Source organism: Sciurus vulgaris (assembly GCF_902686455.1).
Source record: "Sciurus vulgaris genome assembly, chromosome: 4".
NCBI lineage: Eukaryota > Metazoa > Chordata > Mammalia > Rodentia > Sciuridae > Sciurus > Sciurus vulgaris.
In genome coordinates, this window is record NC_136464.1 from 85,665,152 (window position 1) to 85,731,683 (window position 66,532).

General features: G+C 38.0%; 2 protein-coding genes and 1 pseudogene across 3 annotated transcripts; 2 read left to right on the forward strand and 1 right to left on the reverse strand.

Moving 5' to 3' along the window:
• The first annotated feature begins 18,451 nt into the window (after positions 1–18,451).
• On the forward strand, positions 18,452–21,578 carry LOC306660633 (protein Wiz-like; annotated as a pseudogene). The gene has a single exon. The product of its transcript is annotated as a protein Wiz-like (transcript).
• Positions 21,579–39,029: 17,451 nt separating this feature from the next.
• LOC306659571 (gamma-tubulin complex component 3-like) lies at positions 39,030–42,464 on the reverse strand. Its single transcript, XM_079137213.1, is given in 2 exon segments — positions 39,030–42,139; positions 42,141–42,464. Coding segments are annotated over 2 exon segments (2,427 nt in total). The 5' UTR covers positions 42,393–42,464; the 3' UTR covers positions 39,030–39,964.
• A 1,095-nt stretch (positions 42,465–43,559) lies between these two features.
• On the forward strand, positions 43,560–56,567 carry LOC306658943 (m7GpppN-mRNA hydrolase-like; the record flags this gene model as incomplete). The annotated part of the gene is made up of 2 exons (XM_079136224.1): positions 43,560–43,604; positions 50,016–56,567. The coding sequence occupies 2 exons, from the start codon at positions 43,560–43,562 to the stop codon at positions 51,411–51,413; spliced, it is 1,443 nt and encodes a 480-aa protein (XP_078992350.1). The 3' UTR covers positions 51,414–56,567.
• Between the last annotated feature and the right edge of the window lie 9,965 nt (positions 56,568–66,532).

Genomic DNA, 66,532 nt, shown 5'->3' on the forward strand with positions numbered 1-66,532 from the left:
TAAATAATTGGGTCCAATCAGAAAGATGGGGACCAATTTAAGAGGAAAGAAAATAAAATGCTAATATCTCCAAAGCCCTCCCCCATCCTCCTGTAACCTGATGCTAAGGATACCTGCCTCCAGGGAATTGCTCCTCTCTGCAGGGAGTTGTAGGACTTGTTAATGAAGCACCTCCTGGGTGCTTTTGGGCTGACAGAGGAACCCCTGGAAGACTTCTTTCCTGCCAGGTAGGCAGAATAAGGGGAGAAGGAGAGCAGAAGAACAAATGAAATCTAAAACCTATGAAAGGGGCAGGACACTCCCAATTCTTAGGACACTCAGCTCTGGGGCCCCTTTTCTGCAGAGAAGTCTATCTCTGTTCTATCCTTAAAAAACTTGCTTTCTATGCTTGCCTCAGGGTTCTTGGGTATTCAATCTTCTTTGTCAGGGGAAACAGGACTCCGCCCTGACTGATTCTCATCACCAGCATCTTCATGACTTTGGTATGTATTGGTTTTGGATAATTTAAAAAAAAATTCTCTCCACCTGTTTTAAACTCCACACTTAGGCAAGCCTACTCATTCTTTCTCATTCTGAAACGGGAACCACCATAGGTACAAAGGGAGAATTCATATAACAGTGGTTCATTTTACCTTTTGAATACAGCCCTTTCTGTTTATGTTAAAAAGGACACATTTTTTCTTTTCCACTTCTCCCTCTCCCCCTCCATAATCTGGGAGCGGGAGAACAAGGTCACCTTGAGTTATCTGTTCTCCACAGGAAGATGTGACCAGAAGAACTAGTAAGTGACTATCTCCCAAATTAACAAGTGATTTCAACACACAATCGGGACATAACTGGGACCACCTGTCAGGGCACACTGGTATGTAGCCTTTGAATAGCTTTTTTAAAAACTCTCCCTCCATTTCCCCTGATGGCAGAATCACAGCCTCTGGGACAGAAGACCCCACTGTTTCTCCCTTGCTAGCAAAGCAATACAACTTCTTTTTCCTTTTTCTCAAAACTCCTTGTTTTATTGGATTGGCATCAGGGACAGGGACCCATCTTTCAGTAACAGCCATTAAAAGATAGCATGTTTCTATTCCTCTGTTCTTCCAATTTAACTCATAGCTTGTGAGGTATTAAAAGCTTGACATATTATTTTCCCATTCTTAACCTTACAAGCTTCAGAGAACTGGTGCATCATTATGGCCAGGATACTCTTGCCATGACTCTATGAGAACAAACAATATATAGGATAAAAACTCTTGAGGCCACCCAAATGGCAAATTCTGAGGATCCTCTCTTAACTTGTTATTTGCCATGATTTACATTTACTTCCATTTCCCACCTATATTTTGCCAAAACAGCTAGAGCAAGTAATCCCTATCACAAGACATATTTATTTAGGGAACTCAGCATTTATATAAGAAACTGACATTTGGCTCCAGGATGGTTGACTGCCCAAGCCTTCCTCACAGTTAAAATGCCCCCACAGAAAAAGAAAAGGGGACTTGGATTTATACCTCAAGACAATTAGCATTCCTAAACCTCAGCACTCCTTTGGAGCAGGTCTTTCTTAGGAATAAAATTACCCTTTGTCCCAGAAGCCACTCTGACACTGGCCAGAGTTGTGTCTCCCTTCTAAGAAGAAGCCCTAATAAAAAGCCTTGCCTATATGTACCTTCTCCTGGCTTGTTTTCCTTTCTACCTCACCAAGTCAAAGTTCCTGTCTGGCATCAGATTTTAAAATAAAAGGGGGTCATCCATAGTGGCTCTCTCTCCTGCAATATACCAAGCTGTCTGCCTTCTGATCCCTTCTTCCATTGTTTCTCCACAGGCAGGAAAAGCATGTGACTACTAAAACAGAACAATGATTTCAAGAAGTAGAGCTTATACTGCATTAACCTTGGTCATGCATTAAACTTCACCTGACAACAAACATACCATCTGGTCACTATTCATAGAATGAAAGCTACTTCCAACCACACTGATTCTTCTAGACCAAAATACCCATACTAATTGGTAGCATGCACTGTGTGCCTATTGAAATACTTTCAATTCTCAAAATAATCTTATAACTTAGATTATTATAATAGTGTTCATTATCCAGATTAGGAAACTGAGGCACAGTGAGATTTAGTAATGTATTAAATGTATTGAAGATTAGATAGTTAATAGTGCAGACACCCTTTGGGCACAAATAATGAAAGTTGTGATACAACACTTTTATTTACTATGCTGATTTGAAGTTCTCAAAATTGATCAGGAAGGCACCCTTCAAATCCTATGAAAGATGGTGGAAAGGTATAATGTATGTAGTGATGAGGTTACAAATCGGGAGAGAAGTTTGGTTCATTATTAATTATATCCTTTCCTAGTTGCCAAGTAGAAAGCTGGAGTTTAACTGGAAAGCTCTGACAGCTACTAAAACACAAATGTTTGGGTTTGCAAACCCCTTAGCTGCTGCAGATTGGAATGATCTAACACAGAATAGACCATCATTCTCACCAAGCTGAATCACAAAGATTCAGAATTTAGGCCATCCCAATGGAAAGTAGTAAAGCTTGCTAGAGGATTTAGGAATTTTTCTAACAGTTATAGAAGGGTCAGGGACATAGAATAGCATACTAACTCACAGCACAATAGGGAAAAGATGCTTCCAACTATCTTTGCTGAGCTATGAGAAGAAAAAATGAACCCTGGGATGGAGAAGAGTTTTAAAACCAGGAAGTGAGGGGCAGAAGATGCCAAAACATAACATAAAAGCAAGCCCTTAGCTAGGGATGAATGTCAGCTATCACAGCTGTATACTCCAAGTCTAAAATGGGAAATGTAATATTCAGAATTCATGAGGAAATCTGAGTCCAATGACTACAGGAATAAATATAACAAAGCTACGTTTTGTGGTAGGTAAAAGTTTGCTGAAAATATTATGGTCGGAATTATTTTAAAGAAATAAGGTTTCATTCCCAAAGGAAGATCAACTAAAATTTTGAAATTATGGCAATTGTATACTTTAACAACCAAAGGCTGACACTTTTAAGAATGAAAAGTAGAGATATTAACTACACTAGACAATGACATAAATTGGACTGTTCCCAGCAAACTGAGATGTATGAGCACCATAATAAAAGATAGTTATATAAGCAATTTTATGTTCCAATTCATCCCCAAAGTGATGTAGAAAGTTTGAAATAATTTAAATAAATCTGGAATAGAGAACACAATGTCTGAATTCTAGACCCAGTCAGAACCTAGATATGTAGACACTGACAATCACATAATTTTTCCAAACCTTTCTTTGTTTTCTTTCTCTACAGATCTACTTACACTCCTAAGTTTAAGGCTCTGCAGAGGCAATGTTCAAAATGAAAAATAAGATCACATAAACCTACTAGAATGGGAGGTTTTAAAGGTGCATGAGATCTGTTGCTGTATGCATGGAGTGATTTCAGGGCCACCAGAGAGGCTCCTCAGTCCTGTAAAATATCTGTCTTCTGGTATCACAGACAAAAAGTTTTAAGGTATTCATAAAGGAAGATATCATCTAGAAGCCATATAAAGACTTTCAGTTGTGTGTAAACTAGCGTAAATGTTGTTTAATACAATTTAACATTTTTAACATAAATTCTGAAGGCAGATTTTAAAGAAAAAAGAAAAACAAAGAAAAAACATAAAACAAAAAAACAGAAGCCCCAGAAGTCCCTATAGAAGGACAATTGGGCCCAAACTATAAAGTGATAAAAACTGAAGACAAATTGTCCATATAGCAATGTGGCTGTAAATAGCCTTGCATTGAGGTGTTAAAATTAAGACACAAAGCCTGTGTCTTCATGACACAAGTGCACTGTTTTGAAGAGTAAAATTTTAATTTAATGGGTAAGGTGTCTTTCCTAGATGGCTTGAAATGATTGATTTGACACATAGTTTCACCAGCTTGATGAAGCTGATGGGTTGATCTGGCATCCTATAGAAGTGGCTTAACATGAGTGATGTAGATGCAGGAGAAGTTGTGGTTGATTGACAGCATTCACACAGTGAAAGGCTTAGATGATGGACACCTGAAAAAGTAAATCTTTGACACCTCACTCAAGATCCCAGTCTTTAAGTTGCTGGTGTTTGTTCCATCTTGGAGCAGAGATTCTTGTGAGGTATTAGACATATTGAGTGTTTGGAGGCATAAATTGATTTTTTTGTACTAATACTAATTAAAAAACACAATTGTGAAAATTACTATCATATAGTTAAATCTGACTCAAATTGTCACTCATTAAAAAAAATCTGTTCTTTTGTTCTATTTCTTTCTTGGAAGAGGAAAGCCCATGGGAATCCATATCTTATTACACTTATTTGGAGTCTCCCATATGGAGACTTGCAAGCACTACTCCAGAGGGCTGACAACCTACACTGCCTTGGAATATCTTATCCTAATGACATCAAGTTCATTATCAAGCTGCCTCCTGTGAATGTGGCTGGTTTTTCCAATGTAAAATGTTTCTCCATGTTCAAAGCAAGTTTAACATTTATTTAAATTTTCCACGTGTGCTGCTCAGACACTGATAAGAAATTAGGAAACACATTGATTTTCAATCTGGACACTTTGTGTGAAATTAAAACTTATAGAAATTATTTCACAAATCCTATTAAACTTAAATGTAAGGAGCTAATTCAAGAAACTTCTTACAATGCAAAACTCTTAAAATTCATGAATTTCAACATGATCTGAAACAATGGAACATCAGAACAAAGAAAATTAGTGTGTAAAATGTGATTCTCAGCTAGGAAACAAGTAACTCTCCTGCCTGGGATTGGAAGGTATCAAGAAACAACTTGCTGCCACTCATATCAGAGATGGCCTCACACAAACTGACTTCAGGGTATATAAACACACACAAAACACACCCTTGTGTAGACACAACATAATTCTTTTCTCTCTACTTTTTTTCACATTTTGGATGGTGTGAGTTCTTTATTGAAAGGGAACAAGAAAGGGAAATATGAGATACAATGAAAAGCAGGGAACCAAGAACTGTGAAAGACTGGAAGGCAGGTTACATTTTATCTGTCAAATTCCCACTTTCTTTCTGTGAAATTGTTCTTTCTCATACTTTGCTTTTTTTTAACATAGATTAGCTCTCACCTAAGTCCTTCACAGTGCATTTAGAACTGAACAAAGCATTACTATGTTCATCTATGTGAAATGTTCCCTTAACTGTTACCTCTGGCAGTCATTTAACTGAATTTGATATGGAGAACACATTGACATTGTAAAGGTTAATGATCCAATGATTAACAATACTCATTTTCAGAAAATGGCTGTATTCATTGTTTCATAGAACAAGGGAAAAAACAATTTGTTCAATTTTTTCAGTAGTCCTCCATGTCTGGGAGAAGTGTCTTTCTTTATGCCGAATATTATTCCATTGTCCTCAAACAGGTAAGTGTTCTCACATACAGTAGGTACAGTGACTCCTGTTGTGTCTTCATCTGTGCAGGACACAGAGGGTTAAAAGAAAGTGATTCACTGGCAAATAAGCAGCCCAATAGCAAACAAACAAACAAATAAATAAATAAATAAAAATGAAAATACTCCAGCTTGGTATTGAGAATTCATGATGAGGAGTACTTTGAGGGAGCCTGAAATGTGGAATTGAAAAGAGAAATCCTTCATGCAGATTGAGCAGGGCAACCCAAGACCAAGGAAAGACCAATTTGTGAAATTCCTTATGCTAGATGGGCAGTACTTTAGGACATGAGTGAAAAGAGCTGCAAAAAGATAAATGCTTGGCAAATGCTAGTGGATTTAATTTTTTTAAAAGTGAATGATCATATTTAGGAAAGGCAGAATTCTTTACTAATACTGAGGTTCACTATAAAAGATGAGCACTATTGCTATCAATTGAGAACTTCCTATGTGCCAATGTATCATGTCTTTCTGTGTATCTCAATATCCTCTCCAAACAGATCCTCTAGGGTGCATAGTACTCATATTACAGCTTCAAAAACCAAGATGAAACCATCGAAGGTGAGAGCTACTAAGTGGCAGTCTACCCAGATACAACTTGTTTCAGTAACAAAGGCCCAATTCAAAACCATCATTCAATCATGGTTTTCCACTTCTGCAATTCTCTAATCATGACCACAGTGAACATCAGTGTTATCAGCCTCATCCTTATGTTGTACAGTATCCTGATTTATTAGTGAATAAATCCTATCCAAGGATTCTAGGACTGATAGCCATCCTAAACTACTTGCTCACCAACAACTATGGTTATTAGAATCATATATGAAGTTACCTATGTAACTGCATACTTCTGGGGAGCTTATATATAAGTGAGGAAAACAGAAGCTCCCCAGGTATTCATATATAGTGAATTAAACCAATAGACTGGGTTAAACAGGTGATGAGAAAGCCCTGAGACTACCAGATCAGATTGCAGTTCCTCAATGATAGGCAACTGCTGAAAAAACTGAAAGACAATGGAAGATAATGTTTATGGAGGTAAAGAGCCATCTAATAGGGCTAGAGCCAGGACCATCAGCACAGAATGGGACCACAGACACATTTTTTAAGCTGCCAGAAATATTCCTAGATTTGTATCTGAGGCACAAATACCCATCACACCTCTAGAGATTGATGAAAGGAGAGGGAGGCAGAGATACCCTGTCATCTTCCTTCCTCCTGCCTTTCTGACCAAACTAGCAAACTCCTACCCCACTGGCCGAATCTAATGTAAAGCAGTTGACAAAAGAACCAGAGAAATTAAGCCTGCCCAATCACTCGCCTTGCCCCATTGACTGGAGCAGGAAAAGGGAGAGGAGAGGATCTGAGTACAAACAATAATAAATGACACAACAATCAACCTCAAATGATAGTTGCTTCTCTCTCTCTCTCTCTCTCTCTCTCTCTCTCTCTCTCTCTCTCTCTCTCTCTCTCTCTCTCAGATGTGGGTGCTAATCAAATCTCAAACTGAATTTTTCATTAACCAAATAACTTGTTTCATTTCACTCTGTAACGAATTACAAAAAATGGATTATCAGCAGCTCTGGAGGTCAGAAGTTGGAAATGTGTCTCATTGGACTAAAATCAAGGTTTGCATCCCACTCTACAGACTCTAGGAGAGGCTCTTTCCTTGCCCTCTTCTTGACTCATGATCTTCTCCAATTATTGAAACCAGTAAATCACATTCTTATTCTCTGATGCTCCTCTTTGGTTTCCTTTTTGAAGACATGTAAGGAACCACCTGCTCAAGGATGCTAAAAATTATTTTGGGCCTATCTGGACAATTCATGATGAATTCACCAGTACATTTAATTCCATCTTCTACCTTCATTCCATTAATTTGTAGTTCTTGGGAATTTGGGCATGGACAGCTTGGAAGATTATTCTGACTAGCATATAACCTGTCCTTTCCATTTCACCATCTTAAACAAAATTTCAGATGTTATTAGCATAAAATTTATTGTGCTAATTGCATGTGATACAGTAACAGGCACGCAGGAAACTCATTTAGGTTGAAGAAATTGAATTGAATCTGATCAATACCCTTCTCGAATCTTCAATGACACTTCAGTACCTACATGTCATTTGGGCTGTTAAGATCATTATTTTACTTTTTTTTCTAAGTTTTTGTTTTCAAATTTTATACAGCTGGACATGCTTATGATTTGACTTCTCTCTAATCAAGGTGTCACTATTCCAAGCACCATAATTGAATAAAATGAAGGCCTCGTTTCTTAAATTAAGATAATTGCATACTCGTTGTAAGGAATAAAGCTGCAGCTATTTCTCCCTGATTCTGCCCCATTCCCCACACACCATTTTGTAATCTAGATTGTTAACTTTCTTGTGTCATTGGTCCAATTAGCCCGTGGGCTTTCACTATTTAAAGGTAATTCCCCTGCTATTTGCTCTATTTTCTCTCTCACTCTCTCGCTCTTTCTCTCTCTCACCCTTAAGGGTAGACACTCTGTTCGTCTACTTATTATAGTCTCTTGTATGAATTCCCACATCTGGAGTGGTTTCCTGGGTGCTTTCACTAGTGTGTCTGATTACTTTGGTCCAAATGGACTTTATTTTGTTTATTGGTCACTGTTAGCCAGTTGGTTTGAAAAAAATCCTGGAGCTAGAAAGGGTTGCTTTTGAGAAGAAACCTAAACTTTGGAACTCAATATGAATTTCTTTCCTTAGAATTTTGTTCTAGCTTTTAATTTTCACAATGAAATCTTTTTCTGCCTCTTCCCACAGGGGCTGATCATTAAATGGATAAATCCTTGGGTTGCTATGTAACTATGAGACTTAGAGAAATACCTTTGTCTCCCCAAATTCTCTTCTGACCATACTTTTCTGATAATTTGGTAGCTAGGAGGACACGTGACAATAGAAATACCAATGTAAAGATTCGAAATATGACATTGTCATTCAATCTATCAAAAATGTTCAGTGTATATGACAATCTATCTTGGTTTAGAATTGTGGAGTCCCCCCAAAGCTCATGTGAGACAATGAAAGAAGGTTCAGAGATGAAATGATTGGGTTTTGAGAGCCAACTCAGTGAATTCCTGATAGGGATGAACTGAGTGGTAACTGCAAGCAGATAGGGTGTGGCTGGAGGAGGTGGGTCATTGGGGACATGACTTTGGGATTTATATTTTGTCTTGGTGAGGCAAGCTCTCCTTCTCTCCCTCCCCTTCCCACTCCCCTTCTCTTTAATGCCATGATCCCAACTGCTTTCCTCTGAAACACACTTCTGACAAGATGTTTTGCTTCACCTCTGGACTCAAAGAATAGTTGCCCATCTATGAACTAATACCGCTGAAATCACAAGCCAAGAAATAAACTTTCCCCCAACTAAGAGTTCTTAATATGTCCTTTGGTCACAGCAGAGAAAAAGATGACTAAAACACAATTCTACTATAAAAATACTTTTAAATGCTTAGTTTAAATTTAATCAAATCTGTAGAAATTTGTACATTTTAATGTAATTTTAATTGTGTAATATACTTCACAATTTGTTATGTATACACTCAAACACATATAACATTAAAATTGAGTTCTAGAATACTGATTTATACAAAGCATAGGTTCAATTAGCTGTTTGAATATTAGCTTTTCCAATATCTTACTAAGTGACTTTGGGAAAGTTCTTTATCTTCTCTCTCTACATATTTTCCTCAGATATAAAATGAAGAAAAAATATAACCCATTTCATAAAATCAATATCAAAATTTTAGAAGTTGACATCCAAGGGCATTTAGAGAAACATTTTTCACAAATACTATGTCTTCACTGCTATTAATAGAATAATTGACTGAAGACTATCTTATTCAGAATTTCACCTGAACTGGTTGGTTATTGAGGAATACGCTGCTCTTGTATGCATACCTGGATGGGGAGTGACCCATTTCTGGGTGAAAATGAGCCTTTGTGCAGGGACAAAGCTTGCAATTGGTCTATGATCTGCAATGCAAGCCTCCCCTCAGAAGTGTACTCTTTTGTGAGTTAACTCACAAAAAGACTTTCCACCTGGCTTAAAGTCCTTCACGTTCAAGGAGATGAGCTAGGCTTCAACCTAGGTTTTCCTTTTTACATGGCTATACCCATTCTAAAATATGGAAATAACCAGTTTTTTTTATTGAGTAAGGTGACTATAGATAACAACAATATGCTGTTTACCTCAAAAAAAAAAAAAAAAAAAAAAAGCTAAGAGAAAGGATATTGTATGTTTTCACCATCAAAAATAGATAAATATTCAGGGCACTAGATATGCTTACCTTGATCTGAACATCACTCTAAATATACATATACTGAAACATCACCTGGTACTCCGTAAACATGTTTAATGATTACATGTCAAAAATATAAAAACAACTAAGTATAATTGTTTGGTATAACTAGAGACAGCACATGATCAAAAGTAGCCCTAGAGAGGAAAACTGAGTTGCTTTGATGAAGAAAGAAAGGCATGATTACCTGCATGGAATAGGTGAGGGGCACATAGCAAAGCTTCTAGCTCCCCAATATCCCCCTAACATACTCACCACAAAGCTCATGTTACACTATTGAAATTTCAGTGATTGCTAATCTCCATCTTGTAGTGCAAATATTAACATTGAAATGACTGTTCAAGGAATAGGAACTCTCTTGCTAAAATTTCCTTGGTCTTATACTTCAGTCAGTTAGCCACAGTCTTGTGGGACAAGTATAAGCTTGGAACATCAAAAGTATTAGAGAAGGAATGGAGGCAACGACAGAGCTAGATGGGCAAATGTGAGAGTAAATCTCAAAGAGAAACTCAGACTTTGAGCTGTTACCACAGGTACCAAGTGAAAGGAAACAACTCATTGCTGATGAAGTAGCACTGACATACCTCGCAATGATTACCATGGAACCAAAGTGTAAACACACCTCAGTGCTCTTCACACAAAGCCATAACTTTGTTAGAAAAAGAAAAAGTGAACCTATTTAACTTAAGAGTACCTTTTGCTTCTCCATGACCTACAAGACAGGAAGTAAAAAAAAAAAAAAAAAAAAAAAGAAAAAAAAAAAGAAAAACTATATATATATATGTATGTATATATATATAATGTTATTAGGGGTTTTTTTTGCCTTTTTTTTTTTAACTAAGTAGTAAAGAGCTAGAATGTGCTTAAATGTTACTTTGGAAACAGTGTTCTATTGAGTAATTAAGTGTATTGATTTAGACAATTAGCTGAAAACCTATGTGCTCACCTAAACAAAGAACTGCATTATTTGTATTATAGGATTCTTGCAGCAAAACTATGAGTTATTTTATTCATACCTTGGTTTTATGTTATAAGAAAATTAAATACAAAGACAGTTAAAGTGCCTAAGGTCAGAGAAACAGTACTATGGGCATGAGATAGATCTAGGTTTGAAAATTTGTGTTTTGTATGCACTGCTTTGGCTAATTTACCTCCTTTCTCCAAAATGGAGATGACAAATCAGCAGATTCTCTTTCATCTTTACTCACAGAACCTTCCTCCCCCAACCTAAGTCTTCAAAAGCATCACTTACAAAGATGAGTAAAAGAATAATAATAGCTGAAGACATCACTCTCCTCAAATCACACTAATTTTAAGAATCATCTCAGGCTTAAATAACCCACACAATTTGGGAATGAAATATTTCCTATTGTTTCTCATAATACATGACTTTTCCCATCTAGCTTTCATTTGCTCCTCTCAGTCCCCCTAATATTCCTATCCCAGGCTGGGTTATACCATTGCCTCGCAATGTTCTTTATTCCTTCTAAATACTCACAACTGACATCAGTTGTTCCTGGCTTCCTCCTATCTTAATTACCATTTTGTTAAACTAAATCTCTTTGTGTTAAACTAGCTTCTCATTAAAGCTTTGGTTCTCGAAGTTAGGTACATATTGAAATAATCTGAAGAGCTTACAAAATCCTCAAGTCTAGACCTGGAGACAGCAAATTACTTCAGAACCTGTGGAAGTCACCCTGTGACACAGGTAGTTTTTAAACTCTTCAGGTTATCTAATGGCAGCAGAGATGAGAATCATCATCTTAGACTTTCGTTTCAGATCCCTAACAAATTTCTTTAATTCATTCACCCATTAAAGCACTCATTAGCAGATTATAGCAGATCAGGGAGCCATCCCTTCATTTTGTGATTACAGGCAAAAGTAGTTGTTAATGTGGTTAGGGCAAGTTCCATCCTTTTTAAGATGATTGAATGGTTTAATTCATGTAAAGTACTTAATGCTAGTTTATAATGTGATAAACTACATGTTATATGTCAAATAATGTGGTATTGAGTTACATTATATTATATCACAAATACAAAATATTTTACACAGGTATAAAAAAAGCTTGAAATACCACAAAAAGGGATGCAGAGATGTGATCAAGGTCAGACGGAGTTAATTAACATTTCACTGTTGGTGAGTGGTAATGAGTCTTGAATAAGTAGAAAACTAGTAGCAATTACTTCCCTTAAGGACATGGCATTTGATAATGAGTGAGAACTAACTTGGCTGAATCACCTTGATATTCTAATAAGTCTGAACTTTACAGTAATGTATTATAATTTATCATTTTGAGAAATTCTTTGTAAAAGCCAACTCATATTAAGAGTTTCTCACTCATGTATATTTTAATCAATGAATTAAAAGACAAAGCAATATCGGTCCAAAGTTTCCCTTGATGGATGCTATTTGAACATAAAGCATTGGAAAGGGAAGAAGCTGTCTGGTTTTTATGGGAATCATGGGAACTGGTGCTATCTCCAGGAACTTTACTATTTCCAAGGCAGACAATACACTGAATGCTCTGAGTACTCTGAGTTAAGAATATGTGCAAACATTTATACAATCTGACTTTGGGGATCCCTACAACTTTGAGATTAACATTTTAGAAAGTGGACACATAATCTTTTCTAGTCCATGAAAACAAACAAAAAATGGTCTGAGAGATGAAAATGACCCACATAAAACACACACACACACACACACACACACACACACACACACACACACACGGGGCCATGGCATGCAGGTTTTGTACCTTGTTAGAGGATTCAGGTTGCAAAGCGAGCCAAGCTCCTAAAATATTGATGCTCATACTGTTTTTTTCCCCAAATAAAATGACTAACTCATTTTATTTCAGACAGGATGTAGGGATATACAGTCACACTAAAACAAAGGAATTTTGACATGACCAGTTGTGGTTAAGTTCTTATATGTGTACTTCCTTTTGAGGTTCTATGTAGCAAAATTTATGTTAATCTAAATTCACTGACTCAAATCACAATTATTGAATACCCAATATGTGCTACATTGTCACGTGCACAAATGTAATAGAAAACTAGCCCATAATTGATTTTAAAAAAGGTGTCTGCATAAAGGCCAGTCATTAAAGTCTAGACTACAGTGGAGATAGGGACAATGTTTCAGAAAAATCAAATTTTCAAACTACATATGCCTGTTATGATATTTTTCAGTGTACAGAATGAGGGTTAATAAAAGATAGTTTTGAAAATTCCCAAAGGTGATTTTTTTACATGTATGCTGTCACTTGCAGGAAATCACCTAATTAAAGGAAGGGAGAGCCCTTTCATCTGGAGTGATCATGGAAGACCTCGTATAAGAAATAATTTAGAAATAATTCCTTATTCTACCAAAGTTTTGGAAACAATATAATTTCAGAAAGAAGAAATTACCCTATAAAAACCTTGGGCAAAATGTTCACAAATTGATTTTGAAAGGACAACCATGTTAAAAGTCTTGCAGACGTACCTCCTCCACACAGACACAATAAGGTGATGAAGGGGACAAAATGGGGGCACCTTAAGGCTACCTTTCCAATGACAATTGTTGGGCAATATTGAGTAATGAATTAAACTTATGGAACTTCCTTCTCAAGAAACAGAATGTAAGACAAAAATATACTAAAGGTCTCATTGGGGCAAATTACAAAACCCCTGTGTGACTGACTTAAAGATGGTGCAGTCATCTGATTGGACAGGAACCAAATAAGAGTGTGCTGTTTCCACAATAAACAAGTCGGCAGCTTCTCACCTCTTCCTGCTCTTACCTGACTCCCGGTGTCTGTGTGCTTATTGACACTGTGCCCTTCAACCCCCCTTTGCACGAGCCCCTGTGGTACAACAGACAGCATATTTGAGGGAGCCATATTTGAGGGATGGAAAAAAAAAGTGTGGTCTGTTCATGGCAGGTTTCAGGGGTATATTACTGGTGGAGATGAACAGGGACCTCCTTTAGAAAATTAATACTCTGTAGTTGTCTTGAAACTATCAATGATTTTTGTCAACAAATTTGTAGTTTGTAGGTAAATCCAGTGGGACAATAGAACACTGTCTTGCAATCATGACTTAGGGATAAGACCATTTCTTACTAACTCCTTGTCTCCCCAGCACAGATTCTCAACCACTGACACTCCCTGGAGTCTGTGTTTTCCTAGCCTCACTCTTTCCTCCTCTGCCCCAGGATTGCTATAACTCCTCTGAAATAGAGATTGGGTTCTGTTTTTTTTTTAAGAAGGTTGAATTCCACTTTATTCATTCACCCCTAGCAAGGAACCCAAAGTCATGAGGAGACTCCAGGTTGGGCAGGTACATTCCACAGTGCCTCAGGATGACACTGTATCCACATAAGTTGGGCAGCCCCACAGCTGTTGGTGAGGGATTCCATGGATGTAGAAATCCAGCCCACCCCAGATCCAGGTACCAAACATGTCCTTGGATGCAGTCCTTTGAGGGTCACTTATCTGCCAGCAGTTGGGGTGACAGGGTGAGTGGAAGGGACATTGACCTCTCCACCAATGGCCATCAAGGCACATTGGTTCAGCAGTTGTAGGACAGGGCACCATCAGTCATCGAGTCCTGCATGCAACTGATACCTGGACCAGAACTCTGCGTGCCTATGAGGTTATATATAAACCCTAAAAGTATCTCAGTGCCTCAAAGAGGAAGACATGAAATAGCAAATAAAAAATTAAGAAACATGTGGTATTCAAGATAGAGTGCGTGAAAAAAGAAAAATGTTTATTTTTTTAATTTGTAATATAAAAATGTATAATGAACCCCTTACAATAAAGGGATTCCTATCTATTTTCCTGCTGTTAACAAGGAGTCCTTAATTTTCATTTTACACTTGACAACCCAAATGGTGTGGCTGACCCTGGGTCTGTTTGCTTTTTCTGTGGTCTGTATATAAAAAGGGCCATATAAAGAAGTGAATGTTCACCAAAATCCATATCCCCACTCTTTTCTGGGTATACCAATAGATTGAATCTCACCCCTTACATGTAGGATGTTTATATGATGCATTTTCACTAACAGAATATGAGTGGAAGTGAGATGGGTTACAGGTCAAGGCAATGAGGAAGGTATGCCTTCTTCCTTTTCTTGGTTCATCATCTGGCAACAGAGGACTGGGCCCTCAAGAGTGATAGACATTGGAACCTTATTGACTACATGGGGCAGAACCCCATTCCAAGTCCTCTCAATCCTCAAGAACACCAAATTCAATTTTACAAAAAGCTTTTTTTGTGTTAAATCATTTAAATTTGATTATTGTATCACTTAGCTACTTTTTTGACTTAATATAGGTCATGTAAATAGTCATCAAACTGACTTGCCTGGGTCTCTCTCTACTCAAAACATAAAAGCTCAGTATATCAGATTATTTTTGAGTTCCTTAGGGTATGAGATGCAAATATTTTAAAAATTATAACATCAAAAAATCATGTGAACTTTAACTCTTCTTTCCCTGTTTTGACATGCCTTTAAAAAAATGGTTAAAATGGTTCAGTGAACTTTGAGATCCAGGTATCGGGGTAAATCCAGAAAAGCATGATGAAAAATTGTGAAAAGGAGGGTGTAGGGAAACTGCTATCCCCACACATGTACCAGACACTTCAAAGAAACCTACCAGACTTCCACGAGAAAGTGAATCATTTCAGTAGTTTGTCTAACATCCAAGAAAAACTTGAATCCACGGACTTGGACTAAAGAGAAGGAAATACTTCAGATCAGTAGGTTCTATGAAAGGTTTGGAAACTTAGAATTAGTCAGCCCTATTTGTGAGTTTTTAGTTCCTTAGATACTCAGCTTCACTCAGGGACAGGTATGGTGCTAAAAGGTTGAGCTCTAGATGTGAGAAACCTTAAAACAGAAATTACCAAATTGACAGATACAGGCTCGTTCACTACTGTATTTCTTTTTTTTTTTTTTTTTTTTTTGCTATACGTCAAATCTTGGCTTCTGCTTTATTTCAAATCCTGGCTTCTAGCCTAGGTGAGAGCGAAAGAAAGAACCAACCCATTCGTTTCACCCCTCTCTGGCTCTGCTCAAGAACAAGTAGTTCCTGAGAGTGTTGGTACCTCCCGGTGTTGATGTCCATTTGTCTCTGCTTTGAACCTTGTCTCTGCTCCACTGACCCTTTCTCTATCCAAGATTCTCTGTGGAGGGAATTCAGGTCTTCAAACCGCTCCTGCAGAGTTGGGCCCAGTGGCACATGCCTGTAGTTCCAGTGACTAAACTCAGAAATCTGAGGCAGGAGGATTGCAAGTTCAAGGCCAGCCTCAGCATTTTAGCAAGGCCCTAAGCAACTTAGTGAGATCTTGTCTCAAAATAAAAATAAAAAGGTGTAGGGATATAGTTCAGTGGCATAGCACCCTGGGTTCAATCCCCAGTACAAACAGACAAACAAAACCCTTGCAGAAACTGGGTGTGGTGGCAAAGGCTACTCAGGAGGCTGAGGTAGGAAGATTGCAAGTTCAAGGCTAGCCTGGGGAATTTAGTGAAACCCTGTTTCAAAGTAAAATAAAATTTATTTTTTGTTGTGTTTTTGTTTTGTACTGGGGATTGAGGCTAGGGGCAGTTTCCCATTGAACTACATCCCCAGCCCTTTTCATTTTATATTTTGAGACAGGGTCTTGCCAAGTTGCTTAGGGTCTCACTAAGTTGCTGAGGCTCGCCTTGAACCTGTGATTCTCTTGCCTCAGCTTCCCAAGTTGCTGGGATTACAGGTGTGTGCCATCACACCCAGATTTAAAATAAAAATTTAAAAAGAACTGGGGATGTAGCTCAGGGGTAGAGCACTTGCCTAGTGTGTGCAAGGCCCTAGGTTCCATCTTTAGTACTGGGGGAAAAAAAAAAAAAAACCTGCAGAATCTGCTTCCTCCCAGGCCTAACAGTGAAATGACACCTCTGACACCTGGGGGAGTTCTGGAGGCCCTGCAAAGCGGGGAAGAGTCTGTTCATGGCATCTGGCCTGTTCTAGGAAAAGGGTGGACACCTCAATGCCCGAGACCCAGTTCTGTAACATTTGCTACAGCTCATTAGTCTCTTCTGGATGTTTGACTCCTAGTTGCCCAATATCTTAGTGTCAGTATCTGAGCTGGGTTAGTGTAAGAAGAGGGTTGTCCATTTCAACATTCTTGCCCAAATATATCCCCCCCCACCAAGTTGCAGAGGATTGAACCCAGGGCCTTGTGCGTACTAGGCAAGCCCTCTACCACTGAGCGGCATCCCCAGCTCAGATTCATTCGAAGTCATGGAGAAAAATGGGTGAGTTAAGTCAGTAAAGTTAATGAAGCAGAGGACTAGTAGGTGCGTAGTCAATAATTTCAGAATTAACTGAAATCAAGTCAAGATGTGTCTTCAAAGATGAGTGGGAATAAGCCCTGAAGGTCTAGCGCTAAGTCCAGAGGCCTGAGAGGACAAGGCTGGAGGGGCGGGGGGCTCAAAAGCAGAAGTTGAGTCTGGCTGGCTCTGAGTGCCAGTGCACATGCGAAATTGGCCTGCAGGGGTAAACAGATGATCACGTCCAGGGAAGCTACCAGCCTGCGGAGTAGGCAAATGGGGACCTCAGGCAGGCCTTTGTGGGGCAAGGTCAACCCACAGAATTCATCCTCCTGAAGGTGGATCTGTGCAGTGTCTTCCAGGGGTCCGTTCTAAGGAATTTTAGGGTAGACAGGTTCAAGCTGAGATACTGTACCTCGTAGCGGTCAGAGGCGTGTTCTCTCTGGCCACGATCACCTGCAGGCTGACTCAGGACGTCCCAGAAAGAGCAGTCCCCGAGGTTGCGCTTTAAGGGGCGGGCCGGGGCGGGCCGGGGCGGGGCTGCCCTGCCACTTCCCAGACGCCGCGCCCTCAGCTTTCCAGAGGCCGGAGAGCAAGCTACGCCGAGCCACACGGGCCGGGAGGACTCTTCTGGTAGAAGCTGACCGCAGGCTGCCTTGTGTCCCTGGTCCGCAGGCACCATGAGCCAGGACGCCGAGGTGGATATGAAGGAGGTGGAGCTGAATGAGCTGGAACCCGAGAAGCAACCGATGAACGCGGCGTCGGGGGCAGCCCTGGCGGTGGCAGGCGGTGGGGAGAAGAACGGTCTGGTGAAGATCAAGGTGGCCGAAGACGACGCAGAGGCGGAGGCCGCGGCCAAGTTCACGGGCCTATCCAAGGAGGAGCTGTTGAAAGTGGCGGGCAGCCCTGGCTGGGTTCGCACCCGCTGGGCGCTGCTGCTGCTCTTCTGGCTGGGCTGGCGCGGTATGCTGGCCGGCGCCGTGGTCATCCTCGTGCAGGCGCCGCGCTGTCGCGAGCTGCCTGTCCAGAGGTGGTGGCACAAAGGCGCCCTCTACCGCATCGGCGACCTTCAGGCCTTCCAGGGCAGCGACGCGGGCAACCTGGAAGGTGAGTTCTGGTGCACACCTCCCTCCCTGTCCCCATCTCGGGGCACCCCTGGTTTCACCTGGCCACCTGCATTGGACTCCCTTCCCCCTCTTCTTCCCTAGACGACTGGGGACAGTTCTCCACCCCGCCCCGTTGTCTAGGACTGCCCCCTCTTTTCTTTGAAGAAAACAACCCGGCCCCTGCTCTACTCAAGGGTGCCTGACTCCTCACTACTGTATTATCTAAATTATATAATTTAGATAATGAAAAAGTACAGTGCGTGGGAGCCAAGATGGCAGCCTCCACCGCCCAGGGCCGAGTGACAAAAGCCCAGAGCAAAGCGGGGGACCGCGCGAGGGGGCGCCCCCACCCTCCCACCCCGCTAGCCCGGCCCCGTGATCCTGCTGCCGCCGCCGCCGCCGCCCCGGGACGGGCCCAAGGCCGAACTGGAGCCTGGTCTCTGTCCCGCGCCCCCGCTGGGCTTGGGTTCTGAGGAACACACAACGGTGGCCATGGACTTGGGGGCCCCCTGCTTCCTAAGAAGAGCTTGCCTGTCCCTGGGGCCTTGGAGCAGGTGGCTAGTCGACTGAGTAGCAAAGTGGCCGCCGAGGTTCCTCATGGCAGCAAACAGGAGCTGCTGGACCTCAAGGCCCAGAGCCAGCTGTGAAGTCTGCGGCGCCTGCTTTGAGACCCATAAAGGCCTGTCCAGCCACGCACGTTCGTTCCCACATTCAGCAGCTGGGGGTGGCGGAATCAGAGGGCAGTCGTGGCCCCATCGACCTCCTCTAGGAGCTGATGAAGCAGAAGGGCCTGCCCGATGTTTTTCTCGGGCTGCCACCAGGCCTAGCTAAAAAGTCCAACTGGCCTAAAGAATTGGTCTCTGGGGCTACCAGGCCAGGTCTGCTTACCTTGGCCAAACCCCTGGACACCCCTGCTGTCAACAACGCCATCAAGTCTCCTCCTGGCTTCTCAACCAAGAGCCTGGCCCACCCACCCAGCTCTCTGCTCCTCAAGAAGGCGCCGCTGGCCCTGACTGGCTCCCATACCCCCAAGAATAATGAGGACAAGAGCCCCCAGCTGTCCCTGAGCCCCTGGCCAGCCTCCCCAAGGTCTGAGGATGAGGGGCCCCTGAATCTCACTTTACATAGTGATGGGGGCAGAGAGCTGGACTGCCAGCTCTGTGGTGCCTGGTTTGAGACCCACAAGGGTCTGTCCAGCCACGCCTGTGCCCACCTGCGCCACCTGGGAGTCAGCGACCCGGACGCCAAGGGACCCCCATCCAAGTGCTCCACAGGCTCAGCAGGAGGGACAGCGTCCAGATCTGCCTCCCACACGGGCGCGGAGCCCTGGCCCAGCTGGGGCGGCCTCCTCCCTTGTCTGCGGCCCTCTCCTTGCTCCCCGCCCACCGCCGGCCAAGAAGGCCAAGCTGAAGGCGTGGGTACGGCCAGTCCTTGGGGGAAGTAGAACCTCTCGGCCGCCTCAGCCACCGGCATTTTCTGGGCCTCTGATATGGAGCCATCTCCTCTCAACCTCTCCTCCGGCCCAGAGCCAGTTCCAGACATCCGCTGTGAGTTCTTCAAGAACCACAAGGGCCTGTCCAGCCACGCACGTTCCCACCTGCGGCATATGGGCATGACTGAGTGGTACGTCAGTGGCTCGCCCATGGACACGCTGAGGGAGATCCTGAAAAGACGGACCCAGTCTTGGCCAGGTGGATCCTCCACCCTCCAGGGCCCAGCCCAAAAGCCCTAGCAAAGGTGGTGGGCACTGGAGAGCCTGGCAGCTCACTAGAAGCCCGCAACCCCTCGGACCTTCACATCTCACCTCTGGCCTGCTGCCACCACCACCAGGCAGCCCCCTGGGCCACTCACCAACTGCCTCTCCTCCTCCCAGGGCCCGGAAGATGTTCCCAGCCTGACTGCAACCTCCCTGACTAAGAAGCTAAAGCCTGAACAAATGCGGGTGGAGATCAAGCGGGAGATGCTGCCAGGGGCCCTTCATGGGGAACCGCACCCACCTGAGGGTCCCTGGGGGGTGCGGCGGCGGGAAGACATGACATCCTTGAACCTGTCGTCCCGGGAGAGCCAGTGAATGATATCTGCTGTGAGTTCGGCTGTGAGTTCTTTGAGAATCACAAGGGCCTGTGGAGCCAAGCACACTCCCACCTGGGGCAGATGGGCATGACTGAGTGGTCTGTCAACGGTTCACCCATCAACACGATCTGGGAGATCCTGAGAAGCGGTGCCTCATCAAGGAGCAGCCAGCCGGAGACCTGGCTCCTGCCTTGGCTGAGATGGGTCTTCTACAGTGGCCCTGGGCCTGTATAGTCCCCACTACCACTTTCGCCCCTGGCTGGCCGACCAGGCAAACCAGGAGCTGGGCCAGCCCAGGTTCCCGGGAGCTCAGCCTGATACCCATCACTGGGGCCAAACCCTCAGCTACCGGCTACCTGGGCTCAGTGGCAGCCATGTGGCCCCTGCAGGAGGACGTCTCCTCACCGCAGAGGTCAAGGCCAAGACCTACATCCAGACTGAACTGCCCTTCAAGGCAAAGACCCTCCACAAGAAGGCCTCCCACTCCTCCACCGAGGCCTGCTGTGAGCTCTGTGACATTTACTTTGAAAATTGCAAATCCCTGGCCAGCCACGCGCGGGCACACCTGCGGCAGTTTGGTGTGACAGAGTGGTGTGCCAACAGCTCGCCCATCTAGACACTGAGCGAGTGGATCAAGCATCAGCCCCAGAAGATGGGTGACTACCACAGTTCCATCCAGGGCGGCCGCCCCTTCACCAAGAAGTCCTGCAGTGCTGGCCATGGCCGTGACAATGACAAGCGACCACCCCTGGGGCTGGCACTTGGGGGCCTGGCCTTGGTTGACTGCAGTGCTGGTGGGGAGCCAGGGCTCGAGGCTGGCCGGGCAGCTGACAGCGGTGAGCGGCCTCTGGCAGCCAGCTCGCCGGGCACTATGAAGTCTGAGGAACATCAAATTTGCAGACTACAACAAATTTGAGCGCCAGCAAGCCCGCTCCCCAGATTCTTCTGGGGTCTGGGGAAGCGAGGAGGCCAATGACTTGCTTCGGAAGCTGGAAGAGGTAGAGCAGCCTCCACCCCGGGTGCGGCCAGTCCCCTCCTTGGTGCCCTGACCTCCTCAAACATCACTCGTCAAGTTTGTTGGCAACATCTACACCCTCAAGAGCAGGTTCTGAGAAGTGGAATTCCAGGGCCCCCTTTCCATCCAGGAAGAGTGGGTATGATGCTTACAGCGGCACATCCTGGAGATGAATTTCTCCAAGCAGATCCTGCACCTGAGGAGCCCCAAGCCCCGCTGGCACAGACAGCAGCAGCAGAGGCACCCTAACACCAAAGCATTCCAGATTTCCTCTTGTGCCACCTCTGTCTCTTGTTTCTCCTCTATGTCCTCCTCCCTCTCTTCCTTTTTCTCCGTTTCCAAAGGAGCAAGCCAAAAACCTCAAACCGGTGCCCCTCGGGGGCCTGGGCACACTACAAATGGGTGCCTGGAGCCAGTTAGCCACCCTTCCCCCAGCCAGAGGACTCTGGGGCCACAAGGGTGTCTTCTTCCAGTCCACACCCACCTGGTCCAGCAGGGGTAGCAGCCAGTCCATGGTGGCAGCTGATCTGGTCACAGGGGAGGACAGCATTACCCCGTGGCTAGCAGCCAACAGGGCTATGTCTGCTATCCATGGTCATTTGCAGAGACCCCAAAGACTTCTGTTCTGGTCCCCTCTTGTCCCCATGTGTCCTCTCACACAGGCACATGCAAACATACACGCACACATGCACCTCGTGAGACCCGGGATCTGCCCCAGCCTCCCAGTTCCCAAGTTAAAAGATCACATCATGCCACAGTGCTTGCTCAGGGGAAGCCACGCTCCCTCTGTGGGCCCACTTGGGCCTGGGAGCCCCTATTGAGCCCACAATGCCACAGAAATTCTTGTTGGCTACCCCCAGAGGGGCATTCCTAACTGGGGAAGAGCTCAGAGCTGACAGCTGAGCTCCTGCCATGTCAAGGCCCCCAGAGCCTCAGGGGCTCCAGGGCTGGATGGTAGAGGGGGATGGGACTCTCCTCCCCCATCCCTCCTTCCCTCCCCCTTTTCACTGTTGCTTTCTATGTATAGTTCCCTAGATCTTTCACTTTTTTTTTTCCCCCCTCGGTACTGGGGATCGAACTCAGGGCCTTGTGCTTGCGAGGCAAGCACTCTACCGGCTGAGCTATCTCCCCAGCCCGATCTTTCACTTTTATAGAAACCCATTTTGTATAGAGAATAAGGAACGTGGATCTTTTTATTTTGCAATCCTGGGCCAGCTAGATACCTGGAGAAGATTGTCCTTCTAACTTTTTTCAATGGCCACCTTTTTGTTATTGATGTACCTAGAAGTATGTAAATTAAATTTCTCTTCTGGAAACACGGGCGGGGGGGGGGAATTACATTTGAATTCCTGCCTCTACTACACCATTGGATAATCCTACAGAGATGAAAGAATGTGAAAATATGCAAGTGTATATTCATGCCCTTTGGAAGAAAAAGAAATTTCCCCGAGTCACTCATCTTTTATCTAAAATGTGAAACCAAGGTACACGTTTCATTTTATACTTTTTAATGTCTTAATTACAAGCAGTCCTCACTTTGCCCAATAGCATGGGGCTATAAAATGCCTATGCAACCTGAAATCACACAAGGGTATCATATTAACCAATGAGAAACGTTCTGATCCATGATCTTTACTTTTTATAGAAATAGTAAAATAGGTTCAAATGTATAATAAATTAAAAAATAGTAAAGCTAATATTTTGTACATTATAATTGAACACATTGGTACTATTTATTGATGAACTTTGAGTTCGTTGAATATCACTTGGCTTCCTGTTATTAATCTTAAAGTGCAAGTATCTTCTCTGCCTTGGTAAACTGTCATCCTCTTAAGACTGGATCACCTTCTAATATTTAACTTCTTATACTACCAGTGTCATAAAATAATTTAGTCTTTTATCTCTTACCTTTTTATCACTTTCTCTGGGACATCTTTTACATTATAAATGCTTTCCACATTTACCTTAACAAGTTGGCATTTACTAAGTTCTTCTGACTGCATATATAGTCTCTGGAACATGAGATATGTCAGCATTCCCCTAAACAGCTATTCCTTTTATAATTCCAATTTATATTTTATTCATATTTCACTTTCATCACTTTCACTTTTCCTTTCTCACTGTACTTTCACCTTTACCAATTCCCTCTTTTCATTGTTAAATATCAACAAGCTTAACCCCAGTAGACATGGAGGCAACACACACTTTATTGTCAGTGTGGATAATAAATAACAGAAGCACACTGATCAACCACCAACAGACTCTGAAAACAGTGACGCAGTTGATCATTTGTCATGATGTGAATCAGCTAATCACATAGTGAATGCAGACTAAAGGGCTACAGCAGTTAAGTTTGTACTTTTTCCATTTATTCATAGTTAATATATCATGGTAACTGAAACTTTAACCTTGTTCTTGGGGATGGGTTTTATTAAACTAAATCATCACCAAAATGTGTATGTTAGGGAACTTGCAAAAAAGGGACTGTCTGCACTTTGTAAATGTTTTCTCAGATGTGTAAAATAATGTAGTTTCAGATTTTTAAACAATTTTTACCATTTTTTTTACACATAACTACATCTTTAACCTATGCTTAAAAAGTGGCTATTATTATTTATTAATGTCCAAATATTTTTATTTTGGTACCAGGGACTGAACTTAAGGACATTTAATTACTGAGCCACATCCCCAGCCCTCTTTGTATTTTATTTAGAGACAGTCTCACTGAGTTGCTTAGGGCCTGGATAAATTGCTGAGACTGGCTTTGAACTCACAATCCTTCTGACTTAACCTCCCAAACCACTGAGATTACAGGTGTGTGCCCCTGTGCCCCCTAATGTCCAAATCTTTTATAGGTAACAATTTTCATAAAATGTTATGTAGTTTCACATAAATTCAGTTGAAATGGACAAATTTGAAGTGTTTCATTAAAATTCAACTAACTGTTGAATTACACCATAGATATCGACAACATCTACCTTTTCTTCATATGGAAAAAACAAATCTTTATGGACTACAGCAATAGAATGCTTCACTACAGTTCTCAGTAGTTTTATAGAGGTTGCAGAGTTTATAGTTCGGCACAATAACACAGGTTCTCTCCAATTCACCCAGAATATTAATAGTAATATTAATTGGATGATGTAATTAATATTTTGGTTCTTTAGACAGAACTTCTCCTTGAAATTTGCAATATTTTGTATTTCCATGCATGATAGAGTTGCATAATACTAAGGAAATGCAGGGGGGGATATACTTTAGAGATGCATGTATAATGTCCTTTGACTTTCATTCCCACCGTTCTCTAGAGCGGGTAGAACAGAGCAGAAAAATTATATTTTGTTACCTGTGTTTGTTACTTTAGTGCAAGAGCTGCATTCTATTTCACTTAATTTTCATAACTACCTGTTATATTTTAAATGTGAGGTGTCCCCCAAAAGCTTGTGTGAGATGATGAAAGCAGGCTAAGAAGTAAAATGATTGGCTTATGAGCCTTACCCCAATCAGTGCATTAATCCTCTGATAGGGGTTAATTCGGTGGTAACTACAGGCAAGTAGAGTCTGTCTGGAGGAGGTAGGTCACTGAAAGCACACCTTTGTGGTTTATATTTGGTGAGCTGAGCTTCCTATCTCTTTGCTTCCTGTCATCATGTTCCCAGCTGCTCTCCTCCACCACACTCTTATGCCATGATGTTTTGCCTCATTCCAGGCCCTGAGGAATGGAGTCAGCATCTGGACTGAGACCTGAAACCATGAAACCCATGGGTTATTGAAACCCAAATAAACTTTTCTTTCTCTAAATTTGTTCTGGTAAGTTGTTTTGGTCACAGCAGTGGAAAAGTCTCACTAATACACCACTGTAAGAGGAAAGTTATATTCATTCATCTGTTGAAGGGCATCTAGGTTGGTTCCATATGCCCTTTAGCCAGGAAGATACCATGGCAGACTGAAGTATGGAGCAAACTTAGCATGTTCTCTTCCTATTAAGATCTGGAAAAAGTATCAAACAGTGTCCTGCAGAAATCTTTTATCTTGCTCCAAAATTTCTGCCAGGTCTCAGCTTTTATATCCTCATGTCCTCTTCATCTTCTCAATTTCCCATTTCCTTGTTGGATTATCTCTTGTCTGTATATAATATTTGGCAAGATTTTTATTCAAATGGGGGGAAGATTTTTATAATGCCTTGAGTACATTAGAATTCACTGATATTTCATGTTTGGGATTTCAGAATTGGGGTGGATAGGTGAAAGATGGAACAGTTGATAATATTCCAAAAACCAGAACAGAATAATCTGCCAATGTTAAAATAATTCTCAGTCTCCAAATTATTAGAGAATTTCATGATCATTTCTCATTTAATCCAGTGTGTCTTTATTTGTCCTTCCTCTCATTTCTCCTGTGTATTCATTCCTTTTCTTATAGTTCCTCTCCATTTTCTGCTCCCTCTCAGGATCAGGAACAAAGGTAACGTAACTTGTTCTTTCTCTTTGTCTCATGCAACTTAGCTCCTTATTTCTCCAAGGTCCTGGTATCTGTTAACCTCTAAGCACAAAGTTTATGAAGGTGTTTTTGTCTCATTCATTAGCATTAAAAGATTCATTAAGAGATGAGAATTATATATGTATGTTATTTTTTATATTTTCATTTGCCTAAATCCATGATGCCTTACTCATTACAATAGAGTGAGGATGCTATTTTTCTGTCATTCCTTACCTAGCATTTAGTCACTAAATCTTCACACTGCTCTCTTTTCAATAACCAGTACTTTTGGAGCAATTCTCTGTATATTTCCACGTGGTTCTAGGATCTTAGGAAGAATGTTGCAGTGCTTTGTGTAACCTGGTGCTGAATTTTAGTGGCCCTCTTTTACATGAAACAAAAACTACAAGCAAATATATATCAGAGTATTTATAATCAGTAATCATGAGAAATTTTAAAGATAAAAAAACTGCCATTAGGTTAACAAAAAAATCTATGAAATAATATTTATGTTCATGAAAAGTCTCACTCATTTTTACTCTTCCAGTCCTATATTTTTTGACTATAAAATCACTTTTTCATACAACTATAAACATTTATATTCTTCTGTATATACAAAATGTTTTTTATTATATTAAGTCTATTTCTTTCCTCATCACAGGTCTTACAGGTTAAAATCCCCTGTCACTGGATCTCCAATATTTTTCTCACAACATAGAAAATTCCAAAAACTCCTATGACTGTACAGAACAGGTTTTTTGTTTATGTCTTACTAAATTTGTGCATTATACATCTTATGTTGTCTTCACTTCAGTTTTCTCTGTCAAACTCCATTTAGCCCACCTCATTATGTCAGTCTGTCTGGAGAACAAAGGTAATGGAGTCTGATGGTAGGGTAAGAACTCATTAACACATCATATGTAAAATTTATACTAGTGCCATCGTATTTTTTTGGAATTTTCATTCTTCTTAACTCAATGTCTTATGACTGCTCCTATCTTGGAAGAAAGAAGAAGATATTTTCAGATTTGGTAATTTTCATCTTTTCTCCATCTTCCCATGTAGCTGCTAAGGTGTTACATTAGGTCCAATTATGCTTTGCTATGAATTCAGACCCCTGAAATTGTCTTGAGCAAGGGATGCATAAGAGATTCTTTGAATTAGAGAATAGAATTCTCATCCCAGTTCTATGATTATTTTAATATTAGCTAAGATATAGTACCTCATACTTTCATGTAAGGAACAGATGGTAAATAAGCCCTGTTCTCAGCAGGTAGTGATGCATGACTGTAGTACCAGTTACTTGAGAGGCTGAGACAGGAGGATGGCAAGTTTAAGGCCAGCCTCAGCAATGCAGCGAGACTCTAAGCAACTTAGTGAGACCCTGTCTCAAAATAAAAGAATAAAATGAGCTGGCGGCATACCTCAGTGGAAAAACATCTCTGGGTTCAGTCTTTAGTACCCCCCCCCAAAAAAAAAAAGTAATGTCTGTTTCTTCTGTTTACAACAATAAGACTGAGCACCTGAAAGAAAATAATGATTTGCAAGAACAGCTGACTTCATAAGAAGTTCACCCAGAATTCTGATCTCTTGGAACCAGTTTGGGTTATGATTAAACCTATTGAATTCTCTCAGCCGATAAGTGAGAATCATATCATCCCTTCTTACCTCATGTTCTATATTCTTCAATTGGCTTTTGATTTGCAAGCCCTTTCTAATTCTTTGTACACTGTAATTATGCCTCTTTAGTAGGCAAACAATTAGCAGTCTATATGCATATACTGATCTCATAACAGATTGCCCCTCAAAGTATATCATCTAGAAATAGATCCAGGGATTTCACCACAATGGAGCAGTAGACAACTTGGGACTGGGTCTGAGGCAAACACAAATGACCTGGCAAGAAGTAAGGTAGTTTTCAAAAATGTAGACTAAAAGGAAGTAATGATTAAGTAGTATCCTTTGGAGAAAATGCAAAATAGCAGTAGCAGCTCTGCATCTGAAATATGGTGTCCATATTTACATAGATTTTCACATTTACTGTTTTCACAGTAAGCAAATAGGTACATGAAATCATTCATCCAAAGCAAGCAGAGTTACATATTAAAACACGATTGTCTGCTTATTATTGCAGATAAATGAAACCAAAAGCTAAGAGTCACAAAGAAGCAGCTCATGGGAACTTTTCTTTAGTTAACATATAGGAAAACATAAAGATTCTTCAGATTCTTCCAAGAACTTCTTGAGGGAATTTTGAGACACTTGATTATCATCTGTAATTACTGGGATAGTACAAGAAGTTAAACCCTGGTGCTATGCCAGGAACTGAAGATAGGGAGAGATTTCCTCACCGTACACAATTTTAGTGAATATGAACTAAGGAACTATCTAACATACTAAGACTGATAAAACTAACTACTATGCATTTGGAAGTAAAATTAATGAGTTTCTGATGTCCATATTACTTTCCTATAAAAATCTTATACAGTCTAATAAAAAAAAAATCTCAAGTAACAATGTTGACGAGGGTAGGGTCTTGGGGGAGGGTAACAAAGAAAATAAAACAGAAGCAGAAAAGCACATAGGTTTAGTTCCATAACAACAGTTGGAAAGAAAAACAGAAAAAGTTAAAATGGGACAGGGCCAGCAAAAACTGAGAAGAAAATCACAGTTTAGCCCAAATTCTGGGCTAAAAACTGTGCCAGGCAGGACAAACATTTTGTCGCATCCACAGTTGGCCAGCCTTCCTAGAAGAAATTAAATAAACACAGTTTTTTCCATCTTCAAATAGTAACAAGTAAAATTGGAAAATGCTCTTGAAATGAGTTACTTCAGTAATCCCTATAGAAAAATCTTGTAGAGGAATTGCTAGTGGAAGTTTACCTCCCATCAATTAAGGACAAGCAGAATGGGTTGGAATTGACCTGAGAACTAATCACTCCTGGGGAGTGCTAACTTCAACCCAATGCTCCTCAGTCTCTGCAGAAGTTTAGTCAAAAATGGGTCAAATGGTATCCTACCCATCAAGGTGACAGGTAAAACCAAAGTGAGCTATAGCAGCAGGGTGGAAGTTTCTGTGCTACAGACTACCCACAGTAGAACTTGCACCCACAGTCCCCACAGTTCTAGATAGCAACCAAGTACTTAGATAGCCTCACTCTTCAGAAGTCTCAGCAGAGGGAAGTGGGCAGCCATGATTCACAACCACTGGCAGTAGGAGCTCAGATGCTGACACTGTATCTCACTCATGGGAATGGTACTCCAGTGATTGACACCAGCCAGGATAGAGGTTTCTTTGCCACAGACCACCCAGAGAACCTGCATTTAGAGGTTCCACACTTGCAGACAGCCAACAAGCCCCTTTAGAGGGGAGGGGGAGGACAGTATCTCACAGCAGTCAGCATGACACCCCTGAGCTCTGCACACTATGTCTCTGTACTCAACAAAAACAGCCAGTTACCTCCAAGCATTCAGACTGCGGTCCCTGGGTGACAAATAAGAACTGGCTGAGAAAAGCAGGGCAACAAGGGAGGAGAACCTGTGCTTCAGCTCCTCTAGCAGATCCAGAATTTCCAGTTAACTCAACTCTCATTCAGATGCAAAAATCTAATAGAAAACAATTCCTGAGGATAACTCCAAGCAGACATCAGAGAAACCCAGGGACACAATGGTGGTATACCCCACAAAGGGGCTTACAGAAGAGCACCTAACAGGAACCAACACCAACTTGTGTGACAGATACAAACCTACAGACCTGTAACCTGTGGATAGAGGGAGCAGAAGCTCTGAGTCATCCAGTGCCACATCAAATAGACAACAATACCTTTAGACTACCACATTACACATACTCCAAAATATGCATATGGGAATTCACAGTAGATTTGATAGCCCTGGATACTCACAGCATTCCTTCAGGAGGGCACACAGGTCTATGCCTCCTAAAAGGGAATAACTTGACTGCTAAGTCACAATTAGGGATAATCTTCTCTGACCCAACAGAAAGATAGTAAGCACCCAGACATACCAAAGAGCAAAGAGGTCTCTCTGAATCATATCAGAGGTGATCACGACCTCCATATCCGGGAAAACAAAGAAGTAAAACCAGAGAGTAGTGAGCTTTTACTAAAGATTGCAAACCTGATAAAATCTAAATTAGGAAGATTGAATGAGAAATCTCTCTACTTCATCATGGACTATCATCAGTAGTCCTAATGTCAAATAAGGTATTATAGATGTCACTTTTTGTATTGTACTGGTAGATGTTCCCTTGTCATTTGCTACTGCACCCTCTGCCCATTTGATTGTATTTCTTCTAATGTCTTCAAGCAATAACTGGAATCTTTGATTTCTCAGCATAGGATTGTACTTATTCCTCTTATTTCCTCTTTTCCCCTTTGCTTTACCTGCTCCTTCCTCAAATCCCAGTTACCGTCCCTCTGTTTTGTTTTGTTTTTTTCTTTACTTTGGTTTGTACTATTCTTTTTCTTTTTATTTTTTCTCTTCTCCCATTTTCAGATCCTATATGATATAATAGTGATTACTATATTTTACTAATTTCTTAACCTTTTCTAGAACATTGCTATAGTTTATATCTAGATTAGAAGAACTTGGAGAACATGTTAAAGTCCCTCCTGCCAAGATTTATTATTACATGACTTTGTTTTGAAGTGGTTGCAGTTAATAGAATTTAGTATCTTCTCTTCAAGTGTACTGATACTGAGGAAAGTAGAGGATGCACGTTGAGTGAGACGAAGCAACACTTTGATATTCACCCAGCCTGGGACACGTAAGAGAAAGCTCACTCAATCTTTCTTGCCTACAAGTTGATAATCATTCGAACAGATGAGTAGACATAAAAATATTGTGGAAAAGCAAGGGGATAAAACCACATCAGTCAATATAACATCAAAAACTGTTCCCATTGACAACATAGTGGAGAAAATATAAGAAAAATGACTTTTTACACCTATAATTCAGTTAAAATATTCAAGGAACTAAAAAAGTCCATTTCTTACATCCTAAGAGAAAAAATGCAGGAAGTATAAGATCATTTCAATGAGAGATATTCTGAAAAGTGACCAAAAAGAAATCCAAGAAGGGCAAAACTCCAAGTTATATTTTAAATGGAGATGAAGGCATCACAAATAAATTAGATCACATAGAAAACAGATCCTCAAGATTTGAAGACAAAGTTTATAATCTTATTTTGGGGGTGGTGGTGTACTGGGGACTGAACCCTGGGGCACTTAACCACTGAGCCCCATCCCCAGCCTTTTTTTGTATTTTAGACACAGGGTCTTGCTGAGTTGATTAGGGCCTCACTAAATTGCTAAGGCTAGCTTTGAACTCACAATCCTCCTGCCTCAGCCTCCCAAACTGCTGTGGTTACTGGCATGCATCAGGCCAGGCTTATAATCTTGAAAATAAAGTAAAAAATAAAGAAAAGATATTAAGATACCATGACCAGAATATTCAAGAAATCTGAGATAACATTAAGAAAGCAAATATAAGTGTTGTTGGCATTGAAGACACCACAACAGAAATGGAAAGAATGCACAATCTTTTCAATGAAATAATATGAAAAAAAATGCAAGCTTTATAAATGTGATGGAAATACAAATACAATATGCATTTAGAATTCCAAATGAGCAAGATCAAAAAATATCCAATCCAAGAAATATTATAACAAAAATACCTAATATATAGAAAAAGGATAGAACTTTAAAAGTTGCAGGAGAAAAAGAGAGGGTCACATTTAAAGGAAATATATATATATATATATATATATATATATATATATATATTTATATATATATATATCAAGCCCTGAAAGAAATGAGTGTGAACCAAAGTTACTATATTCAACAAAACTATTCTTCAGAGTTAAACATAAAACAAAAATCATCCATGGTAAGCAGAAACTAAAAGAATTTATAACCACTAAGCCTGTACTACAAAATATGCTCAATGAAATACTGCATGCAGAAGAAATGAAAAAATAAAAATGAAGGCCATCAGAGGAATGAAACATACTAGTTAGTAAAAGGAGAATCAAATCTTATTTATTAGAAATTGTGTCAGTTATAGGAAATAAAATACCATCTCTCTGCAATAACACAGAATGCAGATGGTCTAAACTCTTCAATAAGAAGTCAGATTGGAAGAAGGAATTTAAAAAATAAAACCCAACTATGTGTTGTTTAAGAGTCTCGCCTCACAGGCAACGAAATCCGTAGGCTAAAGGTGAAAGAATGGAAAAAGATATACTATGGAAAAGGAGACCAAAAGTAAGCAGGAGTAGCTATGCTCATACCAAACAAAGTAGGTTTCAAGCCAAAATTATTTAGAAGACAAAGAAAATCATACTGGTTAAAAGAATCATGCTGGTTAAGGGAATCACCTAAGAAGAATGTATAATAATTGTAAACATTTATGCCCCAGATATTGATGTACATATGTACATAAATCCTACTCAATATAAAATCAAATAGTTCACAATACAATCATACTTGGTGATTTCACATATTTATCACTAAGTGATAGGTCGTATAGATATAAACTAAGAATCTTCAGAACTACAAACACTATTAATCAAATGGACCTGACAAAGTATAGAATACTTCACTCAACAACTGAATTTACTTTCTTCTCAGTAGCACATGAAACTTTCTATAATAGGTCATTTTAGGATACAAAGAAACTCTTTGCAAATACAAAGAAACAAGATAATTCCTTACAACCTATCAGGTTATAATGGAATAAAATTTGAAATCAATAATATAAAGATAAAACAACATTTTAACACCTAGAAATCATATATTGTAGCTTTGAATGAGAATCATAGAAGTCAGAGGAGAAATAAAAAAATTGAAACAAAGAAGGACAGAGATACAACATATCAAAATCTTTGGGACAGTGTGAAGACAGTTCTAAGAAGAAAATTTATGTAATTGACTATGTATATTAAAATAATAGAAAGACCCCAAGTATATAATCCAATTTTTCTAGGCCTTGTGGGATAACATAAGAAGAAAATACTTCTAAAATCAGTGGGGATAAAGCAAAATAATGAACATCAGATATTTTTAATGAAATGGAAATTAAAAATAATAAAATGGATCAATGCAACAAATATTTGGCTTTTTTAAAGGACAAAGAATATTAATCTCAGTTAGCCAAACTAACCCAGAGAGGGAGGGAGGGAGGGAGGGAGGGAGAGAGACAGAGAGAGAGAGAGAGAGAGAGAGAGAGAGAGAGAGAGAGAGAGAGAGAGAGAGACCCACATCAACAAAATTAAGGATGAAAAGTAAGATGTCACCACAGACACTTCTGAAATGCAATGATTAAAAAATATTTTGAAAATTTACACTTCAATGATTCAATGAACTGAAAAATCTAGAAGATACTGGCAAGTTTCTAAACACATATGACCTGCCCAAATTAAACCACAAATATATAGAAAACCTAAACAGACCAATATTAAGCAATGGAATGGATAAACCAATTAAAGGTTCCAAATGAAGAAAATCCTAGGACCACCTGTATTTTTTTTTTTTTTTTTGGCTAAGTCTACCAAAGTTTTAAAGAAGAACTAATGCCAATCATCCTCAAATTATTCCTTGAAATAGAAATGGAGGGAACTTTCCCAACTTCATTTTAAGAAACCAGTATAACCTTGATACCAGAACTACAGAGACACATCAAAGAAAGAAAACTACAGGCCAATATCCTTGAATTATGCAAAATTCCAAATGAATTATTGTCATTAAGTCATGCAATATGAAAAGTAAAGTAAATCAAAATTAAATTGACTGAGATAACACTCAAGAAACAATTAGAAATTTTCAAAAAATTAGTTTAGAAATGGAGAGAGAGTAAAAAACAATTCTTTAAAACATGAGAGACAAAAACATGGAGAGAAATTAAATATCAAAACCAAATCAATAAATAGATGACAGTGATTTGCTGCAAGGAAAAAATATTGAAGAATGGCTAAGAAGACCTAACATACAGATAATAGGAATACCTAAGGAAGAAAACCAAAGTCTATAAGCACTAAAATAAATCTTAAAGAATGTAAGAACACGTTCCTAACTTAAAAGAGATTTGAAACCACAAATTGAAAATGCCCACCATATGCCTAAAAATCTAAACTCAAAATAACCAAAACTAAGAAATAGATGTTATAGTAAAAACACTAAAATTTAAGAAAAAACTTCTTTTGGAATCTAGATTCAAAAAGTAGATGAATTATAAAATAGATTGAATTATTAGCTTATTAATACAACTTTACCCCAAAAGAAAACTGAGTGATTGATTTAAAATATTCAAGAAAAGAAAAAGATTTTATTCTCATAAAAACACCTTTAAATGTACAGGAAAGAGAAAAAAGCAATTCAGTTACTAATGTTCTCATGAGCATTTCTTGAAGAATCTGCCAGACAACAAGCTTCAAAAAACCAAGATGACTAGAGACTGGTGGCAAGATTGAACTGTATGACTGCTTCGAAGAATTAGGAAGTGAGGATTTAAAGGGAGAGATTATACTGTATAAAGGTTATGTGATCTGATAATGTGTAGATTCAGTGCAACCATTAAACCTGTGGGGAAAAAAATTCTTAATAAAATATTGGAAAACCACTTTAAGAAACACAATAAGAAGATAGTACGTCATGATCACTTGGGTCTCATTCCAGGGATGCAAAGATGGTACAATATATCAAATGAATTAATGCAACACATAAATAGTATCAAGGACAAGAATCACATGCTCATCTCAATAGATGCAATAAAAATCATCCATTCATGTTAAAAATGCTGAATAAACAAGGGCTAAAATGAGTTTACATCAACATTGTAAAGGCAAAATGATACCCAAGACCATATTATACTAAATAGAGAAAAACTAAAAGCTTTGCCTCTAAATTGGGAAGAAGGCAAGGATGTCCACTCTCACCATTTCTGTTCAACAAAGTTTTTGAAATTCTAGTCAGAGTAATGAGGCAAGAGATGAAAATTAAAGGGATACAAATAGAAAAAAGAAGTAAAATTATTTCTGCTTCTGACATGACCATAATGACATAAATCAATCACTTTCCTATACTCCAACAGTGATTCTGCTCAGAAAGCAATCAGGAAAACTATTCCCTTCACAATAAACTAAAAAAAAAAAAAAAAAAAGTTGGAAATTTATCTAACAAAGAATGTGAATAACCTCCACAATGAAAACTATGGAATTGAAGAATTCATAAGATGCAAAAATTTCCTATGTTCTTGGATGAGCAGATATAATATTGTCAAAATGGCTATACTAACAAAACAACATACAGATTCAATGCAATCCCCATCAAAATACCAATGATACTTTAACAGAACTAGAAAAAAACAGTACAAAATTCATTTGAAACAATGAAATCTCAGAATAGTCAAAGCATTTCTGAGCAAGTAAAGTGATGCTGGAGGTATCACAATACCTGATCTCAAAATAAACCATAGAGGTATGGTAACAAAAGTATTGAGATATGCCATCAAAACAAACATGAATACCAATGGAATATAATACAAGACACAGAGACAAACCAACATAGTTATAAAACTCAATAAAAGTGCTAAAAACATATATTACAGATAATACAGCATTTTTAACAAATGGTTCTGGGGAAATTGTATATCCATATGTGGAAGAATGAAACTAGATCTGTTTCATCCCACACAAAATTCAAAGTGAATCCAAAGACAAAAGAATTAGACTAGAAACTTGGCAATTGCTAGAAGAAATTATACTCCCAACCTTCCAGTACATTGGTACAGACACTAACTATCTCAACAAGACCTCTAAAGCTTAAGAAATAAAATCAGTTCCAATAAGAGGGACAGCATCATATTAAAAAAACCTCTGGACAGCAAATAATTGAAAGCAAAAAGAGAAATTCTACAGAATGAGAGAAATATCTTTGTCAACTACTCATCCAACAGGAGAGTAATATCCAGAATATGAAAGTAACTGAAAGATTTAACACCAAAAAATAAAATAAAATAAACAAAAACAAGACCAAAAATGTAAATGGGCAAAAGAGGTAATCAGATATTTCTCAAAAAAATAAAAATAAAAAAATGAATGGTTAATAAAAGAAAAAAATGTTCAACATTTCTAACCATCAGGGAAATGTAAATCAAAACTACTCTGAAATTTCATTTCACTTCAGTCAGAATGTCAGTTATCAAGAAAATAAATAATAAATGTGGTAAGGATGTGGGAAAAGTTTCACTCATACATTGCTGGCGGGACTACAAATTATTACAACCTCTTTCAAAAGCAGGATGGAGATTCTTCAAAAGACTTGTAATGGAGATACTATAGAACCTGGCTATTCCATACCTCGGTATTTTTCCAAAAGAACTAAAATCAACATACTATAGAGATACAGACACATCACTGTTTATAGCAGCACAATTCAGAATAGCCAAGTTATGGAATCAGCCCAGGTGCCCAAGGGCAGATGAATGGAAAGAAAATGTGGTTTTACTCAGTCATAAAGAACCAGATTATAGCATTTTGTGGTAAATGGATGAAACTGAAGATCATCCTGCTCCTAGAGTGGTGAAGTGTACAGTCAGTATGGCTTATGCCAAACTGTTAAGCACCATAGTTTAGCACCTAAACCTGTAGCTCTCCTGATTAATCCTTGCCACAATTAGAGACAATATTTTTGCATAATTTATTAAATTCTATGTCTTAATAGACTGAGCTTCACTAAAACACACAGCAAACTAGTCTGTGAGGCTGCCCCTCTATCTTTATTTCCCAGCATAATATTCCAAATACAAATTAGTGCAAACACATAATTGTAGAATAAATCAATTATTAAATGACTTATTGGTTGGCTGATTTGAGCAATCCACTTTGGAATAAAGTGGCAGAGAACTTATTACTAGGTTTATAATTTTATGGAAAATAATGAAGTATTTTTTATTGTTACAGTAATATCAATACCCTTCTAAGGATGTCTAGCTTATTAAGGACTTCATTTTTTAAGTGCTTCAGTATTTTGTAATGTTGTATTAGTACATCATAGTTATATGTAATACTGGGGTTCATTTTGACACAAGCTAACATTCATAGGGTAGAATTCGTTCCATTTCTATTGCAAGCACTTCATTCCCTCTCCTTCTCCCCTTCTGTTTCCTCTCCTTTACTCTAATGGTCTTCCTTCTTTCAGTTATATATTCTTTTATTTGTTCCTTACATAAGGGTGGAATTCATATATTCAATTTATATTTTAACTTGGTCAATTTCATTCTGCATTCCCTCCCTTTTCCCATCCCTTTCCTCTCCCCATTTCCATTTTCTCTGTCATTACTGTCCCTTCTATTTTCATGGAATCTCTCCCTTTTCTCCCCGCTTCTTATTTTGCTCTTGCTTCTCATTATTAGAGAGAACATTGACCCTTGATGCTGAGTCTGGTTTATTTCACTTTGCATGATGTTCTCCACTTCCATTCATTTACCAGCAAATGCTAAGTTTTGTTATTGTTTGATTTTTCACAGCACTAGGAATGAAACCTAGGACCTTGTATACCTCAGGTAAGCATCTACCGTGAATGTACAACAGCCCTGTCAAGCTCTTCACTTTTATAATACCTTCTTTGAAAATGCTATCCAAAATAGTATTTTGATTCCATGGCTCAATCTGGAGCATATTATTTTCACTCTTCTTTTTAAGCCCAGTAACATTCTACCTTGCCCTGTTACCCAGAGGCATATAGAATAATATAATCAATCCTTTCAATATCAGCTTGACTGGGCTCACAGCTTCTGGCATTGAGTTCACGTTTCTATTTATTTTGTGTTCCTAATACAAACTTGTTTGATTTTACATTTTCATTTGAGGAAATATTTGTTCTGAGACTTTTCTTTATATAAAAGATGCATATATGAAAAGATGGTATTAGGAAAATTAGTTTATTTTTACCTAATTATAATAGGAGTATAGAAGGTTGGTGGTTATTCAAGTTGGCTGCCAGCCTTTTTCACTTCAGTTTTCTAAAAGCTACTTGCATTTTTGATACTTTTTTTTTTTTTTCTCAATTTTCCATTAAACTGTAATGGACAATGACTGCTAATACTTAGTTTGATGACAAATTTCATGGTAGTAAAAGCATAGCTTTAGGGGTTTATAAAGAAGTAAGTTTAATGCTTCTGATGCTTACTTACTCTGTGATCTAGAGAAAGTTGTCTAATAGTTAGAACCTTGGTTTCTTTATTTGTAAATAGGTTATGATCATTTGTACTTTGAAGGATGTGATGAATAAGCACAAGGCAAACACAAAGAAATTTAAGTTGTAGTTTCTGCTCTTCCTTTTCACATTCACATCTAACCTTATTTTCCTAGTTTTTGCTAACTTCTAAGCTTAGCTCCTAAAATCATACATTTTCCAAGAAGCTAATACAATATATCACTTGGACAGCTGATATATTTATTTCTGTTTAAATAATGTTTTTCTTTGAATACATGGAAGAATTGTATTACAGAATATCACCCTGGCAACAATTTAAAACTTCATGACAATCTTTAATAACAACAGGAGCAGCAAAAACAATCACAAAACCATTTTACCAAATGCTTATTATGTTGAGGAAATTGCTCTAAATATTTTACATATATTATTTCTAATACTTAGAAAAATCATAAGCACAAGCTCATGTTTTAGAAGAGAAAACAGATTTATCTGGCCAAACCTGAACAGAATGTGAATGTCAGAGAGCAGTTCCTATTCAGAAATTCCTATCTCTGATCCCCACATTACACCCAGTTTTTTTCCATTTTACCCTATCAAACATTGAAAAATCCAACCTTAGTTCACTGAAAGAAAGCATTGATTGAAAAATGAATACAATTTTTATTTAAAGATGTCTATAATAAGTGACATACACCTTTATAAATTACAGAAATAAACACACACACAACTCACTTGGTGCTTTGAGCAATTGGTTATCAGTATAGAAGATTTGGGAGACAATATTGGCAGGGTCAATTCTGTGTTTCACTTCGCACAATTCTGATAATATTCCCAAAATTTTCTGGAGAACTCGTGTTGTCATTGGAGACATATATTGACAAAAGGCTAAGAAGAGAGAATTATTTCTTTGCTATCTGAAACATTACCCAGAACTGATAGAGAAAGCATAGTATTTTAAAAAATGAATTTTAAGGTACATATATTGATTAATTTACTGACATATAGACTGACTTATGATATTTATTTATTTATTTATTTTGCATCTGAAGATAGTCGCCTTTAATTTTCTAAGTTTTCATTTATGCAACATTAAAAAGGCAGATTTATGTGACCTGATATGACATTTTTACAAAAAACAGTTTCCCCCGAACATCTGGTCAGTGGTATATAAATATTTACAATGAAAAAATAGGCAAGGAAAAAGGAAACCTCATTATCCAAGTCGATTTCTTTCCAATGCTTGTCAGGATTCTGAAAATAAAATACTCACTTTGAAGTTATTTGTATCTACACACTGCTTCAGCTGACAGTTCTGAGAAATCTGGGCTGTACTGTTTTAAGGTTTCTGTTCTATATTGCGCCTACTTGTTTCTATACTGTTTAAGAAGTTATCTGAAATAGTAAACTAAATATAAAAATGTAAACTTTGGAAGAAAAAGTCAAAACGGACATGTGTGAAGGCAACGCATTAAGATACAAATGCTCTCAGAGGTCAGTATTTCACAACACTAAAACCAAAATAAAATGCTCTGTGTATTGTTTTAGTAGGGACATTTTTTTCAATTTAATTACATTATGGTAACAAAAACTGCCTCTAAAGAGGATGCTAAAAAAATAGCCTTGACATTACCATTTCAATTCATGAATACAGCACTGTCCTTGTGCTAAAAGAAACACAAGTTTCTAAAAAAGTGACAAATATAAATGACACAGCGTGTAAGCAGCCCCAAACACGCTGGCATCTTCTGAGCAGGAAGACCGTGCCAGCCAGCTGTTCAACCCAGCCATCTCGCACTCGACTTCAGCACAGGACCAACTCCGCCAGCTGCCCTGCCACAGGCACGCGCACCTCCCAGCAGACGGGGCGTCCAGCACACAGGGCCCCCAGCAGCATGCCACTGCTTGGAGGGCCGGGGACGTGAGCAGAATCTCAGTGCTAACGTCAGCAGCAGCCCGGCTCCTGGGGACGAAGGCCCTCGTCACATGTGGGCACTGCGCCGCCCTCTGGTGCCCAGAGACACGCGGAGTCTGGGCTCTCTGGCTTTATAATGTTCATTGAAGTCCAACCTGAAGCTAAGAAACCGCAGGCTTTCGTCGGAGCTGGTGGTCAGTAGCACCAGAAACTGCTGCACAATGCCCTGGTAGAAGTGTGTCAATATTTGCAACTGTGAACACATTTTTGGAATAGATTCTTGAAATTCTCGAATTCTCCTATTTTCCTCCTCTTCCTCTGCTGCCGTCACGCCCCACTGACCCTCAATTTCATGCTGCTTCTTTTTCTCTTCAAATTGTAATCTTCTCTGCAATTCTTCTAGAGCAGCTCTGTATATTGCATCTTGAGCATTCTGAAGTTCAATAATTTGATCAAACACAGCTCTGAGTTGGTTTAAAAGTACCCTGGAGCCACTGTCCAGCAGGCAGCGGGAGGTGATGGTGTCCAGGAATGCCTCGTGCGCTGCGATGATGTGGTCCAAGTCCTGTGCCTGCTGGACTCGGTTCCAAAGCTCGTCCCAGGAGCACTCCAGCACCTCAAACGTGATGTAATACTGCATTTGATGAATGAAGTGCACCATCTCCGAGGCCAGAATGTGACGCTGATGCAGCACCCCGGAGAGCTCTGGCATGTTCCTTAGGAGCTTGGCGTTGCACATGTGTCCCTTCCGGATGTCAGTGAGGATATACTCCATGCGCTTGGCCCTCCAGAGGAAGTTAAACACTCTCAGGTAGTGGCTCATGCACTCCCGCGTGAACACAGTCGCAATGGGTCCATCGACGTGATAATCCAGGCTGAAGACGTCCCAGCCCGTGTCACCCGGAGAGACCTCCAGCAGCCTCACATCCAGCCTTCTGAGGGTCTCGAGGCTGTCAAACTGTGCATTGGTGGCTCTGACGGCGGTCTCGAGGATCCCAGTCAAGTTATGCTGATACAACGTTGTTGCTGGACGGACAAGTTCTGGTTTTAGCAAATCCATTAAGTGCCTTATAAAGTCTCCTTGACCGAGAAGCAAGTACCGCCTCATTGCCTGCATGTGGTCCAGCAAGCTGTACTTTTTGTTGAGAACATCCAGTAGATATTTGCTGGTCTCGAAATAAGCAGCATCAATCTTCCCTTGAAATGCATTTTCTAGATCTGTGAATAGATCTGCAGCATCCTGAGGTGGCTCTGCAGACTTGGTCACAGCTATCATCTTTGTGGTAGGAGTCTGATCATGACAAACTTGGTGTAAGAAATTTATTGATTTTCCTATCAAAAGGACCTTCCTAGATTGATCCATCGTCATAAAGGAAGGAATCATCGATTTCCTCAAGGTATACTTGTCATGCCACAGCCGGTCTGTCTTCACTGTTGGATCTGACGCTACAAAAAACTCGTGGTAAGTGTCCTCAAGCTCCCCATCGTAGATCCAGCGGTAGAGGAAGCTCAGCACACGATGAGACACCAAGCTCAGAATGTGCTGCACCAGGGATCTCATGTAGGGGTCTCCCGTTCTCGTGTAGGCATGGACAGCTGAGGCCAGCTCACCTCCTTTCCTTCCTTGGCAGTGATCCACCAGGGCCGCAAGCGTCTTCAGTCTTATTTTGGGATCATACGTCCACACCAGGAGGCGCCGCAGTGTTAGGCTACTCTCAAGTCCCAAATTCACACCCTGATCGTCCTCTAGCTGTAGCTGGGAATGTAACACAGAGAGTAAGCGATAGTACTCCTTGAGCTCCTGGTGCAGGGCGGCACAGAAGCTCTGACCTACAAGTCCAAATGAACGGTCCAGACTCCTCTGGTCAGTGTACTTCCTGATTTTATTATGTAACCATCCCAGCTCAGCAAGTCTGACTGCCGTGTCCCTCAAAGATTTACTTAGGTTTGCCTTTCCTTCCACTTTGTAACAATTTTCAGTGTTGCTCATTTTGATATTTTTGCCGTCTATGCCCTGGAAGACGTATAAAATGTCTCTCACAAGAGCTGCTTCAGTAATTTCCATAGCACCACCCGTCTCTCCTTCTCTCCTCCACCTTGTCATGCTGCGAGAAACGGCATTTGGGATACCCTTTGAGGGAGGGGTTTGCGAAGAAGGCTGGTTTGCAGTTAAAGTCCATGCGAGACGAGACCCCAGCTGCTGTCGAAGGCAATCCCCAACTCCCAGAGTCTGATGAGACTGTCTGGGAGTGAAGTTTCCTGTGGAGCTCTGAGAAGAGCGCAGCGTCTGCCTCCCTCCTTTGTCGAATAAGTTCTTTCTTGATTTTCTCAGCTACTAGAAATTCATCTCTCTCAACAGTTGGGGCAAAGTTGCTGCCAATAACTCGCACAGCAAACTGGAACTGTTGGGCTACATCGGCTTCGCTCCGGCCCAGGATCCGGCAGCACAGGTTCTGCAGCAGAACGTTGGGCGACTTCTGGTCGGGCGTCGCCATCGTCGCCCGGGACTGTGCGCGGCAGCCGTCCCGCGCCCGGCTCCTGCGCCCCGGCTACGGCGCCGCCATGTTCGCGGATGACTTATGATATTTAGACATTTTGGAACAAGGTGAGTAGGATAATGATGATGTGCTTGATGTTAGCCCATGGCAGTGAAAACACAGTTCTATGCTGTTTTGTTATGTTTCAATAAGAAACATCTATGTCCCTATCTGTCCCTTGTATTACAATAAATAGGACTCTGTGGAAAAGGTGGGGGTTAGGGCATTTGAAAATTTGAAAGACAAATCTTACCTGAAATTAGAAGGTCATATAAAACAATCAAGAATAGTGAAAATAAAAAAATTTAGTAATAGTGACATTGCAAAGGGAATTCTAAGCATTTTCAAATGCTTTGACTTGAGAGAAAATGCAAAAGTATAGGATCAACAAAAAAATCTGGTAGCCAAGTATTATCTATTATTCATGACCAAAAAAGTCACAGCAGGGTAGTAATTTAGTGTGGATGGTCTTACATGCAAGAAGCTCACCACTCCACTCAAATGTGTAAATCCATAAGGAAACATGGATTCTTGTAAATGTGAATATAGAGGGTGATCAAGCCTCAAGGGACACTCAACCCAGTGTTTCTTCTGCTGTTTTTCTGAGATGCCCTCTTTTGAATTCTCTCTTGGCTTAGTTCGCGTTGATGCTTGATTCCTTCATGGGGAATAAATGGCTTTAGAACTCTATAGTATTCAAAATAAGAGTGTCTCACAGGGTGACTTTCTCCTGTGGTCCACAAAACTTCCCTTTGTGAAGCTTATATTTGAAAATTCCCTCCTATTTCCTTGACTTGAATACAGTTCCATCTCTACACCTGAACCAATCCCTGCAAGGGAAATGCTGTGTTGACCAGCAAATCCCAGGGTAAGGGAACTGGTGAATGTGATAAGGGAAACAAGATTAACCTTGTACCAATGGAGTCAACCTACTGATTGGGCACTTCAGAGGTGGAGGGTTATTAATACTACTTTCCCTATCTTCATACTGTTCATGAAGAAGAAAGTGACATCTAAAAGGTAATTACCAGGAAAAGGGAGAGAGTGGATGGAAAGTAGTTAATAACGTCCACTATCCTTTGTCTAACCCCCTTTCCCTCACCCTACCCAGGCCCTCCAGTGAGCATGTTAGCTGATATACATGGCAGTATTGTCAATGTTCTTGAACAGGTATTTTTTTTTTTTAAATCTTCTGTAATGAATCACAACACTTACAAGATACTAGCTGAATTATACATGGCTATTAAATTTTGATAAGACTATTTTCTGTATGATTTATTTAGGTAAATATCATATATGGTATTTTCATTGTCTTGATGTTTTCATAATTATCTTTGAATTGTTCAAAAGAATTGTTTCATTTGGACATTATTTGTGAATTTTCCAGTTTTTCTTCTGCTCTTCATTCCTAGATCGTATACAATTTAGTCAGGAAATTTAACTAAAATCGTAGCAATTTTTAATGAACTATTCAATCATTGCTGAAGAACTTGAAAATAATGTGTATTCTGCTGTTGGATGAAATGTTCTATGTAAATCTTTTAGATACAATTGGACCTCTAGTGAGTGTTGCTCACTTCTCTTTTCTTATTGATCTTCCTTTTAGATTCTCTAACCATTATGGAAACTGGGATATTAGCTTTATTTAATAGTGATAAGGAATTTATATCATGTGTTAATTTTTTTCTCTATTAATAATATTCTCCTTTAGTACATTCTTAAACCTCTAGTTTTGCATTTGAGACCTAAAATATCCCTGGAGCTGATTAGGGTTTACAATGTAGCCAAGAATTGTACTTCATCCTGTGATATCTAAGTTATTATTGATATTAAAGAAATACATTTATTTTTTGCCATTGCAATAAAGTGTCATCTTTGTGACATAGGAAATGTATATGTAAGTGGTGTACTGTTTCTGGTCACTGTTATGCTCCTGTTACCAGACAGGTATTTTTAAAAATTTTTTAAATACCACAATGTTCTAATCACTACATTTCCATTACAAATCAGGATTTTCTTCCTTTTCTTTTTGTTTCTTCTACTTTCTCTTTCTCTTTCTTTTTTAAAAGTGAAAGTTCTTCCAACTTGTCTTTCATCAGTAAGGACATTGAATTTGGCATTTCAATTTTGGAAACAGTTCACCAAGCCATCCCTTAAAAACAAAACCTTGTTAGAAATTTATGGAGTTTTGTTGTAGGTACAGATAAATTTTAGGGAAGAATTGACATGTTACAATACTTAGTCTTCCTTGCAGAGATAAACTGGGTCCTTTGAATTTATTTTAGTCTTCATAATCTCTTATTAATTTTCTGTATACTTCTCTCCTGTTTTTTCGATTTTGCTTCTGCATGGTTTACAATTCAGTTGTTCTTTTATTGTTGTATTTGTTTGTTTATTTATTAGCCTGAGTTCTAACCCAGGATCTTGGGCAAATGTTCTATCATTGAGTAATAGCCTCAGTCTGTGATATTTTAAATATACTACTTTTAATTTCAGCATTTTCCTGGCTATGAAATGTAGATCATTTTTTATACTGAAACTTTGTCCTGGTATTTTGCTAAACTTATTAATTCTCATAATTATGTGAAGATTTTGATTTGTTTACATTGTAATCACATCTTTAAATGATGTCAGGTTAATTTCTTCCCAGTCCTCAGTGTTGAATAGAATAATTGCTGGTTTGTCTTCCCTAGACCCACTTTGTATATTAACAAACATCACTTTGATTTCAAGCTTGCTGAATGCTTACAGGAAATAGATATCAAATGCTATTAGATGATGCTCTTCGGGATTTCTTTTAGACATAGATTTTTCTTTTCTTTTACTGAAAAAGGAGTATTTTGTAGTGTAAATGGAAATTTTCATTCATGGAAGAAAAACTGAGCAAAACAAATTATCTATGTTTATCTTAAGCCTTAATTGAGTTTGCTAATATTTCATTTTAAAGTTTCAATATTAAGATTTTAATATTCATATGGAAATTAAAATGTTACTTTTTTATTATCCTTTGTAGATTTTAGTGTTAAGACTATAGCATTAAAAAGCAATAGGGAGGAAATGGGAACAGTGGCACATTCTTATATTACTAATGACTTTGGAGGCTGAAGTAAGAGAATTGTGAATTGCAGTCCGACCTCAGTAATTCAGTGAGCTTCTGTCTCAAAATTAAACAAAAGAAGAAAAAATTTAAAAGAATTGGGGATGTAACTCAGTGGAAAAGTGCCCCTCCGTTCAATCTCCATTACTAAAAGAAAACAAAAAATAAGAGGAATGCTATTTTGTACTTTCTGTATATGTTCATAGAATTCAGCAGTGAAGTCATCTGTTGAACTTTTTAGTGATTTACTAATGCAAATTAAATCTTTAATAGACTTTGTGGGATTTTCTAATTTACCCATCAGATTTGGCAAATAGTATTTATAGACAAAATTGTTGATTTACTTTATTTTTAAAATCCCTGCAATAAAATTGCCTTAACATTTTCTCTGTAAGATTTGTGGTGATGCTCATTTTTATTTTCATTTCATTCCTGATGTGGTAGATTTGTTCCTCTTCCCTTTTTCTCTTGATTTTTCTCAGCATTGCTTACCAAATTTGTTATTTGTTATTTTTTCAAAGAAAGATTTTTCCTGTTAATGTTTTCTACAGCAGGATTATCTTCTGTTAATGTATCTGCTTTTCAATTATGTATTCCATTTCTTTGAACTCAGACTGAATTTGCTCTTCTCTGACTTCTAAAATTTTTTTTATTTCACAAAGATTAAAATATTCTTGAGTTAAATTATCATATCTTGTTGGCCAAGAAGTACATTTTTTTTGTGTGTAAATATCTTAACTTTTAAACCTTTAAGGATGGTAAGGAAACTTGAAAAATGATTTCTGGTGTTTATTATCAGAGAAAATTCTCTGTGGTTTAAAATGTGAATTTCTTTTGAAATGTGTCATATATTATCATTCCATGGATACTTTTTGTAAATGTTCTCTAGGTCTATAAGATTATTTTTCATCTGTATTTGTAGGTGTGATCATCTGAATTTTTCTGTTAGGGTAAATGTGTTAACTTTATAATTTAAATCCTCTGTAACAGTACTGATATAATCTTTCTGTTTGTTCTAACAGTCACCAAGAGACATGTTTAAATTGTCTATTTCAAATTTGTCTCTTACATGTATTTTTTATTCTTGAAGATATTTTACCTATTTTAATTTTGTGTTTGTATTTAAAATTATTTCAGCTTTAATTATAGAACTTTAATAGAATGTAGAAGTCTCTTATCTGTAGTAATCCTTTATCTTATTTTAGCAAAGTAGCAGGATATAAAATCAATATGCATAAATCTAATGCATTTCTATTCATAAGTGATGAATCATCTGAAAGAGAAATTAGGAAAACCACTCCATTTACAGTAGTCTCAAAAAAAAAAAAATACTTGGGAATCAATCTTACAAAAGAGGTGAAAGACCTCTACAATGAAATCTACAGAACACTAAAGAAAGAAGTTAACAAAAAACTTAGAAAATGGAAAGACCTACCATGTTCGTGGATAGGCAGAATTAATATTTTTAAAATAGCTATTCTATTTTAAAATAGAATTCACCTTTGGAATTCAATGCAATTCCAATTAAAATCCCAATGATGTTCCTCATAGAAATAGAGAAAGCAATCATGAACTTCATCTGGAAGAATAAGAGACACCAAATAGACAAAACAACACTGAGCAGAAAAAGTGAAGCAGGAGGTATCACAACACCAGACCTTAAACTACAACACAGAGCAATAGTAACAAAAATGACATGGTATTGGCATCAAAATAGACAATCCAATGGTACAGAATAGAAGAGACAGAGAAAAACCCACACAAATAGTTATCTCCTACTAAACAAAGGAGCTGAAAACATACATTGGAAAAAAGATAGCCCATTCAACAAATGGTGCTGAGAAAACTGGAAATCCATATGTAGTAAAATGAAATTAAACTTTAATCTCTCATCCTGCACAAAACTCAACTGAAAATGCATCAAAGACCTTGGAATTAGACCAGAGACCCTGCACTAAATGGAAGAAAAAGTAGGCCTGGATCTTCCTTTTTGTTGGCTTAGGACCAGACTTCCTTAATAAGGCTCCCAAAGTGCAAGAATCAATAAATGGGATGGATTCAAACTAAAGCTTTTTCTCAGCAAAGGAAACAATCAATAATTTGAAAAGAGAGCCTACAGAGTGGGGAAAAAATCTTTCCCTCATGCATTTCAGATAGAGACTAATCTCCAAAATTTATAAAGAACTTACAAAACTTTACACCCAAACTACAAAGAACCTAATCAATAAATGGGCCAAGGACCTGGACACTTTACAGAAGATATATGGGCAACTAACAAATATATGAAAAAGTGTCAATATCTCTAGTAATTAGAGAAATTCAAATTAAAACAACCCTAATATTTCATCTTATTCAAATTAAAATGGCTATTATCAAGAGCACAGCAATAATAGGTGTTGGCAGGGATGTGGGGGAAAAGGCACACACATACCTTGCTTGTAGAATTTCAAATTGTGGCAACCACTCTGGAAAGCGTATGAAGATTCCTCAGAAAACTTGGAATGGACCTACTTTTGACCCAGCTATCCCATTCCTTGGTTAATACCCAAAGGACTTAAAATTAGCATACTACAGTAACATAATCACATCAATGTTTACAGCAGCTCAATTCATGATAGCTAAACCATAGAACCAACCTAGATGCCCTTCAACAGATGAATGGATAAGGAAACTGTGGTATATATACACAAGGGAATGTTATTCAACCATAAGGAAGAATAATATGGCATTTGCAGATAAATGGATGGAATTGGAGAATATCATGCTAAGTGAAATAAGCCAATCCCAAAAAACCACAGGTCGAATGTTTTTTCTGATAAGCGGATGATGATATATAATGGAGGTGGGAGGTGCGGGATGAGAAAAGAACAAATTAACTTGATTATATGGAAAATATTTTATTAGGCCTTAATATAGCTATGCCTGTTTTTTTTTTTTTTTTTTTTTTTTTTGGCATGATATATTTTGTGACTTATATTTTCAATCTCTCATGTACTGGTGTTTCACGCACAGATCCATCTACATTAAAGTAATTGCCAATATTGTCAATTTAAAACTCTAATTTTATCATATTCTTTGCAATTCTAATTACATGTCTATTTATATTATCTTTTGTGTATGTGTGCCTAAAACATTCATTTTTTTCAAGCAGTTTTAGGTTCACAATAAAATTGGTAGAAGGTATAGTTTTTTTCATATATCCTGTCTCCCACATGCACAGCCTCCTCCATTACCAACATCTCAAACCAAGAAGAGTTGTTACAATTGAGTATACATCGGCACGTATCATTACCCAAAGTTCATCGTTTACAGTAGGGATAACTGTTTGTTATATATTGTGTTAGTTTGGACAAATGTATAAAAATATGTACACAAAATTATAGTATTATACACAGTAGTTTTAATGCCCTAAGAATCCTGTGTTCCGCTTATTCATTCTTCTTTCCCTCAGCTCCCAGCAATCTTTTTACTGTCTCCATAGTTTTACCTTTTCTAGAATGCCATAAAGTTGGTATTGTACAGCCTGTAACCTTTTAAGCCTTCTTTCACTCTGTAAGATGCCTTTAAATTTGCTCAATGTCTTTTCATGTCTTGATAGCTTATTTTAGCACTGAATATTCTACTGTCAGAATGGACCAGTTTATCCACTTGCTTCTTGAAATACATTTTGAAATATATCTTGCTTCAAAGTTTTGATAATTACAAATAAGTCTTCTATAAGCATCTATATACAGGCTTTAATGTGAACATAGGCTTTCAACTCTTGTTGTTGTATTGATGATTGAATCCAGGAGTGTTCTAACACTAAGCCACATTGCCTGTTCTTTTTATTTTTATTTTGAGACCAGGTCTTGCTAAATTGCTCAAGCTTGCCTTGAACTTATGGTCTTCCTGCTTCAGCCTGCTTATTTGTTGGGATTCTGGTCAAGTGCCACCATAGCTGGCTTCAGTTCCTTTGAATATCAAGGAGTGTTGATTGCTGGATCTATGTACAAGTATATTTAGCATTGTAAAATATTGCCAAAAATTCCTCCAAAATGGCTATAACATTTCCAGTTTCCAGTAGTGCTGAACAAAAGTCTCTGTTTCACCAGTATTTGATGCCAATGTTCTGGAATTTGGACAATCTGATAGACTTTAGTTGTTTCTCATTATCGGTTTAATTTGCATTTCTTCCTAAGATACATGATGTGGAACATCTTTTTATCTGATTGTCACCTATTATAACTTTCATGGTGAGATGTCTGTTACGGTTTTTGGTATATTACTTAATTAGGTTGTATTGTATTGTTGAATTTTAACAACTCATTGTATATTTTAGATATTAACACTTTGTTGCCTTTTACAAAGATTTTCTCCTAATCTTTTTTCTCATTCTCTTGACAGTATCTTTCAAACATTTTAAAAATACAGTATTTGAGCCTCGGGGTCCTGGGCTAAGGGAGCGGGTCGGAAGTGAACGGGTCCCGCCCCTTCCCCCCTAGCTTTCGTCGGAGCTGCAGCCGCTGCGGCCTCCGCAGCCAGCTCTCCGGCTAGCCAGAGCCTCTTTTCTGTACCCTCAGTCCCCGGCCGCGCGGAGCCGGGATGCACTGCTCCTGCTGTGGGTCCTCATCGTGGAGACCAAACGGGTGGGGATTCGCGGCAGTGTCCTGGACGATCTCTGCAGCCGATTCATTTTGCATATTCCCAGCGAGGAGAGAGACAACGCAATCCGAGTGTGTTTTCAGATTGAACTTGCCCATTGGTTTTACTTGGATTTCTACATGCAGAACACACCAGGATTACCTCAGTGTGGGATAAGAGACTTTGCTAAAGCTGTCTTCAATCATTGTCCATTTTTGCTGCCTCAAGGTGAAGATGTGGAAAAAATTTTGGATGAATGGAAGGAATATAAAATGGGAGTACCAACATATGGTGCAATTATTCTTGATGAGACACTTGAAAATGTACTACTGGTTCAGGGCTACTTAGCAAAATCAGCCTGGGGATTTCCAAAAGGAAAAGTAAATAAAGAAGAAGCTCCTCATGATTGTGCTGCTAGAGAGGTCTTTGAAGAAACTGGTTTTGATATCAAAGACTATATTTGTAAGGATGATTACATTGAACTTCGGATCAATGACCAACTTGCTCGTTTGTACATCATTCCAGGAATTCCAAAAGACACTAAATTTAACCCAAAAACCAGAAGAGAAATTCGGAATATTGAGTGGTTCTCTATTGAGAAATTGCCCTGTCATAGAAATGATATGACCCCCAAATCTAAACTTGGCTTGGCACCTAACAAAGTTTTTATGGCCATTCCCTTTATCAGACCATTAAGGGACTGGCTTTCTCGAAGATTTGGAGATTCCTCAGATAGTGACAATGGATTTTCCTCAGCTGGTAGCACACCTGCTAAACCTACTGTGGAAAAATTGAGTCGAACCAAATTCCGCCATAGTCAACAGTTATTTCCCGAAGGTTCTCCTGGTGACCAGTGGGTAAAACACAGACAGCCACTACAGCAAAAGCCATACAATAGCCATTCTGAAATGTCTGACCTTTTAAAAGCAAAGAATCAGAGTATGAGGGGAAATGGCAGAAAACAGTATCAAGACTCACCTAATCAAAAGAAAAGAACAAATGGTGTCCATAGCCAGCTACCAAAGCAGCAGAATCCCTTGATGAAATGTGGAAAGAAACTGCATCCACGAAAACTTCAGGATAACTTTGAAACAGATGCTGTATATGACCTGCCTTGTTCCAGTGAAGACCAGTTTCTAGAACATGTTGAGGGACAGTCTGTGGCATGTAATGGACATTGCAAGTTCCCCTTTTCATCCAGAACCTTTTTGAGTTTCAAGTTTGATCATAATGCTATAATGAAAATCTTGGACCTTTGATAGCAACAGATGTATTATAGAAGTCCCAAGATCAGAGACCTGTTGTATTTGAGCGGGTGTCTCCTCAAGCCTTACCTTTCTCAGGTATTTTAAAGAAATGCAGGGAGGCAGTGTTTCTGAAAGGATTTTCTGTGCAGAAGAAAAGAGTAGAAAGAAGCATGAGTTTGCACTGTAAATGCAGTTATAATCTTTTATACAGTTTTACCTTTTCAGTGTTTGAAACAAGTTTAATTTTTTTGTTTTTTTGAAGGGCATTTATTTTTATTCTGTGCGACTGGATCTTATTTTTTCTGGTCAAGAAAATAGTGTTTGAGTCATCAATTTAGCCAAGGTAATGGGAATGCTTCACCTACCCATTACAGAGATTGCAATAATCGTTTACTTATATTGAAATTAAAAATAATAAACTTAAAATATCCAATTCCTAAGTGAACATAAAAGCTGAAATGTTGATGTTGATCGCAAGCCATCTGTCTTGGTGGCATTTTGTTTATTTCTCTGCCTCTAACCACTGAGGCTCTCTAGTTCTCCTTTGCTTAGAGTTTTGTTGAAAGGAGTTATTCAGAGTCAACATGTTCAATATAATATTCATGTACAAAATGAACTGGTAGCACTTCATAAGGATAAAATTGGCAGCTTAGAGGAGGGATCCAGTTGGTGGGAAGTTGATGCTGTGATTTTGAGTTGTGCTGGGTACATTCAGTAAACTTGTGAGTGCTGGAGCAGAAAGCAAGGAGGCAAGGGCCCAGTAAGTATTTTGGGTCATGTCTTTATCATCCTGCCTCCAACCCTTTAGCACTGTACATTGATTTCGTTTATGTGAAAATTTCTTATATATTCCAGTTGTGTAAATATGTATGGAAAATTGACATTAGTTTTACATTGCACATCTGTGTGATCTGTGGAAATTGATGTTATATTAAGTTCCAGTTTTCAGTAGAGTGGAGTGAAATGCTTTTATTGGCATGCTGAAACCCCTGGATGATGGGCATCAGAAGCAAAAGGGGTGTGCAGTTTACCTAAGAACTAATAAAGCATTTCACTAGGGTAAGATCAAAGCATGAAAGTAACATACATAACTCACTCCTAGGAATGTATTTTTCTCCTTTAGGATTCTTAAATCCAAATAAGGATGGTGATACCCGTTTTGAGAAGGATTTTCAGCTGTAATTGAGGACAATCACCTGAGCTTTAAGTAGGGAGATACATTTTGGCTGCATCTGACCTCATTGAAGATAATTCTTAGGGGTGGGGTGAGGGATGGTTTGAGTCTATGTGTGTGTGTCAGTCATATAGGTTTTAATCTTTTTACATTTTTTTTTTACCAGTGGTATCCACAAAATATATTTCTGCTTATAAATGTTACTGTAGAAATCTTTACTCTGTATAGGTAGCCTATTTAATTAGAGATTCTGCTTAACCTGTAGGACTTTTAAAAGAAGGGCTTTTGTAAGGATTCACTTTGTATTACTACTTTGCTTTAGATTTTAAATGGTTTGATTTTAAAGGAGAAATTCTACTTATTAATGAAAGTGTCACTCTTGGTGCTAAGCAGGAGAATTCACATTGATAGCAGTGTTTTGAGAATTAGGTTATCTGCAATCCTGCATCTTTTAATGTGACTAATTTGTGAATCCTTCTGTGACTTTTCCTTTTTATTGCATTATATGATTATGTTTGGAAGCTCTTATTGTTCTTTTCAGAAATACAGCTGCTTTGCTTGGGTCTCCTTGAGCCATTTTTATAGTTGGTCCAAGCATTCCAGATTTCTGTTAAATTGGTAAAGAAGTGAAAACAGTTTGCCTAGCAGATGAATCATTTTCACTTGTTTACTGTCATCTGGAAACCATTTAATTTTTAATGTTTTAGTGTGTCTTTTTTTTTTTTTTTGCTTTTTAAAATGAGTGCTTTGGTCAGTCCTTCTGGTGCCTATAGGTTTAGACTTTTTAGCTGTTAATACTAAAGCATAAGAGATCAGAGTTTTCAGAAGTATGGACTCTGAGTATTTTCAAGAACCAACAAATTATCTTTAATTACAATAGTTATTGCTGTTGTGCTGCTTCATTTAATGCACTGTGGAACAAACTTAAGGGTATGGTTGGTATGTGATTGTGATAACTTAGACTTTTAGCTCTCTTGACAGTATGAGGTTAACATGTTAAAAGATGAGTTGAAGTTTATGTGTATGAAGTGACTTAACTATGCAGAAAATAGTTGGATGTACCTGTTTGATGTACATCTGTTGTACTTATTCCCTCTCATTGTTCAGGTTACCTTGAGACACAGGCCATGCTTAGCACAGGACTAGATTTTCTCCTTTTGAGATACTTAAATATGGTTTGAGGAAATCAGATGATAAAGAAGTATGCTGAATATGCAATAATTTCCTTCTATTGAGTGCTGCATTTTAAGAAGCTAAATGAGAAGTGTAGCTATGTTGGCTTCATTATGTTTCATGTGTTTTGAGAGATAGATTGGCTTTGAATTCACTTTTTGAATGTTCTGATGTTCCAACCACATGTTCCAAGGTGCAGTGCACTGTGAATCTTTCATTTTAAAAAAATTTGTAGGTGCTTTTATCTATAACTTTAATGATTTACAGTTTAGATTAATAATCTTAATACATGTTAAATGAATTGTTTTTGTACTTAACCATTGTAATCCAAAAGATAAGGGTATGGTTTACATGTTTTCTTACAAATTTTTGTTAGGAAATAGCAAACAAATGGTTTTAGGATTTCAAATAGGGATGCCCTCTGGAGACATGAACATTTGGAGAGGTCTGAGAATCTAATAGTTCTGTTAGCATGGGTGAAATTTGATTAAAATTGTTTGTTTGAAGTAGTATATAAAGGATAAAGTCTCCCAGTGCTATCAAAGAAAGACATTGTAGAAATTGCTTGCTTTGTTGAGCTTTGAATACCTTTATTTTTGTATTAAATATCCATTAGTAAATACAGATAATGAAGATATATAGCAGAATTAATTTTATGCTATAAGATTAGGTTGTACTCTTTCTTTTGAAGGCTTTAATAATTTGTAATGTCAACTTGATTCTAAGTGAATGACATTCATCCACTATAGGAATTAAATTCCCTTCTACAACTCAACATATTGTGTTCTCTAGGAAAGTTAAGGTCTGTGTGCACTAAATCATTTCATTTGCTATTCCTTTACTTATCTATTCTCTTAGGTTTCTTGGTTTGTTTTTTGTTTTTTTTTTTTTTTTTTTTTTGTTTTTTTTTTTTTGTTTTTTTTTAACTCCAGCATTTAGTTAACTTAGTAAGTAGAGCAAAATCAATTAGAAAAATTAGACTTTTTGCTGAGTTGGTCTTAACTATGTTACCTCTGTTGGCTTTTTATTTTTGTACAGGTGGACCTCTGCTCAGATTGTTTTGATTGACATCTATTGTGCCTCTGTATTCTCTGAGGCAGTGTTTTCTTTGTATATGAATCATAGTTGCATTCATTAACACTTACTCATGATCTTGACTTTTTTCTAGCCTGGGGGAAGGGGTTCATGTGTATCATAAAGATAGATCATTATTTTGTTTGGAGGTTATTCTTTACCTTTATGTAAAAAGAGAAACAACACTGTCTTAGAGAAACAACACTTTTGTTAACCTTAGTTGCTTATTTCTTATGTCCTAAAACTTTAAAGTGCATTTGTATAGTTGCCAGAAATTCTAAAAATGAGCTTAAGATGGGCCTTCTCAGCATCTTTTTTCTTCCTAGAATTGAATTACTCTTGAATTCTGCCTGCCTGTCAGAAGGTGGCAGATTGCAAATGAGCAGTACAAGCTTTGTCCCATGCTTTCAAAGTAGAGTTCTGGATTGCACATTCTAAAATTGGTGATAGATTAGTATTATAGAACAAAAAAGTGCCCTGAAAAGAAAAGATAGCTATAGTTGCTGGGCAGAGTATAAGAAGGACATTGTAGAAGATGTATCAATCCTTGAGTGCTGTACAATGCATCAAGTCTAAGCATATTCTAATATATATAAGGCCATTGCCAAGCATTTTCTAACCCTGAATAAAGTTATATTTCCCTAAGTATGATTGCAAGCAATCCAGTGAATCTAAAGTAATTTTTCTCACTTTAAAGACCAGTGTTTGGGAATCTGGTCCTTTCTGTGCTGTATCATTGCAGAACTCCAGCCACTCTGAAGTGACTGCTTTCTTATAGGAAGGTAACCCAGAGTGCATACAGCTACAGTCAGTTGTATGAGGCAGCTATACATTTGTCCTGAATGGTTGATTATTCATTTCTTGTCAGCGAGTCTCCTTGTGACAAAATAGCATTTATTATTGAAATAGTCCATAGCTAGTGAAAAGAATGAAGTTAACTCTCATACATGGGACTAAGTGTTGGCTTCTACCAGCAAGAGTTATTCAGACTTTAGTATAAAGTACAAAGAAGTGTACAGAAAAGAAAACACACACACAAAAACACTATGATAAAACATAGAGATTTTGTCTTGAAAAATATTCATAATAGAATCTCTCACTCTGGTCCCCAGACTAATGAAATCACCAGTTAAGAGATTACATTTTCCTTGGGTCTTCTGTAATTAGCAGAGGGGATGATCTGTATATATTAGTAGCTTGAAAGCACAATCTAAAAAGAATTAACCTTCATAAGGTGTCTGCATTATCTGAGTAGTCGTTGGCCAAGGGAGCTCTGGGGAAAGAGATCGAGTGCAGAAATCAGTTGCGGGTGTGTGCGTGATTCTTGTCTCCTCCTCATAGACTTTTTAGTCCTTTAGTCCAGGAAAACAGTGAGGCCCTGAATATATATTTGCTGCAGGTAGTTGGGTATTTTTCCTTATTGGCCAGTCTGTTGAGTGCCATTTTTAAAAAGTTTGTTAATCCTTTTTCTTGGTGTGACTGGCCAGGAAGCCATTGAGGTCTCCCCTCCCCTGTTTTTTCCTGGTGACTTGTCCCTTCTATTGATCTTTTTATTTGTGCTATATCCCTTTGGCCACTGTGAGAATTTGCAAGTAGTGATTATATTTTGCCTTCTGGAGGTGACTTCACTTTGACACTTGGGCCACAAGCAGATAAGAAGGCTGTGAACACTTGTGTTCTTTTGAGTCTCAATGCATGTAGTTGTCAAATTGGTTGGGAACAGAAAACTTGTGTGTGGTTTACGGTGAATTAGGCAGTATTTGCTGGTCCTCAGTCTTACAGAGGTCTTAGGTAACATTCTGGGAATAGTAGAATATTTAAGGTAAAGTATAACACTTTAATCTACTTTGAATTGAATCTAAGGGCCTAAAACAATCTTAACAACTACAAACTGGTAAATGAGTTGGGCACAATTCTACATTCTTTGTTATTTCTCCAGCTTTAAGAAATTCGCATATGCTTTTATGATATTTAGGAATAAAATATGGATTGCAGAGAATGAAAGCAAATTAAGGTTCTCAACTGTGAATGAACTTTAGAAAGGTAATGGCTTTTCCTTAGTAGTTTGGTTGATTAGATGTGTTAATGCTTTTGGAACATATGAGTAGCAGTGGACTTGCACTCTTCATGCACTGATAGAAAAGCACAAGACGCATCTGCAAGAATTTCTTTGTGCATTTCACTACTGTCCTACAGCACTGCTGTCTCTGTGGTCCATTTTAGGTTTATGTTTGGATGTTGCACAAGTAACTATTAAATGTCAAATGCAAGTGTCCAAAGAAATGAGCCTTTAATTTTACTTATTGTTTAAAGTTAGGACAGGAGACAGTTAACCCGACTTACACTTTTTAAATTTTACAAACTCTTTTTCTTCAGTAACAATTAGGGAAGGACAATGAAATCACAAACTATTTTGCTTTATATATTTTTCTCTTACAATTATTTTTGAAGTTTATTAGCTTAAAATCTTTTTAAAAATCATCTTTGATAGGTATTGACTCATCCTAGTTCTATGTACAATTCAGACGATTTTATCTCTTGGCTTTAATGAAACTTTAAAACAATCTTATTTCAGAGTGATTAATCAGATGGAATAATGTTCATGTATTAGCTAGCTTAAGTGAAATGTCTCTTAAGTAAGACTGTCTTTCATCTAACCAAAATAAGGTGTATAGTTTTGTTTGGGTAAGGAAGGGAATGAGAATTTTTTTTCTTAAATACGTATATTCTGTGCCTGTTTCTAAAACAAGATTTGAAGTGGCTTTTTTACACTATGCTGTGAAGATTAGATAATGTTGGAGGAAGATATATATATAGTCTTAACACAATTTCCTTGGGATTAGGTTTTAGTCTGTAAAAGAGAAAGATATTTATGCTGAGTCATGTTAAGCAAATTATTTGGGACCTACAAGAGCTGGTCGACAAAAAATCGAAGTGGTTTCACTAAATATTCAGTGAGAACTGGACTTTCGTGTAAATGTAGTAACAAAATAGATTTGTAAACTGTTTCTTCAGTAATCATTTATTGTCTTATGCAAAATGATTTAACATTTAATTTTTGCCTATATTATGGTCCTGTTTTATTACTTTACCTTTTTAGGGCATTTTAATGCTTGGAGAAAGATAAGTAACCCTTTAAGTGATTCTGTTTACAGTAGTGAAAAAGTTCTTGCTGCTTTTGATGAATTGTCAAACATGTAGGGAGAACTGAAAAAGGAACCCAAAAGTACCTGTGGGGTTTACCTTGGAGTTAAAAGAATTTGAAACCTTTAGAGTGGATTTGTTGTTTCTGGATTTATTTTAATGAGGTTCAACAATAGCTTTGTCTTTTTCCCTCAGTGTTAATGAAAGGATAAGAACTGAATTTCATTTATAATGGGTGTAACTGTCATAAATAAAAGATTTCCGAGTCTTGTGTTTGTGAGTTGGGAGTTTGTTTGCAGGAGCATTGCATTTCCAAAGATGTGTTTGTTATCTGTACCTTCCACAAAATGAATTGATGACTTTAACAGTTATTATGCTCTAATTTTTGAAAGTATTTTTGATGTAAATAATGCCAGTTTAGAAACTGAAAACCTTAAGGCAAAATGATGAGTTACTCAAATATTGGCTTTCTGTAAAAACATTAGGTTATTTGTAATACAATACCAATAAAATTGGCTGCTTGAGCAGTTTTAATACTAAAAAAAAAAAAAACCAGTATTTTTCTTTTAGTTAGTATTTATAGTAGTTAAAAGTGAGAGGGTAACTTAAATTTCATTTTGCAAATTTAATATTAATGAAATGAAACACCATTGATTAAGCAGTGGAAGTTCTAATTTATAAAACATTCATCTTTATCCAAAGTTTCTTACATTATCAGCCTTTTATGGATATCTCTACATGACTATTTATGTGCTTAGATTCATAGAAAGTTTTTGATAGCCTAGAAATTTACTTTTACTTAATTATCATTTAAATATATTTAAGTTATGTGAAAAGAATACACTTTTGATATACATTGTAGCTTAAAAGTCATCAGTAGTAAAAGGCAACCCTACAAAAACCTCAAACAATCCTAACTGCCCTTTCTAGCAAGGTATTGTACCGACTGGCAACTAACAGCATTCCTTCACCTGCCCCACCTCCAGGGTAGCATCATTAATTCCTGGTGGACCTCTGTCATTTTACAATTTACAAACTGTGACAGCTTGAGACATCAAGAGGTTGTATTTGACTCCAGAGTGGTCAGCAACTTCCTTTTTTACAAATTCAGAAGTTCCTCTAATGAGAAACAAAACCAAGAACAGCAAAACTTGATCCTTTCACAATGTTCCAGACAAAATGTAAAGAAGGTCACATTTAAAATACGCATATCTAAAAGGAGAGCTATTTAAAATGGCCTCAGGGAAAGCTGAGCATCCTTCAATACTCCTACAGACTACAGTTGTGAAAAAACACCCTGAAGCATTTTACCTGCAAAACCAAATCACCTACAGAACAGGCTGGGCACATCACCAACAGATACCTGGAATGCCTGCCCACAGTTCAGCAGCCTGTGCTTCATTTAAAAAAATTTTTTTTTAATTTTTTAGTTATACATGACAGTAGAATATATTTTGACATATTTATACAAACGTGGGGTTTTACTCAGCTTTTTTGCTGCTGTGTCTGAGATCTGACCGGAACAATTTTAGGGAAGGAAAGTTTAAGGGCTCATGGTTTCAGAGGTCTTAGTCCAGAGGTCTTAGTCCATAGAAGGCTGGCTCCAATTCTCAGGGCTCCAGGTAAGGCAGAACATCAGGGCAGGAGAGTGTGGCAGAAAGGAGCTCACATGGTGATCAGTAAGCAGAGAAAGAGACTCCACTCTCCACATACAAAATATATACCCCTTAACACCGCCCCCAATGCACCACTTCCTCCCGTCACACCCACCTGCCTCTAGTTACCACTCAGTTAATCCTATCAGGGATCAATTCACTGATTAGGTTAAGGCTGTGACCCAATCATTTCTTCTACAAACTTTATTGCATTGTCTCACACATGTACTTTCAGAGGACAACTCACATCCAAATCATAACAGGTGGAGTACATCTTATTCTAATTAAGGTCCCAGTTTTATGATTGTTCATGATGTGGAGATTCACTGTGGTATATTTATATATGTACATAGGAAAGTTATGTCAGATTCATTTCACCATCTTTTCTATTCCTATCCCCCTCCCTTCCTTTTATTCATCTTTGTCTAATCTACTGTACTTCTCTTCTTCCCCTTCCCCCTTGTTGTGTGTTAACATCCACATATCAGAGAAGACATTCAACCTTAGGTTTTTTGGATTGGCTTATTTCCCATAGCAAAATAGTCTCCAGATCTGTCCATTTACTGGCAAATGTCATAAAGTAATTCTTTATGTTTGAATCATATTCCACTGTGTGTGTGTGTGTGTGTGTGTGTGTATATATATATATATATACCACATTTTCTTTATCCATTCATATGTTGAAGGGTACCTAGTTTGGTTCCATAGTTCAGCTATTGTGAATTGATTTACTATAAACATTGACGTGGCTGCATCACTGCATAGTTTGCTGATTTTAATTCTTTTTTATATATACTGAGGAGTGGGATAACTGGGACAAATGGTAGTTTCATTCCAACTTTTCTGTGGAATCTCCACACTATATTCCAGAGCAGTTCCACCAGCAAGGTATGAGTCTACCTTTTCCATACGTCCTCGCCAACATTTACTGTTACTTATATTCTTGATACTTGCCATTCTGACTGGAGATGAAATTTCAGAGTAGTTTTAATTTGCACTTCTTTAATTTCTAGAGATATTGAAAATTTTGTCACGTATTTGTTCACCGTTCATATTTCTTCTTTTGTGAATTGCCTGTTCATTTCCTTTGCCCATTTGTTAGTTGGGTTGTTTGATTTTTGGTGTTAAGTTTTTGTGTTCTTTATCTTTCAGATGAATGCTTAATCTGAGGTGGAGGTGGTAAGATATTCTCCCATACTCAAGGTGCTCTGTTCATATTATTGTTTACTTTGCTGTGAAGTAACCAAATGTGGATATGTACACAATAGAATATTATTCAACCATAAAGGATGAATTTATGGTATTTGCCAGTACATGGATGGAGCTGGAGACTATCATGCTAAGTGAAATAAGCCAGTCCCCCAAACCAAAGGCCTAATATTCTCTCTGACATTTAGATTCTAACACACAATAAGTGGGGTTGAGGGCAGAGAATAGAATTTCATTGGATTAGATAAAGGAGAATGAGGGAAGGGAGGGAAGAATGGATTAGGAAAAGACAGTAAAATGAATTGGACATAACTTTCCAATGTTCATATGAGTGAACTCTACATAATCATGTTCATAATCAGTGAAACTCTATATCATGTAGAATCACAAAAATGAAATCCTAATTAGGATGTTATACTCCATGTATGTATAATACATCAAAATATACTTTACATTCATGTATATGTAAAAAGAACAAAATTTTTTTAAAGTTAATGAAAAATAGAATAAGACTGTATAAAGCTAAAAATGAAGATATGTATTTATAGAGTCAATCTATCAGCATTGCTGTGAACATATGCCACTTAATAGTGAACTGATCATGAAGCAAGCAAGTACCTACCATGATAAACCAAAAATTTAAGAGAACTCTGCATATACAGTTTGCTGTTGCAGTTTAAAGAAAGACACAACATTATATCTTTAAAGATTTGTTGTGATAAAGCATCTACTGATCACAAAGCAGTGGAGAAACTCACTGGTAAGTTTACCAAGGTCATCTGATGAAAATCTGTCACCAGAACAAGTCTATTGAGTTGATCAAATAGTACAGTTTTGTCATTATTGCCCCAGAATGGCATTGAATACAGTTGATGAGACGGATGTTATTGAAATTAAGGGTAGAATTACTGTGATAAGATGTGCGAATGCAGCAAACATTATGTTAATTTGCTATGATATACAAAACATGTGTCCTTTCTGTTGTAAACGTGATTTTCTTACCACTTCAATATTATCCTAATGAATATGCATGGATTACCCAGTACATGGTTTCTGATTACTTTCACAAGGATTTTTATATTGGTGTCTTGTGTTCCCTGCAGGAAAGCTAAATTGGATTGCAACTCCAAGACTTGGTTATTCCTTGACAACTGTTCTATTCATCCTTTAGCAAAAATTTTCACTAAAAATAATGACTATGCCATACACTTATCCTCAAGTGTGACTTTATTAATTCAGCCATATATTCATTCAGCAAGGGTATCCTCAGATCAATGAAGAGTACATATAAAAACCCTGTCATAAACAGCTTGCTATAGCAGTAAACAGATGTGTAGGTCTAGAAGGTTTGCAAAAAGTTTATCATGCAGTTTGTTGAATATGCTGTTGCCAATGCTTAAAACACACCGACTAAACACAGTTGTGTGTGAATGGTCTAGGACTATGTTCAGTCGTGATCATGGACAGGTAGTGATTACTGAAGAATTCTTTGTGCCAAATGAGGAAAAAATGTCTCTCTTTACATATGCAAAAAGTACATATCTTCAGAATTCATCAAAAAGCAGTAAGTACTGCTTATTGAAAATTTTAACATTAACAAAATGGTTCTGAATCAAGGTGATCATAATATTGGTGAAGATGAGCGTGGCATTGTTGACACTGCAGTAAAAATAATGCCTATAAATGACATGGTGAAAATGTGTGATGGGCTTATTGATAGAGCAGCATGCATTCATTAAAGAATGAGAAATCATGCCCATATAAAATCAAAGACAGGCTTTCATAACAAAAACAGTTGTTAATGAGGCAGGGAATCTTGTAGGACACATTTTAAAAAGCCTTTTAGCAGAATGCCTCCTCATCCCTAGGGAAATTTCTTTCTTGCTTCCTTGTCTATTCTCTGCTTTTGTTGCTTCCCTAAAAATAAAATACAATGTACAGTGACATTTTAATATGAACACAACGTCAAAGGTGAAGATGAAAGGTTTTTATGATTTGCTGTTGCATTAGTTAATATCTGGTACTGGCATTCTGGTAATGCTACTGTGCTGCTCAGTTATGCTTAATACATGACTATTTTCTCACATGTTACTGACATGATGTGATGAGTTGGATATGTGGTATACCTCAAAAGCTCCTGTACTAATGCAAGAATATTCAGAGGTAAATATTTGAATTATGAGATCTGTAACTTAATCTGTCCCTTCTAATATGAATGAACTAACTGGGTGAGCACAGTAGGTAGGTGGGATATGTCTAGGGAAGGTGGATCACTGGACTGTGCATCTTTTCTGTGGTCTTTCCCACAGCCCCACCTCTGCTTTCCAACTGGCAGAAATGGAGCAGCACTCTTCTGCCATGATGTTCTGCCTAACCTTTGGTTTAGAGCAATGGAGTTGGATTCCCATGAACTACATCTCTGAAACCAGGAACCAAAATAAACTTTCCCTCCTCTAACTTGTTCTTTCCAGGTGTTTCAGTCACAGTGAAAAAGAGCTAACTAACACACATGACATATTTTCACTATTAAGTATTTAATGTGTGAATAAGTATAAGTAAATTATTGCTAATTGGTAGCAAATAAATTCAGAGTCAGCAATGATGGTGTTTTCAAATCACCACAGACTATCCAGGACATGGGTGGTAGGATGGTGACACCTTTGTTTTCTGATGAATCAATGTACATAAATTTAGTTTCATGTACAAAATACTTAAATGTATACAAAATGAACTTTAGGCTATTTATATACAAAATACAAAAGCATTTCATTTTTTTAACTTATATCTCATCACTAAGACATCTAATTATGTAACACAAATATTCCAAATCCCTGCAAAAAAAATTCCCAGACTAGAAAAAACTGTCTAAGCATTTTGAAAAAGGAATAGTCAACCTGTATGACATTAAGTTGTTGATTTTTGTAGTTATTCCTTAGAAAGTTGTGGAAATTGCCCTCTTTTTTTATACTGACAGTTTTTATTACTGGGCAGCACTGGACTTTGACAAATGCTTTTCTATATTTGTCAATATGGTCATGTGATTGAGTGTTTGTATCTCTAAGTTTAGGCAAATCAATGAATGTGATTAATTAATTTATTTTTGACTTTGTGTTTGTGTATGTAGTGTGTGTGTGCATGTGTGTTGCTGGGGATCAAATTCAGGGTCTTGTGCATGAAGGCAAGCACTCTACCACTGAGCTACATCTCAAGGCCCATTTATTGATTTTGGAATTCCAGTCCTCCTTAAGAAAGGCAATCTCATTTGCTCAGTGTGTCTTGGATTTTGTTTGCTAATGCTTTGCCTGATATTTGACATTGATGTTGATGATAGACATCAGTCTGTAGTTTCCAAATCTTATAAAGCTATTGCTTGGTTTCAGTAAGAAAGTAATGCTGTCTTCTTATAAGGATTAGGAAGTATCCCCCTCTGCTTCTATTTTTAAATAAATTGATGAAAATTGATATGATTCCTTTCTAAAGTGTTTGGAAGAATTCACCAGTGAGCCCATGTTGGCCTGGCAGTTACTGCTAACAAAGGGGTTTAAATGCTGATTCGATTTATTTAATAGATATAAACCACATGTGATCATCTATCTCATAACTTTCATTTTTGAATTTTGCATTTTATCTAGGTTATTGAATTTGTGGACATAGAGGTTTTCCTAATATTCCCATATTATTTTAAAGTGCATGAGATCTTCAGGGATGACCAACTTTCATTTCAGATATTAATAATTTCTCCTCTTGTGATGTCGTTATAACAATTTGTTGTTGTTGTCATTGTTGCAGTTGTTAAGGTCAATTTTATTAATCTTTTCAAAGAACTAGATTGTACTGTCAGTGATTTCCCCTATTGATTTTCTGAGGGTGCGGTTATCGTCTGGGCTGATGGCTGAACGGGCAAATTGTTTTTCAGCATCTGAGCAAAACTAGGGACCCTGGTTTCAGAGTTCCAGTCATTATTGCCAGGCGTCTTCTCACCGAGGCCGTCCTCCCCGCCGCTCTCTCGGCCAGACCCCGCGGGCAGGCACGAGGCCCGGGCAGGCCTGGAGCTCGCAGCTATCGCCCGCTGCCGCCATGGCGTCCTCCTTGGCGTGGACGCTCACCTCAGGCGGCTCTGCGCCCACCAGTTTTTTCATCTTTTACTTATTTAAAAATGGTGTAATAACTTCTTACATGCTAAACAACCGTTGTGTGTTTACATTTTAGAATTATTCCATTTTTCTTAGTTATTTAGGTATGATACAATTTTATTTCATTTATTCAGTCAATGCTTTGCATAGAGCTTTTGCCATTCAGAAATATTATGTATCTCTGTTGCCCAATATAATAGCCACTAGCCACATATGGAGATTGAGTACCTAAAATGTGGTTAGTGTGATTGTTTTGTTAAATTTTACTTTACAATTAGATTTCAGTAGAAGTATTGGAAAGAATAGAAACTACAAGCACAATCACTGACACAGGAAACAGTGCGATTTTATTCTTTTACCTTACCTCTCTTGCCTTGCTTTCTGTAAGTGTAAATTTAGTTTGTGAATCTCCTCCAAAGTAAATGAATTTGTATATTTATATGAACACTTCTATACATACACTCCCAAAGACATAACACACGTAGACATATTTACAAGAATACTTTTTCATATTCTCAATAGTGTGAACATACACAAAAATGAGTGTAAAATATATTTGTAATACACATACACATATATTTTACACATATGAACTTATACAAAAGTGCATATTTTATTTACATGTGTATTGTTGTAAATTTCATCCTTCATCTCTAAACTTCCATATGACAGTTTCCTTCCTTTTGAAGAGCAACTTTCCTTGTGGCTATGTCCTTTTAACTTCTGGATGGCACCTGTGTTCTTGAAGGATGTGCTCAGTAAGTTCACAGGGGTAGTTGGAGTAGGTTGGCAGTCATTTTTCCTTCAGCACACTTAGGATTTGTTTTCTATTTTCTCTGTTATAAACTTATTGAGAGTCCAAATATTTCTCCTTTGAAGATAGTCTCCTTTTTCCCCTAGTTTTTTGTTAAAGTAAAATCTTCTTAGATGTTCTACAATGTTATAGTGATAAATTTTGCTTGTGACTTCTTTATCTTTATTGTCTTTGGTGGTTTTTGTCCTATTTCATTTTATTTCTAGAAACCACAATTAAATTCCTTCAATTAATTTTGGAAATTTTAGATATATTTATTCTTACTCCCTTGTTCTCTTAGCATTTCGAAGAACTAGAACTTTGGCCTCCCTGTTATTTATCTAATTCACTTAACATCCCTCCTTTTTCTGCTCTTATTTCTTTTGCCTTCATTTTGGATATTTATACCTCATATATTTTCTAATCCACTAATCCCTCTTCAGGGGTTTTTAATAATTTAATCAACTGTTACAGTCTGAGTTGTGACTATTGTTTTGTTTCAGAATTCTAGAAATCCTCTCTAAAAATCTTAAAATAAATCTCCGAAAATAGCTTAATTTCCGTAAACACTGCTTTTATCACGTAGTTTACTTCGTAAACATAGTAAGCGTAGTTATCTCAAGTTTGTGCATGACAATTCCAATTCCAGACTGCTAGTAATTATCTTCTCATGCAAGGGATGATTCTTACTCATGTTGCCTTGTCTCCTTGTTTCCTTGGTTAGTTTTGGTAGTATATGAAAAATTGTGATTAATATATTTTTTTTGAAGAATTGT